The sequence below is a fragment of the Lontra canadensis genome, unplaced genomic scaffold (assembly GCF_010015895.1).
Source record: "Lontra canadensis isolate GAN:19392208 unplaced genomic scaffold, GSC_riverotter_1.0 scaffold46, whole genome shotgun sequence".
Lineage (NCBI taxonomy): Eukaryota > Metazoa > Chordata > Mammalia > Carnivora > Mustelidae > Lontra > Lontra canadensis.
The window spans coordinates 6,682,840-6,754,928 of NW_022631040.1; positions in this window are offsets into that span (position 1 = coordinate 6,682,840).

Sequence of the window (72,089 nt, forward strand, 5' to 3'; positions counted from 1 at the left end):
CTTTCCCTAGGCTCTTCTCTTGGCATATGGCACAAGTAGCCTTTGACAATCTTTCTGACTCATTGTTGGTATTCCCTATTCCTCAACCCAAACCAAAAACTGTTTCTATTTTAATTGTTAGTATCTATTACAAGTCATTATTATCCCACTTTTGAGTTACTGCATATATTTTATGACTATTCTCATACATAGCATTTTCCCTTTCTGAAATCATAACTTCTGAGCAACTTTTTCTTTTAACAGTGCATATACCGTAGCTTAGCACTTATGACAGAGTAATATAATTGTCAATTCACTTGACTTTTTTACAACCAGACAGCAAAATCATCAAAGGTGACATCTTATATGTCATTATTTTACTTGCTCCTTATAAAATGTGTGAAATATATTATAAGAAAAAAAGATGTTTTTCAATGAATGCCTTCCTTGATCTATTTAAGTTGCCATTTTGTATTCTTCAATGCTTTCATTATCATATTTCCTAAGATACCATAATTACCAATCGTTTCTACTTACCAGCCACATAGTTTTAACATCATGTGGCATGAATTGACATCTGTTATCATCTTACTTATTCTCCCAGAAACTGTTGGCACTGTAATGTTAACTAACAATTCTTTCTGTATATTTTATAGTTAATATGAACAAGGCAGAATAAATGGTCATATGCCTAAAACCAAATTCAACAAACACCAAGTTAGTGCACATATTAGGTTGTATTTCCTTCTAGGCTCTTAGGTATAAGGAGATTAACAACTATTAATTAATTTATTGCTCACTTCATTCAGTGTATACTTATTGAAATCCGGCTACAAATGAACAACTTAACATAAGAGCTGAGGCTAGAGAAGTGGATATAGTAGATCCTGAATCCCCAGTATAATTAAAGTCAGAATATATGGACATTGGTAACATAATTGAAGAAAAACACATCTTACAAAGAGGGAAGAACAGGATATCTTTTATAACATAAAGAGACAAACTAGTATAGAAGTTGGAAGAAAGTAATTTGTGAAACTGAGGGAATTAGTGAAGATTGAAGGCAATTATTTAAAGAATCAAATTGGGAGCTTAGATGCCTGAATGAAAGAACAAAAGAATGACTGGATAGGATACGTTTATTGACTGATGGAAAAAGAAAGGAATATAATTGAGAGGGGGAGCATTTTCTTCCTTTTTTTGTAATGTTCCTTAATGTTTTTGTATCCATGATGGCTGGCTTCATAAAATTAGTACAAAAGTGTTTCTTTTCCCTTTATTTTCTATAAAGGAATTTTCTATGAGACTACTTCTTCTTCTTCTTCCTCCTCTTCTTCTTCTTCTTGTTAATTATTATTATTATTATTATTATTTACCTTTCAGAGATACAGGACTAGTCAGCTTTAAATTATCCCTGAAGAATATTTGATCATTTTTATTTTTAAGGAAATTTAAGATTTATTGGCATATGTTTGTGGAAGATTCTGATAATTATCTTATCATGTAACAAATTTTCTAGTTATTTTTTAATAGCCAGGATTTTTCCTTATCTTGTTCTATTTATTATCTCAACTTTGGTTACATAGCTTTCATTAGTAAAGTAAGCCCCCACATTTATTGCTTTGAAGTTTGTTGTTGGAAAAAGTTACAAATGGGTATTGATTTCTCTTCATGCAAACTCTAATTGCTTATTTCCTGCATCAGTTGACTTAATTATTCATTAATGATTTCTTGTTTCTGCTTTGTATTACTGGTCTGTTATTTGTTTCTCAGATAAGTTCAAAATAACATGACTTGAAATAAAGACATGTAAGTCATTCTCCGTTTGTTATGTCTGTGGTTTTTGCAAAAAAAAAGATTTTGATATAAATAAAATGGAAAAAGTGGCAAATTATGATTATCTCTCTACACCTCTCTTCTCTCCTCTGCTCCCTTCTCCCCTCACTCCTTTATCCTACTTTGTGACTGACTACTATTACCATGTCCTCCATATGGTGCAAGCCTACTGTATGCATATAGTGAGATTATTCTTATAGCACATCCTTACTTATGACATGACCTTACTTCATTCCTCTGAGTCATAAAAATTCTATGATCTAAGTTTTCCAAATATGTAGAGAAAGTCTGGAATATGTAAAATTACCTACCTTCTGCATTCATTGCAAAACCTAACTTTCAAAATTGTTATACCATAAACAAATAATAATTTGACTTTCAAAGCACAACAATGGCTAGTAATTCCAGTCTCTAGTATTCCCTTCCTTGAAGTGAATTTATTTTTCTGAATGAAAACATTGCATATTGCATGATTCCATTTATATTAAATTCTCAAAATGACAAAACTATAGTGATGGAGATTAGATCAGTGGTTGTCAGTGGATAGCCCTGGAGAGAAAGTTTGACTCTAAAGGGACAGCACAAGGGAGAGATTTTTCTGTTGATGAAACTGTTCTGATGCTGATTACATTAGTTACACAAATCTGTACATCTGCTAAATTCTATGAAAGTGTACATCAAATATATAAATGTATAATGTATAATACTTTAAATAAATAGTATAGCATAATTTCTTTGTTATATTTACTTTTATTTAGGCCATTTGTTACAATAAAGAGAAACATGAAATGAATTTAAAGATCATGAAAAAATAAAAATTTAAAATAGGTGAAATAATAATAGAAAGATTATTGGCACAAGTAAAATTATTAAAAGCTTATGAAGTGTCAGAAAATTATTAGATATTCAATATTAAAATGCTTGTGTGTGTGTGTTGTTGTACAATGATAGACAACTAAACCTAATAAAAATGTGGCTTTGGCATTTTTCGATTTAAATATAACAAGAAAGAAATGAAATATAATTACAAATTTGACAAATTCTTATAGGCTTGAAAGATGCACTCAAGATCTAACTACTGGCAACACCATTATGTACAATCTGAGCTTGATTTTATTTCTAGACACTGCAACTATTCTCTTTGTATGTAACACCTCTCTAGCTCTGATAGCTTATATCAAAATCTCAAAAGAACAACCTCATTATACTAGCACCCTCAAAAATCATTATTACGTTTGATCATTTTTTCTCTCAAATTTTGTTCTTCATGTCTCAAACTAAATAAAGTGGACATCCCCTGGATGTTCAATCTAAAGTACAGTTCTTTTGTATATCCTTCATAATTTTTTTGGAATATGTACTTTGAAATTTTTTTACTTATTTTTTCTGGTTCACTGACATTTGTACTAGAATATAAGTTTATAGATTATAAAAACTACGCCTATTTTAATCAATATGTTGTATTAGCTGAAATCTGTGGACTGATTGCCCTAGTTCTGATTATGAGTACTATACCAGGATGAGGAAGCAGAGAATCTTTCAGTCTTCCTTATACTTTATTAACTCAAATATCTGGCCATATTTCCTGTGACTGAGGCTTAAGGATAGCTTAGAAATATGTCTCTCAACATGCAAACTATAGGTGAACAGTGTCAACATCATTAGGAAATTTGTTAGAAATTTAGAATCTGAGGCCTCACTTCAGACCTATTAAATCAGAATCTGTAGTTCAGTAAGATACCCAAATTGATTGTTTGAATAATAAAGTTAGAAAAGATGAATTTAAGTTACAGTTCTATAAATTCAACAACCTAATAATGACTAAAGTCCATGGTTCTACCCACAAAATGGATTTTATATTCACCTATTTCCCTCCATTACCAATCAAGCTTTTCTTTGAAAACCATCATCACGTCCTACTTGATTTAACTCAGTTAAATGTATTTGGTGATATCATTTTCACTTATCCTCTCTTGAACATTTTTCTGTAAAGCAGGCAGAACGATCTTTTCTAAAAAGAAAAGGTCATGTTATTCTCTGATTAAAAATACTTCAAAAAGGGGAGGAGCAAGATGGCAGAGGAGAAGAACTAAATTTAATTTGGTCCCAGGAACTCCACTAGATAGTTATCAAACCATTCTGAACATCTATAAACATAACAGGAGATTGAAGAAAAGAACAACAGCAATTCTAGGAACAGAAAAGCAACCACTTTCTGGAAGGTAGGACATGCAGAGAAGTAAATCCAAGGCAATATTTGTCAAGATAAACCGTGGGGAGAGGGAGCTTTTCTCAGCCGGCTACTGGCAAGTGATAGAGCAGTGGAGCACAAAATCAGAACTTTTTGAAATCTGCTCCATGGAGGGACTTCAGTCCAGTGGCTAAGCAGATGTGGGGGGTAGGTGGGTAGAGGGTGGAATCTTCACTAGGACAGTGTGATCTCAGGACCCTCATGGTCACAGAAAGATGGTGGGGAGGTTGAGTCTTAGTGTGGCAGAGTGCCCAAGTATTGGAGCAGGGAAGCTGGCTGCAAAGATGGAGCTGTGGAGTGGTCTCTCAGGTCAGGGTTGCCATAAACTACTCTTCGAGCAGGGACCCAACAAGTGACAAATCTGGGGAGACTCCCCTTCCTCCCCCAGGAGAATCAGCACAAAAATGCACCAGAAGAATCTGCTGGGTTTGGAAACTCCAAATAAGGTCATATGCCAGGGATAGAAATGCTCATTCACAGTCTAGGTGAGCACAGTGTGGCCAGAGACCAGGGAGATAGGAGTGACTGAATGCTTTTCTCTGAGGGATCCCTGAGGAGTGGGGCCCTGAGTTCTTGGCTCCTCTGGGGCCAGAGATTGGGAGGCCACCATTTTCATTCTCATCCTCCAAAGGTGTATGGAAAGCTTTCCAGGAACAATAGCTACTGAGAGTGAACCCAGAGCAGATTACTTAGCCTGGCCCTGGCAAGGGCGGTGCAATTCCACCTGGGACAAGGATATTTGAGAATCATTACAACAGACCCCTCTCCCAGAAAGTCAGTAAGAACATAAAGCCAAGACCAAATTTTCTGATCAATGAGAACTGCAAAACTCCAGTTTAATGTAATTCATGGCCTTTTTCCCATGATTATTTCAGTCTTTCAAAGTAATTTTTTTAAAATTTTCCTTACTTTTTCTTTTTCTATTTATTTTTGAAATTTTCTTCTTTCCTTTTTCAATGAACATCTTATCATATAAATTCCTTTTTTAGAAACTTTTTTTAAAATTTTCATTTTTATAATCATATTCTATCCTGTCATTGTATTTAACCTTTTTTTTTATGTATATGTAAGTTTTTCTTTCCTTAAAATTTTGGGATAGAGTTTCTTTTAACAGACAAAAATATATCCTAAATCTAGTGTATGGCTTTGTTCTAGGCTCCTGCCTGATCATATTCTCGCTTTTTTTTTCCCTTTTTTTTTTTTTCAATTAACTTCATATCTTATCAATTCCTTTTTTAATTTTTTAAAAAATTTTCATCATTACAGTCATATCCCATCCCTTCATGTTTATCCTTATTTATGTATTTATATATATATATATATATATATATGTGTGTGTGTGTGTGTGTGTGTTTCTTTCTTTAAAATTTTGGGAGGCAGTTTCTTCTAACAGACCAAAATGTACCAAAAATCTACTATGTGGCTCTGTTCTATTCACCAGCTTGGTCACATTCCTTCTTTCTTTCTTTTTTTTTTTTTTTTTTCTTTCCTTTCTTTTCCCCTGGTTTTGGGTCTCTTCTGATTTGTTTAATGTATATTTTTCTGGGGTCATTGTTACCCTTTTAGTATTTTGTTATCTCATTCACCTATTCTACTCTGGACAAAATGACAAGATGGAAAAACTCACCTCAAAAAAAAAAAAAAAAAAAGAAAAGAAAAACAAAACAAACAAACAAACAAAAACAAAAACAAAAACAAAAAAACAAGAAGTACCAACTGCCAGGGACCTAATCAGTATGGACATTAGTAAAATGTCAGAAAAAGAGTTCAGAATGATGATTATAAAGATACTACCTGGGATTGAAAAAAGCATAGAAGACACTAGAGAATCATTTTCTGGAAAAATAAAAGAACTAAAATCTAATCAAGCTGAAATTAAAAAAGTGCAATAAAAAATGGAGGCTCTAACTGCAGGATAAATGAGGCAGAAGAGAGAATTAGTGGTATAGAAGACCAAATGATACAGAATAAAGAAGCTGAGAAAAAGAGAGATAAACAAATACTGGATCACAAGAGGAGAATTCGAGAGATAAGTGATACCATAAGATGAAACAATAGTAGAATAATTGAGATCCCAGAAGAAAAAAGAGAGAGAGAGGGTCAGAAGGTATATTGGAGGAAATTATAGCAGAGAACTTCCCTAATTTGGGGAAAGAAACAGGCACCAAAATCCCTGAAGCACAGAGAACCCCCATCAAAATCAATAAAAATAGGTCAACACCCCTGTCATCTAATAGTAAAACTTAGTAGTCTCAGAGACAAAGAGACAATCCTGAAAGCAGCTCGTGACAAGAGGTCTATAACCTACAATAGTAGAAACATTATATTGACAGAAGACCTATCCACAGAGACCTGGCAGGCCAGAAAGGATGGGGATGATATATCCAGAGCACTAAAGAAGAAAAATACACAGCCAAGTATATTATATCCCACTAGACTGTCAGTAAAAATAGAAGGAGAGAAAAAAACCATGACAAAAACTAAAAGAATTTGTGAATACCAAACCAGCCCTACAGGAAATATTGAAAGGGGTCCTCTAGGCAAAAAGAGAGCCTAAAAGTAACAGACCAGAAGTGAACAGAGACAATATAAAGTAACAGTCACCTTACAGGCAATACAAGGGCAATAAATTCATATCTTTCAATAGTTACCCTGAATATACATGGGCAAAATGCCCCATTCAAAAGACACAGGGTGGGGTGCCTGGGTGGCTCAGTGGGTTGAGCCTCTGCCTTTGGCTTGGGTCATGATCCCAGGGTCCTGGGATAGAGCCCTGCATTGGGCTCTCTGCTCAGCAGGGAGCCTGCTTCCTCTTCTCTCTCTCTATGCCTACCTATATGCCTACTTGTGATCTCTGCCTGTCAAATAAATAAATAAATAAAATCTCAAAAAAAAAAAAGACACAGGGTATCAGATGGGATAAAAATAAATAAGATCCATCGATATGTTGTTTGCTAGATGCTCATTTTCAAACCAAAGACACCTCCAGATTTAAAGTGAGGGGGTGGAAAGCCATTTACCATGCTAATGGACATCAAAAGAAACCTGGAGTGGCAATCCTTTTATCAGACACATTAGATTTGAAACCAAAGACGGTAATAAGAGATGAAGGACACTATATCATACTTAAAGGGTCTATCCAACAAGAAGATCTAACAATTTTGAACATTTATGCCCCTAACATGGGAGCAGCCAATTATATAAGCCAATTAATAGCAAAATCAAAGAAACACATCAACAATGATACAATAATAGTAGGGGACTTTAACTCTCTTGTCACTGAAATGGACAGATCATCTAAGCAAAAGATCAACAAGGACATACATGACACGCTGGACCAGATGAACTTCATAGATATATTCAGAACAACAGAAATATTCAATATATTCAAATATATTAAAAGCAACAGAATACACATTCTTCTCTAGTGCACATGGAACATTCTCCAGAATAGATCACATCACAAATGGGTCACAAATCAGGTCTCATTTGGTACCAAAAGATTGGGATCATTCCTTGCATATTTTCAGACAACAATGCTTTGAAACTCAAACTCAATCACAAGAGGAAAGTTGGAAAGAACTCAAATACATGGAGGCTAAAGAGCATTCTATTAAAAATGGAATGAATGGGTCAACCAGAAAATTAAAGAATTAAAAAAATAATGGAAACAAATGGAAATGAAAACATAACTGTTCAAAATCTTTGGGATGCAGCAAAAATGGTCCTAAGAGGAAAGTGTATAGCAATACAGCCTCAAGAAACAAGGAAGGTCTCTAATACACAATCTAAACCTACACCTAAAGGAGCTGGAGAAAGAACAGCAAATAAGTCTAAACCCAAAAGAAGAAGATAAATAATAAAGATCAGAGCAGAAAGCAATGAAATAGAAACCAAAAGAACAATAGAACAGATTAATGAAACTAGGAGCTGGTACTTTGAAATAACTAATATGACTGATAAACCCCTGACCAGACTTACCAAAAAGAAAAGAGAAAGTACCCAAATTAATAAAACCATGAATGAAAGAGAGATCACAACCAACACCAAAGAAATACAAACAACTATAAAAACATATTATGAGCAACTATATACAATTAGAAAATTAGACAATCTGGAAGAAATGGATGCATTCTTAGAGACCTACAAACTACCAAAACTGAACCAGGAAGAAATAGAAAACCTGAACAGACCCATAACCAGTAAGGAAATTAAAGCAGTTATCAAAAATCTCCCAACAAAACAGAGCCCAGAGCCAGATGGCTTCCCAAGGGAATTCTACCAAATATTTGAAGAAGAATTAATACCTAGTCTCCTGAAACTGTTCCAAAAAATAGAAATGGAAGGAAAACTTATAAACTTACTTTATGAGGCCAGCATTACCTTGATCCCAAAACCAGACAAGGACCCCAACAAAAGGGAGAATTACAGACAAATATCCCTGATGAATATGGATGCAAAAATTCTCACCAAAACACTAGCCAATAGAATCCAACAGTACATTAAAAGGATTATTCGCCATGACCAAGTGGGATTATTAAACTTAATATATAATTGTATATATAATGATGATATATAATGACCTTAATTCCTGGACTGCAAGTTTGGCTCAATATCTACAAGTCAATCAATGTGATATAATGCATTAATAAAAGAAAGAACAAGATACCATATGATAGTCTCAACAGATGCAGAAAAAGCATTTGACAAAATACAGCATCCTTTCTTGATCAAATTCTTCACAGTGTAGGGATAGAGGGCACATACCTCAATATCATAAAAGCCATCTATGAAAAACCACAGCAAATATCATTCTCAGTAGGGAAAAACTCAGAACTATTCCCCTAAGGTAAGGAACACTGCAGGGATGTCCACTATCACCACTGCTATTCAACATAGTACTAGAAGTCCTAGCCTCGGTAATCAGACAACAACAACAACAATAAAAAGCACCCAAATTGGCAAATAAGTAGTCAAATTCTCACTCTTTGCAGATGATATGATACTTTATGAGGAAAACCCAAAAGACTCAACCCCAAAAGTGCCAGAATTCATTTAGCAATTCAGTAAAGTGGCAGGATATAAAATCAATGCACAGAAATCAGCTGAATTTGTATACATAAACAACAAGAGAGAAGAAAGACAAATTAAGAAGTTGATCCCATTTACAATTGCACTCCAAATTACAACTTACCTAGAAATAAATCTAACCAAAGAGGCAAAGAATCTATACTCAGAAAACTATAGAATAGTTATGAAAGAAATTGAGCAAGACACAAAAAAATGGAAAAACATTCCATCTCATGGATTGGAAGAACAAATATTATGAAAATGTCTATGCTACCTAGTGCAATATACACATTTAATGCAATCCCTATGAATATGCCATCAACTTTTTTTCAAAGACATGGAACAAATAATCCTGAAATTGTATGGAACCAGAGGAATGATGAAAAAGAAAAGCAAAGTTGGTGGCATCAAATTCTGGATTTCCAGCTCTATTACAAAGTTGTAATCATCAAGACAATATGGTACAGGAACAAAAACAGACACATAGATCAATGGAATAGAGTAGAGACCCCAGAAATCGACCCTCAACTCTATGATCAACTAATCTTCGACAAAGCAGGAAAGAGTGTCCGATGGAAAAAAAAGATATTCTCTTCAACAAATGATGTTAGGAAAATTGGATAGCTACATTCAGAGTAATGAAACTAGACCATTTCCTTACACCACATGCAAAAATAGACTCAAAATGAATGAAAGACCTAAATGTGAGGAGGAATCCATCAAAATCCTTGAGGAGAACACAGGCAGCAACCTCTTTGACCTAGGCAACTTCTTCCTAGGAACATCGCCAAAGGAAAGGGAAGCAAGGGCAAAAATGAGCTATTGTGACTTCATTAAGATAAAAAGATTTTGCATAGCAAAGGAAACAGTCAACAAAACCAAAAGACAAGGGACAGAATGGGACAAGATATTTGCAAATATTTGCAAATATCAGATAAAAGGAACATATGCAAAATCTATAAAGAACTTATCAAACTCAAGACCCAAAGAACAAATAATCCAATCAAGAAACGAGCAGAAGACTTGAACAGGTATTTCTGCAAAGAAGACATCTAAATGGCCAACAGACATATGAAAAAGTGATCATTATCACTCAGCCTCAGGGAAATACAAATCAAAAACACAATGAGATACCACCTCACACCAGTCAGAATGGCTAAAATTAATTAAGTCAGGAAACGACAAGATGTTGGTGAGGATGTGAAGAAAGTGGAAGCCTCCTACACTTTTGGTGGGAATGCAAGCTGGTATAGCCACTCTGGAAAACAGCATGGAGGTTCCTCAAAAAGTTGAAAATAGAGCTATGCAACCCAGCAATTGCACTACTGGGTATTTACCCCAAAGATACAAATGTAGTGATACAAAAGGACACTCGTACCCCAGTGTTTATAGCACCAATGTCCACAATAGCCAAACTGGAAAGAGTCTAGATGTCCATCAACAGATGAATGGATAAAGGAGATGTGTGTGTATATATATACAACACACACATAAAGAAGATGTGTGTATGTGTGTATTCCATTGTGTGTGTGTGTGTGTGTGTGTGTGTGTGTGTGTGTGCACAATGGAATATTATGCAACCATCAAAAATGAAATCTTGCCATTTGCAAGGACATGGATGGAACTAGAGAGTATTATGCCAAGTGAAATAAGTCAATCAGAGAAAGGCAATTATCATATGATCTCACTGACATAAGGAATTTGAGAAATAGGACAGGGGATCATGGGCAAAGGGAGGGAAAAATGAAACGCGACAAAACCAGAGAGAGAGAGAGAGAGAGAGAGAAACCATAAGAGACTCTTAATCTCAGGAACTAAACTGAGGGTTGCTGATATGGAGGGAGGTGGAAAGGATGGGGTGGCTAGGTGATGGACATTGGAGAGAATATGTGCTATGGTGAGTGCTGTGAATTGTGTAAGACTGATGAATCACAGACTGGAACTCTGAAATAATATATGTTAATTAAAAAAAATACTTCCAAAAGTTTCACACATGTCTGTTCTAGTATCTATGTCTGCAAACAAATCATCCAAGAACATAGTATAAAACAAATTTCATTATGGTCAGAGATACTTGGTTCAGGAGATCTAAAAACATAAATATTTCTTATCGACTCTGTGATATCTGGCACATAATTTGGGTTGGCTAAAATAGGTACAGGTATTCTCCATGCTTGGAGACAGGAACCATTGGGTCTGTAACCCCCATTTTTGCAATCATTTCTTCATACACACATCTAGTACCTGAGGTAGGATGGTGGAAGTACTAGCCAGTAGGATGGTGTCAACATAATCTGATTTCTGACATGGTAAGTCAAAACTCCAAGAACTCCAAGAACAAAACTTCCTATATTAACACTATGCCAAAATGTCGCTATTTACAGTTTCAGTAATTGACTGATTCTTTCAATTATTGACGACACAAATTAGGCCCAAACTTTGCATATTCTGGCTTCTCCATTTCAGTATTCTTAAATGAATGGACTTTATCTTTCTTGGCTTCTATCACCCAAATGAACCCCTCAAACCTCATCCTAATGTTACTGAAACAATCTGGCTCTGCATTCCCTTTATTTTAAGCCATATTATATGTAGAATTTTGATACAAAATTTGAAAATTATTTCTTTGCCATATTTTATGTGATATATTTCTATTTTTTTCTAAAGATTTTACTTGTCAGAAAGAGAGAATGCATACAAGCAGGAAGAGCAGCAGGCAAAGGAAGAAGCAGGCTCCTGCTGAGCAAGGATCCCAATGTGGGAATCAAACCCAAGACCCTGGGATCAAGAGGTGAAGGCAGAAACTTAACCTACTAAGCCACCCAGGCATCCCTATCTCTATGCTCATTATGACTTGGTATAATTATACAACATGAAAAGCAATAAGAAAAAGGACCATAATGATAAATATTTTAATGCTAATCTTGATATAGGGATCTGCAATGAATTTACATACATTTAATTTATCTCATTGTTTCAAGATTGAATAATAAATTAGCAAGCATGTAAGTAAATCTAATACAGCATTTGTAAACAAAACCAAACAAAACAATACTTAATACTGTGGCTATTGACAAAAATGGGACTTCTTTCTGGGTCTCATCATATTATAGACATTGAAAAACCTCCACTCAGTAGGGTAAGTATAGTACACATAGTGCTAATTTTACCAGCTTCGTATTGTTAGGATTCTTATCTCCACTCTGCAAAAAGTCTAGAGTCAGTTTTGTTACACTTATACTGGACACAGTAGAAGTTCACATTTTGAGAAAGCAAATAAATAATGAGAAACACTCTAGCTAAACCATATCAGGAGAGATCCCTTATAAGATGCACCATCTTCCTCCAGTAGGTTTCGTTTCCATCTTCTCTAACTATACCTAAATTTCTTTTTTTTTTTTAAGATTTTATTTATTTATTTGACAGACAGAGATCACAAATAGACAAGAGAGGCAGGCAGAGAGAGAGAGGGAAGCAGGCTCCCTGCTGAGCAGAGAGCCCAATTCAGGACTCGATCCCAGGAGCCTGAGATCATGACCTGAGCCAAAGGCAGAGGCTTAATCCACTGAGCCACGCAGGCAACCCCTATACCTAATTTTCTACCAGAATGGAAACCTATCCTTAAACCCTGAAATGTATGGGAATGCGTTTTCTTCTCCTAGACCTCTAATTTGGCTATTGAGGATGTTCCAACCTGGAAGTCTTATAAAATAATGTTATTATAAATTAATTCATGAGAACTAGTTTTGCAGGGGTGCCTGGGTGGCTCAGTGGGTTAAAGCCTCTGACTTTGGCTCAGGTCGTGATCTTAGGGTCTTGGGATCAAGCCCCACATCGGGCTCTCTGCTCAGGGGGGAGCCTGCTTCCTCCTCTTCTCTCTCTGCCTGTCTCTCTGCCAACTTGTGATCTCTGTCTGTCAAATAAATAAATAAAATCTTAAAAAAAAAAAAAGAACTAGTTTTGCAAAAGATCTCACTATGTCAATGTCCTAGAGGTGGATGCTAGAACAGATAGTCACAAGCTCACAGTATTTACTTGGCCCTTTTATTTAAAACTATCGTACATATTCTTCTTAGCTAGTTTATCTCCACCTTTCACAGCTTTGCCTTTCTATCATGTCTTCCAGACAACACTCTTATAGTATCTATGTCTGCAAACTATAAATTCAAGAATCATGATTAGGTTATTAGATAAACTGTTATTCAAACTAAGATGGTTTTGGAAGTTAGAGGAAGGCTTCTTAAGTATTGTGTCAGTACAACCAATTCAAACTTAGACTTAACCACACAAACAAGATTGTATAAATACTTAAAACATGTAACATTTTGTGTCTGTATCATTACAACTCACCTTACTATAAACTTCTCAGACATTCAGATCTACTTTGCCCAGAGGTTTCAAATCTCCTCAGAGAATAAAAATTTGCAAAATTTTGCATTTCTCTCTTTTCCCAACATATATACTTTGTTGAAGTCAGCTTCCTGTTTCCACTCAGTTATTGACATATTTGATACACAACTTATTAAGAAATACAATGGCAATGGGAGAAGTTGGGAATAGTTAATAACATGTTTGCTTAGTGCTTTCTTCCTTTACTGTCAAGCACATTGATTACAAAATTTAAAAAATGAACTGGATTTTACATTCTTTATTATATATAATAATAAAATATTAAAGTTTGTTTTTTAATGAACTACAAAGGATACATAACTAGCTTACTTAGAAAACAGGGGCTAGGAAAAAAATAATTTCTATGGACTACCACAGTTCTAATAATGCATCATTTTGCTTATGCTATGACTACTTGTAGATGCAAGACTTATGTATTTCATTATTTTGTTAGCAAAATTATCCTGTTCTGAAAATCTTGAGATTTTCAAATTAAGGATGATGAAATAAAAGAGATGACGATCAAACTATTAAATATCTTCACTGGATTTCATAAAAGGAATTAGTACGGTACTAAGATCTCAAGTATTGTGTTCAGAGACAATCAGTGTTATTTCCCTGAAATATTAACAAAGTAATGTCTTCATCTGATTTTTATTCCATAGTTTTGTTTTGTTTTGTTTTTTCCTTAGGTACTTTCAAAGACAAATGCATTTTTTAATGAAAAAAAGAAGTTAATTGAATTTAATTAAGATTAGATGGTTAAGTAAATGGAATGAAGATACAGGTGGAAGATAAGAAAAAAAGAGAATGGGAAAGGCCATTATGGTCTGTGTCTTATAAGTAAGCGTTTACAGCTCCCGAGGAAAAAGAAAAATGTAACTAACAATTGTGGGTCAACTTTGGCATTTGTATTTTCTCAAAAATGTATTTCTATTCAGAATAAAAAAAAAAGACACGAAATAATCTAAATATTGTCCAAGCTTTACTAAAATTAAGAAAGAAATGATCACATTATAATTTCAGTTAAAACTGAATAATAATCGGGGTGCCTGGGTGGCTCAGTGGGTTAAGCCTCTGCCTTCGGCTCAGGTCATGGTCCCAGGGTCTTGGGATCGATCTCTGCTTCGGACTCTCTGCTTGGCAGGGAGCCTGTTTCCTCCTCTCTCTTTCTCTCTCTCTCTGCCTGCCTCTCTGCCTACTTGTGGTCTCTGTCTGTGAGATAAATAAATAAAATCTTAAAGAAAACTGAATAATAATCAAACTTTTATTTACCTTCAAGCAAATACAACAATCAGAAATCCTCAGAATTGGTGAGTTTGTTGATTCTCAAGCAATGTGATTGATCCTAGTCAGGATATCATTCAAGAAATAAGACATTCTGTTTTTTTTTACATACCCATATGCTTTCCAAAATGTTTAATGTCATACAAATATAACTAAAACATGTTTGATATTATGCTTTTTAACACTTTCTTTTATATAACTATGCAATATTGAATTTACAATGATAGAAAATGCCAAATGAACATACTGAAAATTGCAAAACTCAGTCATTGCAATGAATAAATTTTAAAACTGAAATCAACAAAAGAGAGTATTGGCAAAGATAAACTAAATAAAGATATTGTATTTGTATATGCTGATATGAAATGCCAACTCTCTTTGTGTCTGAATTTCATTAGGTTTGTGAACATTAACATATTTGTTTAAAGACACTACTTACTTAAATATAGCTAGTCTGGTTGCTAATACAATTATTATTACTCTGTAAACTTATAATTGTGTGCTTATAAATTTTCATATTAAAATATAAATTTAAAAAAGGACATGAACATAAATATGTTGCTTTCAAAAAATAGAAAAAGAAACCACCAAAATTAACAGTCACCTATGAGGATGGAAGGAAACAGGATGAAAAAGACAAGAATAGAAACTAGAGTTCTCTTCACGTACCACATTTTGTAGATTTAATTTCACAAGCAGGAAAATGTTTTGCACAATAGTTATTCAAAGTAAATATTTAAAAAGTAATTCCTAAAAATCAAAAGTAAGTAAAAGGTATGAACTCAATGTTTCTGAGCTGTATTCTACAGCCTATTCTATGCAATGAAGAACTATAAAAATTGACTTTATTATTTTTTTTAGTAAGTTCAAGTTTTAATTGAAATTTTAGTTAGTTAAGATGTAGTGTAATATTAGTTTCAGGGGTAGAATTTAGTGATTCATCACTTACATATAACACCCAGTGTTCATCACAACAATTGCCCTCCTTAATACCCATCACCCATTTAACCATCCCCCTGCCCACCTCCCCTCCAGTAACCCTCAGTTTGTTCTCTATAGGTAAGGGTAAAAGATTATAGTTGTGTCCTCCCTCTCTTTTTCCCCCTTTCCAATATGTTCATCCACATTGTTTCTTAGATGCAACAATATGGATGGAGCTTGAATGTATCATGCTAAGTGAAAGAAGTCAGTCAGAGAAAGACAGATACCATATGATTTCACTCATATGTGAAACTTAAGAAATAAAATTTAACTTCATTTCTTTTTCTAAGATTCTATTTATTTGACACAGAGAGACACAGCAAAAGACGGAACACAAGCAGGGTATGTGGGGGAGGGAGAAACAGGCTTTCCACCGAGCAGAGAAGCCAATGCGGGGCTCGATCCCAAGACCCTAAGATCATAACCTGAGCTGAAGGCAGATGCCCAACCGACTGAGACACTCAGGTGCCCCTAAAATTTGACTTTAAATCCAATAACCTGATTGTACTTTTCTAGTCATGTATTTCTCAAAGGACCAAAATAAACTGAATAAAAACTTGAAACTATTATAAGTGATTAGTGTTATTAATAATCTTTTCTTCTGAAAATACTAAGATACAAAAATGTATATATCAACAGGATGAAACAAGTAATTCATCATGACAATACCATTAAGAACCAAGATTTTATCTTAAGATAAACTAGATGCAATTAGAAAGCAAATAATTAAAGTAGAAAACAAAAATCCTGAATTCTTATTTGAATTTCAAATGTTATTTCTGCTCACCGGAAAACATAGTAACACACACACACACACACACACACACTTTCTGGTTCTATCCATTAAAAATATGGAGAAACAACAGAACAGAATGAACAGCTTATATGTGGTCTCTAAATACAATTTACACTAAAAGCATTTTTTGATGTAACGACTAATTTCAGAACTGAGGCAGGAAAAAGTACAAAATGAGAGTAGGGCATATTGTTATACCAGAGTAAAAGAAAGCTATTAAAAAGAGTGTTATGATTATGGAGGAAAACAGGTTCAGAATTACAGATATTTATTAAAGTTAAGTAAGACCAATTTGAAGACATTTTCACAGGTCAAAACTGGACAATTTGAGCACCAATATGAAATATATCTGACATAGATTTTAAATATATAAAATATGTTCTTAAGAATATCAAACATAAAAACTAAAAATTAGAACTGAAAATTAAAACAAGCAAATTTTTATTGATTTCCATTGGAGAATGCTAAAAAATAAAGTTACTGTTTTATAAAATGTTCAGTATGCTAAAAAATAATCAAGTATTTAACATGCATTTCATGTGTAAACTAATAAGATACAAATTTGATGGCATGAAATTTCTCATTCTGGAAAATATTCCAGCTAATAAATGAGGAAGAAATCATGGGATAATAAAAGTACCATTTGCAACAACAAAAGAAATAATGGATCTAGGCACTGTTTATCACTAACTGCTAACATTAAAAAAAAAGAAAAGAAAAGAAAAAAAGAAAAAAGAAAAATGACTTCCACCAAAACAACAACAAGAAACATACATCATCATCACATAGGAAGTGGTCTTGCCGAAAAACTGAAACAGAACCTGGTTCATTTTCTAAATCTATTGACTTGTTTATAGGAAAAACAAAGAAGAGTGGAGCATCTGAAAACATCTTGGGGATGGATGCATTCAGTGAAATCAAGAATATGGATGAATCTACTTGGCATTAATTATGTTCCATCCACATTTCTTTGGAAAAAGAAAGTCACATGGCCAAATGAAATGACATCACACAGGCAACTATATTTGAACCATAGGAAGGACATTATGTTCTGGGAATAATAAATGATTATAAACAAATAATATTTTCTACCACAGGACTTTTTCATTTCTCATCATTATACCATCTTTACTAGAATTCATTTAGATTTATTTCAAAAGACAAATCAAATCTACACATCTATAAAAAGTCAAATTTCATGGTGGTTATGTAATTACTTATGAAACAGATAAAATTTATGTACCTAGATCAGATGAAGACAGAAAGTACTGAATAAATTTTTAAAAGAAAGGCTATACACAAGATCAAGTTCTTCAACATATTTGTTAAGATATTTTTTAGAAAAGGAAAATAATCTCTTAAAATTCCCTTAGGGAGAAAAAACATAATGAAGGAATATATTTGAACTCTATATCCTCTAACATGCTGTTTTGAAAGAAAGCCAAAAGCAATTATAGACTTTTCTACAATTTTGGTCCTTTATTTCCATAACATGAAAATGTTAACTTTAAATAACGATACAAAAATAAGCAGAGTTTGCTTGATATTATGCATTGTATTATATCTTTTATGTTTTCTTTTTCTCCAGTTTTGCACATAATAAATACTATTTAAGTTCAATATGAAGGATAAATAAGAGACATGAGACAAAAAAATCAGTGATTAAATCCAAATCCCAAAGATATTAATCTTAAATTATAAATTAAAATAAAATGTTTAAAATGGTATTGCCAATGTATTACAAAATGCAGAAACATATGATGAATACTTAACCATTCCTATCTTTGAAAACTTCCAGCAGATTTCTGTGAGGAATTACTATCCTACAGTGACGGGTGCAAAAGACCAAAGAGTGAAAGAAAGAGACTTCAAATCAGCAAAAATTAAACTTTGCAATGTACCATTGATTCAAGGAAGTCATTTTTTTTCTATTTATTTGTCCAAACCAACTCTCTCAATCAAACTCTTCCATTCTGCCACTCTGATAACCCCCATTTCTAAAATTTGCTTCTTTATGTATCTCAAGCTAAAATGACAAAAGTGTTCAGATTTTTCATAACACTACCACTAGAAAAGAGTATTAGATACTAATCTCAAATGTGTATATAAGTTCATGAAGATATGTAAAATTTTTATAAACATGTCTGTTTACTTTATAACATGAAAGACATGCTTTTCCCCCTAAAATGTGACATTACTGCTGATACTCTTTTATAATATACCTATAATGTAACATGAACATGAGTGCTAAGACACCAAAGGCAACAGTTCTCAGTAAACTTTTCCATACGCCTTAGAAGTTGTCATTTTGAAAATATTATGGAATAAAAGTATTTCTGTTGAAAAGAAAATGGTTGAAAAGAATATTTGCTGAGTAGTCTTAGAACTATATATATTTTAATTCATTCTGATTATTGATAATTTATTATATTTTATTTTTATACCTCCTGACTTAACTACATTTTTTTTTTAGATTTTATTTATGACAGAGAGAGAGAGAGAGAGAGAGAGAAGCAGGGGGAGCGGAAGGCAGAAAGAGAAGCAGGCTCCACGCTTAGAAAGGACTCCAAGATGGGATCGAGCCCAGGACTCTGGGATCATGAACTCAGTTGAAGGCAGAAGCTTAACTGACTGAGCCATCCAGGCACTCTGTGACCTAGCTACAATCTTAAATAGAGAAGTAGTCATAGAACCTAACTTGAATTCAATTAGGGTGAAGCATTTGAGAAATATAAAAGTATAAGACTTTATAAAACATATCTCATGTGTAATAGATATATATTTTTCAAAGAGACTTTAAATAAATTCTAATATGGAGGTTTATTTTTACTGCAACAATTTATTTTTAAAGACTTTTTTTTAAAAGTTCATTTTTTCATAGTAGTTTTAGGTTCACAGCAAAACTGAGAAGGTATAGAGATGACCCATAGATCCCCTACTCCCCACTCCTGCATAGCTTCTCCCATTAATAGCATTCACCCCCAGAGTGTTAAATTTGTTACAAATGATTAACCTATATTGACATCATAGTCACCCAAAATCCATAGTTTACTTTAGGGTACATTCTTGATATTATATATTCTATGGGTTTGGTCAAATGTATAATGATATTTATTTAAAATTTAGATTTTAGATAATTATCTAAAATTTAGATTTTATTTATCTCACACACACACACACACACACACACACACACACTCACACACACACAGAGAAGCAGGGGAAGCAGAAGGCAGAAGGAGAAGCAGGCTCCACGCTTAGAAAGGACTCCAAGACGGGATTGAGCCCAGGACTCTGGGATCATGAAATCAGTTGAAGGCAGAAGCTTATAGTTATAGTACCAAAACAGAGTATTTTCACTGCCTTAAAAATTCTCTGTGTTCTGTCTACTGATTGTCCACCCTGCTTCAACTCCTGACAATGAATTTTTTACTATCCATAGTTTTGTATTTTTCAGAATATCATATAGTTGGAATCATATGACATTTATGAAGGGTTTTCAAGTTGACTTCTTTCACTTGGCAATATGAGTTTAAGATTCATCCATGTCTTTTTGTGGCATGATCGTCTATTTCTCTTTAGTGCTGAATAATATTCCATTCTCTGGATAAATAAATAAACAACAGTTTATTTATTTAAACTGTTGTTTATTTATTTATCCATTTACCTCAGGAGGAGGTGTGAGGAGAACCATGCAGTACTTTGCCCAGCATGTTTCTGTCCCAGAAAAACAATCACAGGGCAAGTACTTGGTGGCTGGAATCCATTGAGGCACCCAGTGAAAAACTGTGACCAGGTTATCTGCCCTCTGCAGGTACCTCTGTCCCTTGCTGTTGAATGGATGTTCATTGGCACCTGGTTGGCTTTTTATCCTTGGAGAAGCAAAATACCCTCTTCCAAATGTACTCCAGGAAGGGGAGGGATTTCTCCCTGTGCAACCCAAGGGATCACCTTTGCTTGTTATGGGAACCCTACATGCTACTTTTTCTCACACTTTCTCCTTTTCTACTTGACTTGACTCCACAAAAAAGGGCTCTCTTCTTTTCGTGGACCTGGCTTTTCTCTCCCCCAATGGCTGTGAACCTTGCGTCTGCCACATTCTCTCCCTCTAGTTGTGCAAACTGTTTTCTTAATCCTTAAATCGATTTCCTAGTTGTTCAAAATGATCTGATGTTGATCTACCTATGCTCCAGGGAGAAAGCAAGCTCAGGGTCTCCCTACTAGTAACTCTCTCTTAACTCCTCCCTCTTGCCAGAAATCATTCTAAAAGTGTGTAGATTTAGTTTACTTAGTGAATTAGAAAAGGAAGGATTTACGAAACAAAAAGGAAAAAGGACACAATATCACTTTTATTATGAATATTAATACTTTACAGGAAATAATATATATTCATCAATGATACATGTCATGAGAGTTGTTTTTAACTGTACAATATTTTATCTTAAATATCTTACAATATTTTATCTGTTTTATATTTTACAATATTTTATCTTAAAGTATTTGTTAAAACCTTTAACTGTTCCTAACAATATTTCCATTAGTTTCACTCAGAGATATATCAAACATTTTCAGGAGCAAATTCTTGGCCAGCTAGCCTCTCAGAATATTAGAAGAATATTTCTTTTTTTTTTTTTTTAAGATTTTATGTATTTATTTGACAGACAGAGATCACAAGTAGGCAGAGGCAGGCAGAGAGAGGGGAGGAAGCAGGCTCCCTGCTGAGCAGAGAGCCCAATGCGTAGCTCCATTCCAGGACCCTGGGATGACCTGAGTGGAAGGAAGAGGCTTTAACCCACTGAACCACCCAGGTGCCCCGAAGATATTTCTTATTTTTAAAAAATGTCATGATAAGTTTGGAAAAAGTGAAGATGACTTCATTGAAATTATTACTGTAGTTTAATCAATAGTATTACTTTGCAGCTATAGAAATTTTATGGACTATCAGTAATCCTGTTGATTATTTCAAATCTTGTTATTAGTAATCCCTATTTTATTTAATCACTGTGATGTAGAAATTATCTTATTCCTTTTTTTTGGTTCAAAGAGATATGGTTCAGATTCTACTTTTTTAACAGCACATTAACTTAAATTTAAACTTCCTGTTTTTTTTGTTTTTTGGTTTTTTTTTGCCACTTATCTCTTATTCTTACATCCTCAATTCCCTAAAGAGGAAGTTTTGTGGTTTTTTTCTCAGTTGTAATTACAAAGAATATGGATTTTACCTCTTCACGGAGTTCATAATTTGTGACATTTATTATATTTTGTTTAGGTTTTCATGAGAAGCATATGACAATGTAACTATGAGTCACTGAAATCTACTATGGTTTAAATGGTTTGTGTGTGATAGAGTAAGCACAGATCATACATAATAGTTGAATTCTCTCAAATTTTATTAGCACATTAAACTGTTAATGAAACAGTTTACAAGGAAAAATTATTCTGAGTTTATTATTTCCACTTCAGGGGGTATTAATGATACAAACAAACAAACACAGTTTTAATGAAAGGTAAAATTGGAAACATAAACTAGTCATGTGATAAAGAACTGTTTTATTTCTTGACTCTCCAGATAAATCACAGGTCTATGGCAACAAACCCCGACAGCAAGATGAGGGCAATACAGTGCTATTTCTTTTGTTAAAGTAGTAGTCTTGGCTTGTTAATAATGGAGAGAATGGTATCTTGCAAGCTGACCAGTCAAGCATTGAAGAAAAATGACTCAATACATTTAAAAAATCTGTGCAGTTTCTCTCCAATTATTTTTTAATGTGTCCTTTGACAAATTGTCAGGAGAGAAAGTTAGCAGACTTTCTTTTTATGACCATTACATTTTGCATCCTGTCAAGTGATGAGTAGTATGGCTCTGAATAGGATGTGTGCAGTGAAGAAAAAGTTCTGCCAGAGAGAATTTATGATGACAGGGCATGTATTTTTCTGACAGAAAGCAAATGTGAAAGGGATGTGAATCAGAATTAAAATGTCTTCACAGTGCATATAAGCAATCTGAACTACTTTTGGAAATAGGATTTGAATAGAAAGAAAACACAATAATTATAATATTTAGAAGCATAAACGTCTAAAAGCCTGTTGATTTTCAGAACAATTCACCTTGTGTATAGAAATCTTTATACTTAGTAATAAAAGATTTTCATATAAACATATATATGCACACATATATTTAGATGCTGAAATTCAGAATAAAATTAACTATGATAGCAATTATGATATCTTGGCTGACAGGAGAAAGACATTACATTTCTAGAAAACATATTTACAAAACTTTACATGAGTTTTGCCTCTCTCTGTCAGATTGCACTGACTAACATTTGAAAATATAAATAAGATAGTCATTTAAAAGTGACAGGAATGAGATCATAAATACAAGAAATAGAGTGTGGCCACTTTTCATATCAAATCTCTTAGATACTGATGGTACGGTTTTTGTTTGCTTTTATGCAGCCAAACCTTTTAATTTGTTTCTTCATTTCTTATTTCTTATTTATCAAATACCCCAGGCCTAACTGCAGTGATAACTTCATATTCATTATTTAACACACCAACCTATATTATAAAAAATATTAAAGTACTCTCCCATGAAAATATATCTTTTCTGAAGATGTCATACTGATTTTTAATGCCTGTAATATTACCTAAATTCTTTCAGGACTTAGGAATTTCCACAAACTCTTTCAATTCTGACTATTCTTTATTCATCTCATTATTTTATGCCTTCATCCTAAATAACTATTACAATCATAATGATTTGATTATATTGCCATATAAAGTATAGCAATATGTAATATACTCTAGATTGTTTATGAACCATTAAAAAGGTAGGAAATTTTTTATACTTGGATGTTTTTATCATATTATTTATAAGAGAAAAATAAAGGGTTGGGGCACCTGGGTGGCTCAGTGGGTTAAGCCTCTGCCTTCAGCTCAGTTCATGATCTCAGGGTCCTGGGATCGAACCCCGCATCAGGCTTCCTGCTCAGCAGGGAGCCTGCTTTCCTTCCCTCTCTGCCTGCCTCTCTGCGTACTTGTGATCTCTGTCTGTCAAATAAATAAATAAATTTTTCTTTTAAATAAAGACAAAAATAAAGGGCATATATTAAATAAATATTGCATAGCTATGCATGTGATATGGGTAAAACAAACAAAAAAAACTCTGAAAAACGTACAAGCAAAAAACAAATTTATTTTAGAATATCGATTGTAGCATGGAATATGGAAACATCAAGAGCCAGTGAAAATAAGGTATCAAACTATCAATGACTAATGGTAGACTGCTCCTTAACTACCTTTGGGAAGAAAGCAGCCGACTCAATTCTAGGGATTTTTTTTTCTTTTTTACTTAAATGTGTTTCATATTCCAAAGAAAGAACATCTAAATGTCTCAGTTAATTCACATACCTGAGGACAGTGGGTGAGGAGGGAGTGGAATGTCATTTTGATGGACACTTCCATCCAGACTGTAACAAACAAGTTAAGGAACAAAAACAAATTTGGGATACTACTAAAGAAGAAAAGGTTTCTGGGTAGGCAAAAATAAAAATATAAAACACATATCAAGATATAACACAATAATAAATTATACAATGGTAATTTAAGATAGCCTGCTATGTGGAATGAGCTAAAGCCGCAAGCTAGTAACACTAGGATTTCTGGAAAACCACTGGAGCTACACAAATTTCCACATCAAATAACTATGTGCATAGTACATTATCATTTTTCACAATTTGGAGAATTCTCTTTAACTGGAAAAGTTCAAACTGGTGGATGGCAATGGGGAACCATTTATAATAGCTAATATTTTAGAAATTCTACATACATATTCAGCACAACACTAAATCTTTTTATAAGCATTTTCTCATGTAGTCTTCACAGAAATTCTAAGAGATAGGGTTATTACTCTGCCCATTTTGCAAATGATGATCTTAAATTCAAAGCAGTTAATTTTCTTTTGATTATGTGGCTAGGAATTAATGGGATTCATGTTGAATTCCTGTTCAATCTGAATCAAATGGCTTGACCTAATTCCTATTTTGCACAAATGAGAAAATGAAGTTCCTTTTTCAGAAAAGTTCAACATAAAGAACCAACTATCTGGCTCCCTTTCCAGGAATGCAATTTTACAATTTCACTAATCATTTTCTGTTATCATAACCCACAATGACCTCCAAGACCCCTAAGAAGAAAAATTCAAATATTTTAAAAGTACAAATATAGTTTCTAAAAATAAATATTACCCTTGAATTCAAATAACAAATATATGTAGCAGACACGTAGAAGAGGATCACATCTAAGCGACGTCTTTTGTTTTGCTTTTATGACTTTGAGCCCATAATCTTATGAACTAGTGTAGTTACAGACAGTATCAGTGACCCAAGATCATTAGTTTATTACACCCTCAGCATTCGAACTTTAGAGAACTAAAGCTGCTTGCCTATAAGACAGAACAAATATGGATTGAAAATAATGTTTTATAATAATGTCAGATAGTCTAACAAAATGTGAGGTCAACCCATTTTTCTAAGAAAGTAAAATTTCATCATATTTTACTACTATTATTTTCCATTTTGTTAATTTAATATATATTATAGAATAGTCATGCTCATTAACCTGAGATTATCTCAAAACTTTTATATTAAAATTACTTTTATTCCTTTTTATCCATCAGTTTTATTTTAAATAATGTTGAGAAAAAGAGCAAATTATAGATTTTAAAGTTTGAAGGTTTTCCTTGATTCCTTGGATATCACAAAGAAAATAAAAGAGAGACAACTTTGAAGATTTTTATGTTTTATATATATGTATAAAATCATGTGTACACAATGTGTGCTGTATTAGGCTTTGACGCTACATGTCTAAAATCCCAAAAGCTCAGAAAATATTTTTTCAGAATGTCTTAAAATGGTAAAAATATATATTTATTTATGTTTATATATGTAGTCAAAGACTCATGTAGGCTGAAAGTAAACATGGGGTTTATTCTTCATTTAAAAAAAATTAATTCAGTCATATTTAAATTAAAAGTGCATAGCTAGTTACAAAGAAAAAAACCCTAGAGATTTCTGAGAGTATATGTACATTAAATACATTAATTTATCACACAAATATATCAGTTAAGAATTAATACTTGTTTAGACACAAAAGAATATTGGATAAATTCATTTTCAAATAATCTAAATGTAACAAATGAGAGACATACATCTCAAACATATAAAGAAACATATTAATTCAGTTATTGAATTTACCAAAGACAATAAAACATACTATTCTCAGTATGATCTCTGGTTTTCTCAAGAAAACAAACTTTTTTTGGTCATGTCATCACAGTTGTATTGGTAAGAACCAGTCATCTGTGTAAAACATACAACCAATAGCAGATCACCTCAGAATAAAAACCCCTGACCTCGCCATCAAGAGAAAAAATTATTTTCCAAAGTTCATTATTACCTTAAAAACAGAACCAATTTCATGGCCATGTGACCTGAGCAGTTCCACAGAACCCTGGTGTCAGAGGGGTCCCATGCTTGGCCTAATGCTTAGTTGTTAAAGTCTTGAAATGATAAATGACATGTCTCATTTCAGTTTTGTGAAAAGCAGAACAAATCAATTTTAAAACAGAGCAAATTATTAAACACATCCTTTGGAAAAGAGCCATTGATAAAATTATACACATATACACACTGCCCAAAGCCATATGATTATGAAGTTTATAGAAAAGATTTTTATAGAAATCTAACATCAAAATATGTATCTGATTTTGCCTGCTTAGAAGGGAAAACAGAAGTGCTTTTATGACCTAAGGGAACAGAAGTGTAACAGGAAAAATTAGCTACTGATATTTCAGATTAAGAACTAAATTATTTATGATACAGTTCTACTCTCATAAGAATTAAGATACACAAATATCTATTTCTTTGTTGAAAAAATCATTTATTTATATATGCTTTGGAAAGAGTAATATTGATGATATTTTGTAGGTGTAAAGCCAAAGGCACAAAAGTTATAAGCCATCTGAGGGCAAGTCAAAAGGAAAAAGGATTAGAGCAAGCAGAACATATATCTATATTTGCATGTTTTTAAGCTATAGTGATTACTTTATTAAGATTTCTCATTTATCCCCTTTATAAAGACATAAACACAAGTAGTCCATTTCCTATATTCAGACAGACTTAAATCTTTTCAAAGTACTAGTTCTGCCAGAGGGACTTATTACCTGTTTTCATCCACTCTGAAAATGTTTGTCTTGATAGACTCAGCCATATATAAGTTAACCAATGTAGGTAAGTACATAAAAATAACTAGAATAGTTTGTAAACTCATGATGTTGCCATGAAAAAAAGGACTTATTGAAAACCACTGAATCCACATTTTAGTATAAAAAAACTGTATTTTACTATAAAACCCTCTGAACCATGCATACACTGATAATAAAAGTATTTTAAATATTTATTATGTACCAGATATTTTTGAATGATTTATAATAGTTAGTTCTTGTTTTCAAAGACTAAAAATTTTTTTAAGTAATCTCTACACCATATATGGGGCTCAAACTCATGTCACACATTCTACCAATTGAGCCAGCCAGGTACGCCCTGGTTAAATCATTTAATCATCTCATATATGCAATAAAATCTCAAGCAGTTATAACAATGCTCTACTTCTGTAACCAATTTTCAATATCTCTTATGTAAGAACTTACTGAGAAAATTTAACTAGTATATTAGAAGTAAGAAGAGAAAATTTAACTAGTATATTAAGAAAATACAGCTAGCTTTAAAAAAAAGATTTTATTTATTTATTGGAGAGAGAGAAAGAGAACATGTGCAGGGGGAGGGACTGAGGGAAAAGTAGACTCCCCACTGAGTGGGGAACCTGACATGGGGCTCAGTCCTAGAACCCTGAGATCATGACCTGAACTGAAATCACTTAACTGATTGAGCCCCATAGCATTTGGTGGGGAATAGTTTTAATTCCATTACTTAAGGATTTTTCATTATGTCACATGTATGTCTTCTGTTCCAAAATCATGGATTTTTTGTGACCATTTATTATATCAAATACTATATATATACATATATATATATATATATAGAGAGAGAGAGAGAGAGAGAGTGTTAGGCAACAATATCTAAATTTTATATGCAAGAAAACTGAGGCTCTGAGTGTTTCAGTGCTTAATGGACTTGGGGTTTACATGTGAGTTCTGTCTGTCTCAATGGCCTTTGATCTTAGGTTAACCACACACACATCATTACATATATTAAAAGATCTAATGTTGCGATGTTAACTCATTAACTCAGGCCAGAATGTATAATTGCTTTTTTCAAATACTAAGAACTAAGGATAACAGATCATAGCATTATGGCATGAAAGCCACTGTCACTTACATGTGCAAGAGAGAATAATCAGTACATTAGTTTAATAAATTACATAACTAAATCAGAGATTAGATCATTGAATTCTTTACAAGGCATCTACCATGTCCAATTTCACTAGTGGTGGATTTTTGAAAGATATACATTGCAGAATTCAAGAAACAAAGAAAAAAATATTTTATTCTGCTCAGGTATGCAAGGTAGACTTGGCATCTGGATGGTATCTTTGTATCCTTTAGAGATAGGTACAAGCAAAAGCCCGTAATATGTCTTCTTGGATTGTATTCTGGCCTTCCATTGGTTTTACTAGGGCAGAGATGCCACCTGACAGGGTTATGCCTACAGATTCAAGTTATTTCATTAAACTTATAAAAGAGAATAAAAGAAGCAAAAAAAAAAGATAGAAAGAAAAGAAAAGAAAGGAAGTACACTGTCATCCAGTTAACTGCTTTATTTATTATTCCTTTATGAGTATAGTGACACCATTTTCTCCTTAATGACACCTTTTTTTTTTTTTCCTTGACTCACATTCTATTTTCTTCTAAGTGAGGTAAGGGAGCCTTGGGGTTTCCAAAGAGGCCAAAGTTTGGATAGATGCTTCTATCTCTCAATTAGAGTGCAGACAGGTAACACCCACATGTGTACACATTTACTCACACAATCCATTTTTTCTTTAAGATAGCACAGACATCTTCATTTCAAAGGGAATTATATCTTGCATAACGTTTTCAAATTTCAAAACAAAAAAATCTACAATTTTCATTCCTAACTTGGATTGGCTAATATGAATAAATTAATAAGCCTATGTTTTATTTCAAATGAAATAAAAGTACCATGTTCTATTCAGTATATACAGTATTAATATAATGGGCATATGTGCACACACACACACATATATATATATATATATATTCATTGAAGCAAATTTGGTGAGAAAATAAATATGTCTACATAAATTGTACATCTGTAGTTCTTTAAGATATATGTATTAATATTGACTTCAATGTACTTATTTTATTATCATATTCTGTGTTTTTTTATGGTGAAATATTAACCATTGCCAGAGTCCACATATTTCTTTGATAATATTGCTTTTCTCTAAACCCACTGGAATTCCAGGTTTATTTATATGGTTGATACTGAGTAATAAACCTGAAAGTAATATATTTTTCCTTTTAGAATAGGATATAATCTATGGTCTACCTGTGTGAAAAGGAAAGGCCCAGCTTGTACTATTATACTCATTACCATGTACTCCATGTTACTTTAGACCTAGGCGGAGTGGGAACTGGAGAGTTTCTGTGTCCAGAAAGTGAGGGCAGAGAAGGGGCTGGGGCACATGGTCAACAACGTGACTGAAATACTTCCTCTTCAGAATGATCTGATGAAAATGAGCTGGTACCAGAACCACTGAAATTCATCTACAACAAATATGGTCATCTGACCTCAAATTGAACTATATGACCTGAGTTTGCATTCAGACACATACATTATTTACTAAGTACACATATAGGTTGAGTTTTCTACCTGCGACTTTAGTGGTGGACAGCTCAATCAGCAAAAGCAGGTTGCTATCTTAATTTAATGAATCAAGGTTTATTTTAATCAATAATAACTTTGTAAATTTTGCTTAAAATCTTTAAAAGTCCACTATATATTCTCTGTGCATATAAAAAAAATCTTCTAACTTTTGGTTAGATAAGTACATATTTTAATAGAAATTGAACAGGTACAGGTTTCTATGAAATTTATTTTCCTAGCAGAACAGAAACAAGGAAAATGATTCTATTTCACAAATTTACAGTGAAATGAAAAATGGAGCTGGAGACTGTTATGCTCTACTCCAACCACAGCAGAAGCGGGGTGAATAATTTCCTGTGCATTATGCCGCCTTGGTTCCACAGGGCACAGCAGTCATCAATTCAAAACAGGAAATAACAGAAGATTGCAAAAAGGGCTGAAAACCGTAAGAAGTCAGATATGCAGGTGGAATTTAATTAGCCAAATTAGAACTTAACCAGAACACCACAGTAAGGCTCTGCAGGTTGGAGAAGGTGCTGCTGTGGAAATGAGCCCTTGTGATGTTATCAAGAAATCTTTCAACCATTGCTCATTTTTATAAAGCATGGTTAAGACTGAAATCCACCAAGAGAAATCAAACTTTATACCATTCTCATGGAGGTCTCCTTCATTAAATTATGTCTGAATGCTAAGTATCTTTCTTCATGAATGAATGCTTTGGATTAGAAAAAAAAAAGTGTAGAAATTACATAAATGTATGCCTTAATAAACACAACTATGTTGTTTTAATGGTATTTTTTGTACTTTAATATATTTTGTTCTTTAATTCCTTCATAGATAAGGAAGGGGAAAATTGCATTGCCCTCCCTATCATGCAGTCTTCATGGCAATAATCCTCTAATACCATGCTATATTAGTGTTGGAGATGAGGCAAAATGCACATTAGTTTTTGTGCCCCTTAGCCTTAAGAATATAAAACTATGCTATTTTCAATAGGAACTGCACTGAATGCTAATCAATGTTGCTGAAACATAAAGAGAATAGTAATGTATACATGGATCACAGAACTTATAAGCTGAATTTCAATAAAGTTAGACTCGAAAGTTAAGTGAGTCTACAGAATAAGACACTGAAATAATAGCATAGTATCTAGTCAGCTGGAGCCTCCAGATGCCATTAGGCTATATGGAAGCACCACAAGATTAACTCTATTGGTCCAGCCTGTGCTAATAAACTGTTAATATAGGTCTACCCAATTGAATCACACATCAACCAGGTAATTCATACCTCTTTTTTGTAGCAGATGAAAATGAGAACAATTAGTAGAGATCCTTTAGTGGATATCCTTTCATATCAAAAATTAAAAGTGGGGATAACATTACTCCTTATGTTCTCTATTCTTTTCTTCTTTGCGGTTATTATAATTAACTGTTAAGTCAAATTGTGATCATAACTGTAGTTATCACTGCCTAATTTCTTAAATCCATAACCCTAACAACACCTACTTTTCCTTTATCTATTTTCTTACCACTGCTGTTGAGCAGAGTATTATTTGACACAAAAAGGCCCTTCAGGAAGGGTCAAATTCATATGCTAATAAAATAATTTCAAAGCTACACTATACTTATGACTAAAATTTTACCCAGTTTGCCCCATATAAATTACAACCAGTGATGATGTCCACTGTATCTCATATGTTTCTCAGTTTAAATTAAATGACAATGTTAAGGGGTGCCTGGGTGGCTCAGTCCATCAAGTGTCTGCCTTCAGCTCAGGTCATGATGCCAGTGTCCTGGGATTGAGTCCCCTGTTGAGCTCCCTGCTCAGTGGGGAGCCTGCTTCTCCCTCTCCCTTTGCCCCTCCCCACCACTTGTGCTGTCACTCTCTCTCAAATAAATAAATTAAATCTTTAAAAAAAATGACAATGTTAAGAGTCTCCAATGGTATAATACATGCAACACAGAAATGCTCTGTGAAATCTTACTCTAATACATGGGGTAAATTTAGAAACACATATTGTAAAAAAATAAGGTATGATTCCAAAAATTTAGAGAAAGTAAAATTCCCAAATATCTGGGAAATAAGAGATTTATACTCTTGAAGGTCATAAAGAGAAAATGAAGGTAATAGCCAGACACAGGAAGGAAAACTTGTTGAAACCAGTTTAGAAGTAAGGGAAACAGAAACCAATTAGGCATGGCTCAATGAGGTCAGATATGATTTTTATAAAATGAAAGGTCATACATTTTACCACAAAGCCAAGAATTTTGATTAAAAAATGACTTTTTCCCCCCAGCAGAATTAAATGCTATTAAAGTGAGTTACTCATCCTCAGGATAAAGCAGAGGTTATACAACTAGTTAAGAATACTATAATAGCAGACAAACTTGATTAGCTGGAGAAATCAAATGTCCTGATTTCTACTTCATGACTGAGCAGGGGAAGCAAAATTAGGGACATTCTCTTGGCCAATGCTAAGGAGAACCACTGTATAGTCCAAGGGCTGGCTGGCTATCAGAGTCTTTAGCATCCCATTATTAATACCAAACAATTAATTGACACGAATAAGTATATAGCAGATATGAATAAAAATATTGAGGTACCAAAAATTTAGTAGATCACAGCAAATAGACAAATATATCGGGTTTCAAGAGCCTGACTTTTATGTGAAATAGAGGAAGAAGACAACTGAATTTGTGGGATCCTTTGAACATAATAGCCAATGAAATTCTAACAGATATAAATGTGGAGCCAACTTAACCAGAAATTGTTAGAACTAAATACTCAAAACATGTATGGTAGTTTTATTAAATATTTGAGCATCTAAGAGAGTTTACTGATAAATACAAAAATATAGGTGTCTGAGCCCAAAAGATCTTGCACTGTAGGTTGGCTCCAATGTAGATGGAGCTGCGAGGAGGTCCTCTACCAAATTGTATACTATGGAGTATTCCCAATACAGCAGTGACAGAAGTAAACAATTTTTCCAGAAGAGAAATGTATATGCCTTATATATGAAACTCTAATATGGTTTGTCTGAAACATAAATGTGATTTAAGAGGCTTAAAATAATTTTTGAGAGTTAAATGTCTCCATGCCAGTTATCCCTGTGGTGACCCTGAGGTGTTATCAGCTGTAGGACCTTGGGCAAAATTCTTTATACTCTCAGATATTACTCATTCATGTGTCATCATTTCAGTGCAAAGAGATAAGTCATTACAGAACTGCTTTCAAGTAAGTAGGGAGCCATAAGGACGGTGCATAGAGAGAATACTTCATTTTTGTTAATGAGCTTCTGTTAATGTCCATATCAGAGAATGAAAATCAGAGATTAACAGAGACACATTTTCAAGATGTTAAACAAGAGGAAAAAAGAGCCCAATAGTATGATTATAACATCATGCTGAGAGTTTAACCCTCACATCTAGGCCAAATTAGTTTGGTCATGGTTTAGACCAGGAAACTTCAAGATTTTATCATTCTTGGAGTTTGAACTCATTAGGATTATCATTTTGGGTGTTTGAACCAACTCAGTACTTATCTTGTTCACAGCAATTACTGCAATTAGTTTGATAATAATTAGTTCATGAGGCAAATATTATATAATTCAAACAAAGCTTTGGTATTCCAGAAGGGAGAAACTTGTGCTCTCTAATGAAAACTCCTAATACCATAGCCCACAACCTGCTTGAGGCATATGCCTTGTAAGAATTAAAAAATGTAGACATGAGGAATAGGTGGCATGGGTAAAGTTGCTTATGACCATACGCACCTAGATTTCATAGAAAGAAGACAGAACATGTACAATCAGCTAAACATAAAATGCTGATTATTGTCAGACCAAAAAAATCTCATTAGCACAAGTCATTTTCAATGGTATTACATGGTAGCTTTTGTATCTGGCGCTCCAAAGATGTCTCTAAGACATTCTCCAAAACCTGAAAAGGAAGACTAATTATCTGAGACACATCACATGAATGCGTTCTTATCCCAACAAAAACATCTCATGCTCTAAATCAAGTGGGGTAGCCAAATTAGCTTTCAAAGTAGATATTATATGGTATATTGAGTGCACCTATTTAAAGAAGTATAGACTTTTCCAAAATCCAGTTGAAAATAAGAAATAAACCCAATTTGTGTCAATTCAGATTTATGAGGCTGCAGAGAACTGTAGGTTGATGCTCTCCTCTAGCAACCCAGAACCACTAATTCACTAATGCCTCAAAGAGGAGACTCCAACTGAGGAAGACTGATTCATGTCACCAGGTTCTCCTCCTTCCAGAATTTGTACCCTGGAGCCCATGTGCCTTGACTGCTCTTTCATACTTTTAAGTAGCTGGCTTCTGTTTCTTTTTCTTAATTTTGTCCAGACTTTAAGGTTTTTCTCTGTGACAGAGTTAATCTAACACAAGCTACTCCATTATAGATACGATACAAAATTAGGACTCTTAGCAAAATCTCATTTGAAATTCTCTTTCATAAGTGAAACTGAGCATCTTTTCAGATAGTTAAAAATATTTTTGTTTTTGTTGTTTTTTTTCTTTTTTTTAAGATTTATTTACTTATTTGAGAGAGAGAGAGAGAAAGAGAGATAGCACACACACAGGGCGGGAGGAGCAGAGGGAGAGAGAGAAAGACTCTTTAAGCAGACTCTGCAGTGAATGCAGAGCCCGACCAGGGGTTCGATCCCACAACCCTGAGATCACAAACTGAGCTGAAACCAAGAGTCAGGTGCTTAACTGACTGTACCACTCAGGTGCCCCGTTAAGTAGCTTTTAATTAACTGTCCTATCAACAATGTTTTCCTATAAATTAGCTTTTTCTACTAATTTTTCACTTTTTCTTGGGATGCCTGGGTGGCTCAGTTGGTTGGGCAACTGCCTTAGGCTCAGGTCATAATTCCAGGGTCCTGGGATTGAGTTCCGCATCAGGCTCCCTGCTTCTCCCTCTCCCTCTGCTGCTCCCCCTGCCTGTACTCTCTTGCTCTCTCTCTGTCAAATAAATACATAATCTTAAAACAATGTAAATTTTTTTCTTTATTAACTTTCAGAAACTTTACATACTGGGGGACTAAGGCCTTTTTCTGAAACATGAACTGTAATCTAATTTGCCCAATTTATCATTTCTTATTTTGTCTTTTGAATTGCATTTCTCCTTGATCCCTTATGAAACCCCTGTGCAAAAGTATTGGAAGTGCCGTTTTCTGTCCTGAACATTTTTGTTTTAATTTTTGATTTTTAATTTTAATGGCTCCTGGTTCTGAGGGACTGTTAGAAATATGTTTTCCACTCCAGATTTATAATAGAAAACATCACTTTTATATTTTATTTTTTGTTTTTTTTTTTAATTTTAATTTTTATTTATTTGACAGAGATCACAAGTAGGCAGAGAAGCAGGCAGAGAGAGAGAGAGAGGAGGAAGCAGGCTCTCCACTGAGCAGAGAGCCTGATGTGGGGCTTGATCCCAGGACCTTGGGATCATGACCTGAGCTGAAGGTAGAGGCTTTAAACCACTGAGCCACCCAGGCACCCCAGGTTTTTTTTTTTAAGTAATCTCTACATCCAACATGGGGTTCAACTCATGATCTGGAGATCAAGAGGGGCATGCTCTTCAAACTGAGTGACCCAGAAGCCCCTCACTCTTACATTCTAAAGTTTTTATGGTTTTTGTTTCATATTGCAATTTTGATTAATTGGAACTTTTCTTAATTACACTAAGAAGTATGGATCCAAATAAATGTTTTTTTCTTAATTTCTGTTTTCCCCTAGACCATGTTTAAATACTAAAATTTTCTGGTTTGCACTAATACATTTGTGTTATACTAATTCTTCTGATTATTTAAGTTTGCTTAGGGACTTTTCATTCTATACCGCCTTTTTTTTTTTTAAGATTTAATTACTTATTTGAGAGAGAGAACACATGAGCAGGAGGAGCCGACGGACAGGAAGAGAGAATCTCAAGCAGACTAAACCCTGAGTGCAGAGGTCAATGTGGGGTTCACTCTCACCATCCTGAGAACCTGACCTGAGCTGAAACCAAGAGTCAGATGCTCAGCCGATGGTGCCACCTAGGCAATCACTTTTTTTTTTCTTTACATATATATGGCAAAACAACTTTTAATAACTAAAGCTTATTTATTTATTTTTAAAAATCTGGTAGTGTTAGTCCCTCTCACTGCACTTATTTTATACATATTTAATACTATTTAAATTTTTACAAATGCAAAATCTAGAGTTTAGTAGTCTTGTTGAAAAGAGTCTGAAAAAAGGGAATTAGGATTGTATTAAATTTATACATCATAGACAGCCATGCTTACAATATTGAGTCTTCTTCCATAGATATTGATTTGTTTTGCATTTTTATTTTTGTGCAGTTTTTTTTTTAATCTTATAGAATAAAATCAATAGTCATTCTAAAGAAATGCATAGCTAAAAGCATCATAATTCTGGACTTCATGTTATATTACAAAGCTGTAGTGAGTAAAACAAGATGGTACTGGCAAAAAAAAATAGTCACAGATCAATAGAACAGAACAGAAAACTCAGAAATAAACTGGCAACTACACAGTCAATTCATCTTTGACAAAGTAGGAAAGAATATCCAATGAGAAAAAGACAGTCTCTTCAACAAATAGTGTTGGAAAAACTGGATAGCAACATATGAAAGAAAGAAACTAGACCACTTTCTTACACCATTCACAAAAATAAATTAAAAATGGATTAAAGACCTAATTGTGAGACCTGAAACCATAAAAGTCCTAGAAGTAATCTCTTTGACATACGCCATGGCAACTTTTATTCCAGATATGACTCCAGAGGTGAAAGAAACTAAAACAAAAATAAGCTGCTGGGACTATAACAGAATTAAAAGCTTCTGAACAGTGAAGGAAACAATCAATGAAACTAAAAGGCAACCTTACGAATGGGAGAGATATTTGCAAATTGCATATCTGATCTGATAAAGGGTTAGTATCTAAAAATCTATAAAAAACTTATAAAACTCAACACCCAAAACCCAAATAATCTAATTTAAAAATGGGCAGAAGACATGAACAAACATTTTTCCAAAGAAGACTTCAAAGACATCCAGATGGCCAACAGATAAATGAAAAAACGCTTGTCATCACTCATCAGGGAGATGCAAATCAAAACCACAACAAGGTATCACCTCACACCTATTAGATGCTTAACCAACTGAGCCACCCAGACACACCTAAATGAAAATTTTAAAAAGTGGTGCCGTTTATAGTATAATCATATACATGAAATGTTTAGAATGAAATAATTACTAATAGAATACATAAATATGTTAAGATGGTAAGAGTCAGGCTTCTCACAATTGAAGAAAAGAATTATAGATTTAGGTAGCTAAACTTACTAGAATGAACAATGTGGTATTAGATATTAGATATACTGATATGTTTATGTTTATATGTATATTTGTGAGTTATGTGTACACACACTTATCTATATACATAAAACATACAAATACACGTAGATATGTCCCCAAACTCTGCCCTCTGAAATGATCTGATACTCTTAATGAGCAAAGTAGGGAGAAGAGGTGCAGAGATGTGTATTAGTTACATAAAAGTATGTTAATAAAATAAGTTAATATGTCAATATAATGGAGGTCAAACTTAGAAAAGAGATTTTGTTTCTCTAATTTTAGTTTGTTCTCTCAGCAGTTTTGGAAGGAGCCTCTGCCACACCAGGGTTTGCTGTATTATCTTCCTATCACAGAGATTGCATGTGCCAATTCTCCTACACTTAGAATAGGTCAGAAAGAAATGTTGTTAGTAGCCAAAATTCACATAAATCATCACTTTTCTATTGATTATAAAGTCCTAATGCATAATTGTATTTGATCACTTTCTTCTTTTCTGCTATGGAGGTATATAATTGATAAAGAGTCTAAGGACTTTCACATCTTGAAAATTTGATCCTATACCAAAGATAGGTCCAATGATCAAGGCTCTGCTCTCTGTTGACAAAGTAAACATTCCTTTGTTTTGATCTCTTATTATTAGAGCCCTGTGTTTTCTTCCCTAGGAAAGGGTTCCTCCTTGAACCCTTTTCAAACTACTTCAATATTCCTCAATACAAGCAACCTATTGAAAGTATTGTAGCATTTCTAAGAAAAAAATGGGTTTAAATGTCAATTCTGGAGTTTATCCATTAAAGCAAGATGATAATAAAGGAGTGTTCAGTCTATTTAAGTCACTATTTTTTATCAGCTGCAAATGTACTTTATAAATTTATGTAAAAGTGCACTGAGATTAAAAACCTTAATATTATTTAGGACATTAAGACATTATAATTTGGAGACACTGTAATTCATAAATGTATGCACTAGTTGAATGCATCATAACATGCTTTGCTAAGTTTCAGAATCAATTTTTCCATCAGTTACGGTATCCAAGAATTTAAAGGTCAATCAGTCTTTTAATATGTAAAGTGTTTATTGTGTGACTCTAAGAAAATTCTGTGAATGATAATCCTTCTTATGTCAAGTTAGGAAAAGATTCATTATCTCCCTGATCTCTTTGTTCATTATTCTGGGGAAAAATGCATGGACATCTAATGAGCTGGGTTAATTTGTTCCTGAATACAGATTTAGATATTTTATGATAACTTTCTGGTTGAAATAATTTTTTAGAATGAGAAGCTATTGTAATGTTATCATCTTATATACACAGAATAAATATCATAGGCTAAAATATTGTAAGCATATAGACGTGCAAGGTTCTTGGCTATATCCTGCACAACATGGATGAGGTCCTTTATTTTCCCTGAGTTTTGTTTTATTATCTGTCTTCCTTAGAGGGAACTTATTAGATTCAAATGAAATTTTCAATTTTAAAATAGCTGTGCTGTGACTAGTTCAAGTTGTTATATAAACATGTAATAAAATACAAAATAAGGAAATGCTGGTAGAAGTTAGAGCAGCCATCTTAAAGCAATATATGAAGCATATGTTAACAATGGGAGAGAAAAAAGTAGAAGCTCTATTCTCAGGTGATAGAGAACTACCATATCTAACTTGATTTGTCCATGCAGATATTTCCATAATAGAAAAATAGTTTCTTATTGTAAAGTAATTGTCATTTGGTTGGACAAAGCATAAGAACAATTGCTTTCTAAATGACTCACTATTAAGAAATTTGGAAAAGCTGTTAGTCAGACACTTTTGACATAGACTCAAATATATATACATGTGCTTAAGGGAAATGCCCTAAATAAATGTGGGATATTAACAAAATTGTTTTGATATTATGTAAATAGAACTACGAGTTTGTAATTTATTATATATTATATTTTCACTTTGTGTCAGAGGCTATGTTAGAAGCTTAGAGGCTCTAATTTACTACTAGGAAACAAGTATCTTAAAAAGGAAAAATAACTGTAATGATTATTTATTCATGTGTTCACTTAATATACTTACTAGGTGTTTACTGTATGCTATGCTAGGCACTCTTCAAGATGTTGTGGATACATAGATAAGTTAGACAAATTCTGTATCCTTATGACAATTAAATGTTATTGGGGGAAAGAGTGAAATACGGACAAACATAATGATTTTAGACTATCAACTGCAGGAAGGTACTTTAGAATGGGTTGTTAGGTGAGAGTTTTCTATAGTGATGACAGCTTACTCAGGAACTTAAGGAGGAGGGGGGAATTTCAAATGAAAACTAGTCTAAGGGCAGCTAGGGGGAAGAAATTCCTTACATACCGAGGAAGGACCATCAGAATAATGTCAGATCTGTCCACAGAAACCTGGCAAGCCAGAAAGGGCTGGCAAGACATATTCAGGGCACTAAATGAGAAGAACATGCAGCCAAGAATACTTTATCTAACAAGGCTGACATTCAAAATGGATGGAGAGATAAAGAGCTTCCAAGACTGGCAAGGTTTAAAAGAATATGTGACCACCAAGCCGGCACTATAAGAAATATTAAGGGGGGGGGAGTCTGTAAAAGAAGAAAGAACCCAAGAGTGTCATAGAACAGAAATTTACAGAGATGATCTATAGAAACAGGGACTTCACAGGCAACATGATATCAATAAAAACGTACCTTTCAATAATCACTCTCAACGTGAACAGCCTAAATGCTCCCATTAAATAGCATAGGTTTGCAGATTGGATAAAGTGACAGGACTCATCCGTATGTTCTCTACAAGAGACCCATTTTGAACCTAAGGATACATCCAGACTGAAAGTGAAGGGATGGAGAAGAATGTTTCATGCCAATGGGCCTCAAAAGGAAGCTTGGGTAGCGATTCTCATATCAGATAAATTAGATTTTAAACAAAGACTATAGTCAGAGATAAAGAAGGACACTACATCATTCTTACAGGGTCTATCCACCAAGAAGATCTAACAATTATAAATATTTATGCTGCCAATACAGGAGCAGCCAACTACATAAGACAACTGTTAATCAAGATAAAGAGTCATACTGATATGAATACATTAATAGTAGGGGATCTTAACACACCACTCTCAGTAATAGTCAGATCATTCAAGCACAAAATCAATAAAGAAACAAAAGCATTGAATGACACATTGGACCAGATGGACCTCATAGATATATACAGAACATTCCACCTTAAAACAACAGAATACTCATTCTTCTCGAGTGCACATGGAACATTCTCCAGAATAGACCATATGCTGGGTCACAAATCAGGGCTCAACCGATACCAAAAGATTGAGATTATTCCCTGCATATTCTCAGACCACAATGCTTTGAAACTGGAACTCAACCACAAAAAAACATTTGGAAGGAAATCAGACATTTGGAAGCTAAAGACCACCTTGCTTAAGAATGTTTGGATCAACCACGAAATCAAAGAAGAACTTAATAAATTCATGGAAACCAATGAGAATGAAGACACTTCAGTCCAAAACTTATGGGATACAGCAAAGGCGGTCCTAAGGGGGAAATACATAGCCATCCAAGCCTCCCTCAAAAAAAAACTGAAAAATCCAGAATACACCAGCTCTCTTTACACCTTAAAGAACAGGAAAATCAACAACAAATTACGCCAACCCCACAAACCAGAAGTGAAATAATCGAGTGTAGAGCAGAGATCAATGAGATAGAAACTAGAGATACAGTAGAACACATCAATAAAACTAGAAGCTGGTTTTTGAAAGAATCAATAAGATTGATAAACCATTGGCCAAACTAAGCCAAAAGAAAAGAAAAAGGACCCAAATTAATAAAATTATGAATGAAAAGGGAGAGATCACACCACTAACTAACTAACACCAAGGAAATAGAAACAATCATCAGAAATTATTATCAAGTTATTTGGCAATAAGTTAAGCAACCTAGACAAAATAAATGCATTCCTGGAAATCTATAAACTTCCAAAACTGAATCAGGAAGATATTAAAAACCTGAATAGACCAATATCTAGTAATGAGATTGAAGCAGTGATCAAAACCTCCCAAAAAGCAAGAGCCCAGGACCTTACAGATTCCCTGGAGAAATCTACCAAGCATTCAAAAAAGAAATAATACCTATTCTCCTGAAGCTCTTTCAAAAAATAGAAACAGAAGGAAAACTTTTGGACTCTTTTTATGAAGCCAGCATTACCTTGATCCCCAAACCAGGCAAAGACCCTTCCAAAAAGGAGAATTACAGACCTATATCCCTGATGAATATGATTGCTAAGATTCTCAACAAGATCCTAGCTAATAGAATCCAACAGTACTTTAAAAAGACTATCCACCTGACCAGGTGGGATTTATCCATGGGATGCAAGGGTGGTTCAACATTCACAATTCAATTAATGTGATAGAACAAATCAATGAGAGAAGAGAGAAGAATCATACGGTCCTCTCAAATGGTGCAGATAAAGATTTGACAAGATACACCATCTGTTCCTCATTAAAACTCTTCAAAGTATAGGGATAGAGGGAACATTCCTCAACTTCATAAAACCTATCTACGAAAAACCCACAGCAAATATCACCGTTGATGGGGAAAAGCTGACAGCTTTCCCTTTGAGATCAGGAACATGACAAGTATGCCCACTCTCACCACTCTTGTTCAACATAGTACTAGAAGTCCTAGCAACAGCAATCAGGCAACAAAAAGAAATAAAAGGTATTCAAACTGGCAATGAAGAAATCAAATTCTCTGTCTTCACAGATGACATGATACTTTATATGGAAAAACCAAAAGACTCCACCCCCAAACTACTAGAACTCATACAGCAATTCAGTAATATGGCAGGATACAAAATCAATGTACAGAAATCAGTTGCTTTCTTATACACTAACAATGAAAATACAGAAATGGAAATTAGAGAATCATTTCCTTTTACTATAGCACCAAGAACCATAAGATACCTGGGAATAAACCTAACCAAAGTGGTAAAGGATCTGTACTCGAGGAACTACAGAACACTCATGAAAGAATTGAAGAAGATACAAAAAGATGGAAGACCATCCCATGCTCATGGATTGGAAGAATAAACATTGTTAAAATGTCTATAGTGCCTAGAGCAATTTATACTTTAAATGTAATCCCAATCAAAATTCCGCCAGCATTTTTCAAAGAGCTGGAACAAAAAAATCTTAAAATTTGTATGGAACCAGAAGAGACCCCAAATTGCTTAGAAAATATTGAAAAAGAAAAATAAAACTGGGGGCATCACGTTGCCTGATTTCAAGCTTTACTACAAAGCTGAGCTCACCAAGACAGCATGGCACTGACATAGAAATAGACACATAGACCAGTGGAACAGAGTAGAGAGCCCAGGTATGGACCCTCAACTCTGTGGTCAAATAATCTTTGACAAAGCAGGAAAAAATATACAGTGGGAAAAGACAGTATTTTCAATAAATGGTGCTGTGAAAATTGGACAGCTATGTGTAGAAGAATGAAACTCAACCATTCTCTTACACCACACACAAAGATAAACTCAAAATGGATAAAATACCTAATGTGAGGCAGGACTCTATCAAAATCCTAGAGGAGGATGTAGGTAGTAACCTCTTCAACATCGGCCACAGCAATTTCTTTCAAGATATGTCTCCAAAGGCAAAGGAAACAAAAGTTAAAATGAACTTTTGGGACTTCATCAAGATCAAAACTTCTGCACAGCAAAGGAAACAGTCAACAAAACAAAGAGGCAACCCACGGAATGGGAGAAGATACTCAGAAATGACACTACAGACAAAGGGCTGATATCCAAGATCTAGTAAGAACTCCTCAACTCAACACATGCCAAACAGATACTCATGTCAAAACATAGGCAGAAGACATGAACAGACACTTCTCCAAACAAGACATACAAATGGCTAACAGACACATGAAAAAAATGTTCATCATCATTAGCCACCAGGGAGATTCAAATCAAAAGCACATTGAGATACCACCTTACACCAGTTAGAATGGCCAAAATTAACAAGACAATAAACAACATGTGTTGGAGAGGATGTGGAGTAAAGGGAACCCTCTTACACTGTTGGTGGGAATGCAAGGTGGTGCAGTCACTTTGGAAAACAGTGGAGATTCTCTATGAAATTAAAAATAGAGCTTCCCTATGACCCTGCAATTGCACTACTGGGTATTTACCCCAAAGATACTGATTTAGTGGAAAGAAGGGCCATCTGTATGCCAATGTTCATAGAAGCAATGGTCACAGTCGCCAAACTGTGGAAAGGATGCCCTTCAATGGATGAATGGATAAAGAAGATATCATCCATGTATACTACAGGGTATTATGCCTCCATCAAAAAGGATGAATACCCAACTTTTGTATCAACATGAATGGGACTGGAAGAGATTATGCTGAGTGAAATAAGTCAAGCAGAAAGAGTCAATTATCATATGGTTTCACTTACTTGTGGAGCATAAGGAATAACATGGAGGACATTGGGAGATGCAGAGGAGAAGTGAGTTAGGGAAATTGAAGGGGGAGACAAACCACGAGAGACTGTGGACTCTGAGAAACAAACTGAAGGTTTTGGAGAAGTAGGGTGTAGGATGTTGGGTGAGCCTGGTGGTGGGTATTCTGGAGGGCATGTATTGCACCCAGTATGCACTGAGTGTGGTGCATAAACAAGGAATTCTGGAACATGAAAATAAAGAAAATAAAATGAAAAAAAAAAAAAAAACTTAAGAAAAAAGAAAACTAGTGCAGTCAGAAATAGAGTTATATAGGTGAAAGGAAGGACATATTCAAAGGTTGAAATCAGGGGTGCCTGGGTGGCTCAGCTGGTTAAGTGACTCCCTTTGGCTCAGGTCATGATCCCAGGGTCCTGGGATGGAGTCCTTCATCAGGCTTCCTGTTATTGGGAAGCCTGCTTCTCTCTCCCTCTGCCTCTCCCCCTGCTTATAGTCTCTTTCTCTCTCTCACACTATCTTAAATAAATAAATAGATAAGTCTTTAAAAAAAAAAAAAGGTTGAAATCAGAAAGTAATCAAGTTGAGATGACCCAAAAGAGTAAGCATAATTTGAACCAGTTATATAACCAAAGAGATAACCAGAAAACCTTTTTTTTTTCATTAAAACACTATTATCTACATCTATAACACGATAGACAAGAACAGTTGTGTTATCAACATTTTCAAACTATTGTAGAAACAAATGACATGTATAAGATCCATTCTTAATTCTTGTTATTGGTGAAATTAAGGAAATTAAGGAAAACCCACTTGTTTATGAAAAATTTATTGTGGAATGATATATGTATATTATAGACTTTAGAATTTAAATTACCACTTCTTTATTAAAATGACACATTTGTTATTCTAAGCAGTATCTTAATTATTAAGATTCCCTTAGTGTGTCAAGTGGAAAAAAATCTAATCTGAAAGTGATACTGATTTCAAAAATAAAATAAGGGTGCCTGGGTGGCTCAGTCGGTTAAGCAACCAACTCTGGATTTCAGCTCAGGTCATGATCTCAGGGTCCTGGGATCACTCCTTGCATGGGGTTCTTTACTCATCAGGGAGTTTGCTTGAGATTCTCTCTTTCCCTCTCCCTCTGCTCCTCCCTTCTTGCATATGTGCTCTTTCTCTCTCTAATAAATAAATACATACAAATATACAAATAAATAGATAAATAAAATATTTTTGGTCTTAACAAGATGTTGTAGAACTATTCCTTCCTGTTCACCAAAATTAAGTACAACTTAAACCCAAGAAATAATGCAAGACACAACCAAGGAAAACACTAAGAGATGGTAAGAAGAAGGTGAACTGATTTGGGATAATAAGACCAGAACAAAAACAAACAAAAAAACAACACCCAGACATCTGTGTTCTCCCACCAGAGAGAAGGTGACCTAGACCCATCATTTGGCAACCAATTCCCTAGCAGCAGATGCTTCAAGTAGGTACATTCTAACTCTGAATCCAACAAGACTCCTGCCAAAAGCCTCAGTTGAAGACTATACTACCAGAAAAGCAGATCCTTCTTGCTAACAATAAGCAGCTGGAAGAAGCTATCTCTTTTCCTACAAGGCTGTAGACACTTCTCCACCCAGAGACCCAGGTGAAGTAGGAGGACTATGAGCCACAACAAATGGCCATGCTCCGTATATTTGTCTGTCTCCCATAATCAGTAGTTAATCTCAAAAAACAAACAAACAAACAAATAAACAAACAAAAAACCCTCCTGAAAACAAATAAAACAAAACAAACAAAAAACCAATCACCAGATGGTATTTGTCTTTCTCTATCTGACTTATTTCAGTTAACATAATACTTTTTAGGGCTATCCATGTATAAAGCATAAGAACCATTGCTTTCTAAATGACTCACTATAATGAAATTTTTAAAAAGCTGTTGGCCAGACATTTTGATGTAGACCTAAACATATATACATATGCCTAAAGAAAATGCCAAGAAAAAGACCTATAGATAGATAGATAGATAGATAGATAGATAGAATATTACTCAGCCATTCAAACAAACAAACAAAATGTAATCTTGCCATTTGCAACAGATAAGTAGTTTGAGATAGAGTTGGGAGAGTCAGTTTTGAATTCTCAGAAAAGGGTGATGGGGAGAGATGATACAACCCAGGAGAAATTCAGCCCTGTTATTTTCTGCTGAATATTAATTCTTCCACCACTGGTCTTTCCAGGATCTCATGACATGGTTTTCTGAAGACAAGATCCCTTGTTGCAATTTTAACTTATTTCTTCCTGGTTATTTTTCAATAGTTTTTCTGGAGGTTGGGGCATGCTATGGAGGCCAGCAACAACAACTATGAAATGATGCGCACACGTGCACACACACACAACAAAGGAAAGGGTGAAAGAAAAGGAAAAAAGAAAGGAAAAGAAAAATCATCATGGGTGAAATTATGATATAAGAAGAAATATATATTTAGTCCTTTTTCCTTGGCTCTTGGGAAGAGCTCCAAATTCCCTAATTTTTGTAATTTCTCCAGGCTGCAAAGTTGGTAGGTACATCTTTTCCTCTAATAGTTTATTTCTGATCCCAGTTTCTGACACAGAGCTCCTAAATCCCTTGGAATTTTCTGGGTAATAGGAACATTTCCTGGGTAATAGAAACATATTTTTGTATAAAGAAACAACTCTTGGTGGGCTCCACATAACTTAAGGATGGGGGCTGGTCAACAGAAAAATCAAGTCATTATTAGAAGCTTAGAACTTTTAGTTCTAGCTCCCATTCTCCAATGAAGAGAGAGGGCTTAGAGATTGAGTTAATAATTGATACTGCCTGCATGATGAACCCTCCATTAAAATCCCTAATGTGCAGAGAGTTCAGAGAGCTCTTCATCAATGTAGAGCACCCAGAGGAGCATGGATGCTCCGGCCCCATTCTCAATACCTTGTCCTATGAACATTTTCCTTTTGGCTGTTCCTGACTTGTTTCTTTTTATAATAACTGACAATTTAGTAAGTAAACTCTGAGTTGTGTGAGTTTTCTAACAAATTACTAAGTCCAAGAAGAGGGTTGTGGGAACTTCTGATTTATATCCAGTCTGCCAGAAAATATAAGTAACCACCTGGGACTTGCAATTGTGTCTGAAATGGGAGGGGGAGGAGGCAGTCTTGAGGGACTGAACCCTTAACTTGTGGGATCTGATGTTAACTCCAGATAGATAATTTGAGAACTGACTTAAATTATAGGACGTCTAGTTGATATGCACAGAGAATTGGAGAACTGCTTGGTGTCAGAAAATCACTCTATAATCTATGGTCAGAATGGCCAGAAGTATGGAGAATAATGTAAAGGAAAGAGAAGTTTTTCTTTCACTAGACCATGAGAGTCTCTTTGTCTCCAGAAACATAAGCCCCTTCTTCCTCAGTGAGAAACTCTAGTAGTTGTAAGTAAAAATACTTTCTACTTTGTCAAGTGGCACAGAAGGAACCAAGTAAGGACCCACTGGCATCAGATAATCAAAGCAAATCAAAATAACACTTTGAAAGTTCTCAAAATTAAACCTGAAAACCAAAATCACAAAAAGCTAGGCCAGTACCTCTTGCTAACATAAACTGCGAGTTGCTGTTAAAATATTTAAATAGGACACGGAGTTGCCCAATATGTTAGATGAGTATCTAAAATAGAACTGAAGTCACCTGCCTCACAGAGAAACAAACACACAACTCCAATGAGAAAAAAACAATCAACAGATGCTTACTCTGAGATGAATCAGATATTGTAATAAACTGACAAGAATTTTGCAAAAGCCATCATAATTTTTTCTAAAATATGCTACAAATTCCATTGAGATGCAATGAAAGGAAAATAAAAGTGGCTATAAAAATTAACCAAATTCAAATTAAAGAACTCAAAAAATACATTAAATAATTTTTAATAGATAAACCAAATAGTAGAGTGGAGATGACAAGAGAATAGATTAAGTAAAAATTGAGCACAGATTATTAGAATTTATCCCATAGAAACAACAGAGACTGATAAAATATGAAAAGCCTTAGGGACCAGTGAATAAAAACAAAATTTACAAAAGTTGTATTATCTTACTTCCAGAAGGAAAAAAAGAGAATGGAATTGAAAGAGTATTCAAAGAGGTAATGGACAAAATCAATTTGGCAAAAGACCCAAATCTACAGATTTATATCACTGACCAAAACCAAAAGAAAAGATAAACGTCAGGATATCTCCACCGAGATACAGCAAAATTATACTTCTGGATTTTAGTAAACTGTGAAAATTCTGAAGTATTGGAGAGAAACAAAGCATTCTTTATAAAGAAGCACATTTGAATAGCAGCTGATTTCTCATTTTTGAAATCATGAAAGTCAGACAGAACCGGCATAATTTTCAAGTTCTGAAAGAAAAGAAGTGTCAGCTGTGAGATCTATAAATAGTGAAACAATCTTTCAGGAATAAAGGAGAAATAAAGACATTCTTGAACAAAAGAAAAGTAAAAGGACTTGTGACTAGGCTAAAGGAAGATATTGAAACAAAATGATAAAGGTAGTAAGTGTTGAAGTGTTAAGAAAGAAGAATGGACAACAAATAAAAGCCTATATACAGTGCATAAAATATAGTATCTTTCCCCTTACTATTTCTATAAATCATATTTATAAATAAATAATAGTCCTATAGCCATTTAAAAAAATTGAATATCAAATTAAGCTCCCAAAAAGGGCGCCTGGGTGGCTCAGTGGGTTAAGCCTCTGCCTTCAGCTCAGGTCATGATCCCAGGGTCCTGGGATTGAGCCCCGCATTGGGCTCTCTGCTCAGCGGGGAGCCTGCTTCCCCCTCTCTCTCTACCTGCCTCTCTGCCTACTTGTGATCTCTGTCTGTCAAATAAATAAATAAAATCTTAAAAAAAAAAAAAAAAAGAAGCTCCCAAAAAAAGATATCTCCAAGCATAGGTTATTTTGCTGGACAACTCTAATAAACTTTTAAGGAGATTTAACATTAGTTTTACATAACTCTTCCAGAAACCAAACAAAAGCAGTAAAATAAAAATCATGCAAGCAAGCAGACACATAACTAAAGAAGAAGGGAGACTACATACTAATATCTCTTTTAAACATACATGCAAAAATCCCCAACATAATATTAATAAACTGAATGTAACACTATTTCAGAAAGAACTATTTATCATTGATTTTATTTTCAGGATTAGCAAACCAATTAATGTAATCTGCCTTATTAACTGACCAAGGAAGAAGAAATATATAATTATATCAATTCACACAGAAAGTGTCTGGGTTAATAGGTCAAAGATTGAGGCATTCTCCTATTTACTGCCCACATCATTACTGAGTATTCACTGAAAATTTCTATCATCAAATTAGTATGTCTCAAAAATTAATTTATCAGTGATATCCTTTAAGAGGTACATAAAATTTTGTGAAGTACTAATTTTGACAAATTATTTTTATTGTTTATTATAAACAGAGGTATTCACTTTTTATGGTCATGTATAACTTTATGACCCCAAAACATTTCTAACTTTAAAAAGATAAATATTTACAACATGATTTACCATGACAGATTTCTTTTGCATACTGAATGGAATCAATGCTCATAATACAAATATAGATTGAGCAGCAGCATTTGTCTTTTGAGTTAATCATCATTACTACCCTGCATAATCTATGATAATTTCATACTTTCAATACGCTAAGTTTGAACTAATGTAGAATTTTTTATTATGGAAAAAAACAAGACCAAATTTTGCATTCACCACTTACAAATCTGAATTATCATTAGCTCAAGACAAAGTAGTGCATTATTATGCATATGATGTTATCTCTAGAAGCTAAAAAATCTTATTATCTGAAAATGAACTTTTTAAATTACAATTGAAATTGAAAAATATTTTCTTTATAAATGATTTAAAAACCAAAGGAAGCTTTTAGTAATTTATTAGTCACTGTAGTATCTGGCACATTAATGTTAGCCAAACACTGACAGATGGCTGATGACAGATGACAGGTAACTTCTGATTTCAATTCCAACATGTTAGAAGCTAGAAGTGATCACTCCCATCCTAACAATAAGTACAAGTCTGAACAAACTGAGAATCACATTATTTGGTTGGGACTTTCAAAGAACTAGGCAAGGATGGCAAGCAGTCACCCCAAAATCTAGAAGGACTGGTGAATCCAAAATCTGCATTCATGAAACAAGCTCCTGGAGTCATATACTGGCAAAAACATTTTAGTGGTCATTTTGTTGAGTATAGGAGCTAAGTGTAAACTGGAGAGCAAAGAAGAAACAATGGGGAGCTACAATTTAAAGTGGGTCTTCACACATTTATGAATTTTACCTTCAGGAATCCCACTGGGTTCCCACAGTGAAGAACCAGGAAAGATACCCTAGTACCTTTCTGGTGTACAGAAGGGAAAGTGATATTTTAGATGGTCTTCTATTTAAAAACAAAACCAGCAAAAAAAATATATTGTAAACTCTCTATTTAGATACAACTTGATATTTCTCTCTCCATGTATATACATATGTAATTGACAGGCTAAGAGAGGAAGAGAAAGTTGAGTGTCATTAAAAGCTCAGTTAAAACCAGATTAGAAAAATTTTAAAGAAGAGGAGTGAGGGAAGAAATAAAGAACAAGTGCAACACACAGAAAGCCATTGTAAACATGGCAGATAGTAATTCATGTATATAAAAAAATCACTGTAAATATGAATGCTTCAATACATAAAATAAGAGACTGAGATTGTTAGAGTCTATTTAAAAATATATATATATATGTTATATAAAAGAAATCCAGTTTAAATATGAAGACACAGATAAGGTAAAAGTAAAGGTATGGGGAAAGATACAATATGATGACATTAATTAAAGAAACCTAGAGTGACAAATTAATTTCAGACAAAGCAGACTTCAGAACAGGGAAAATTATTGGGAATAAAGAAAAGCAATACTTAAAGGGTTCTGTTCTCCAAGAAGACTTAATCTTTAGCAAATCAAATTAACTGATACTGAACTAAACTTGTATTCCTGAAATTAACACCATTTGGTGGTAATATATTACTCTTTTATATGTTGGTGGATTTGATTTGTTAATAGTTGCATCTTCTCATGATAAAAAATAATATTTCTTGTCATAAGCATTGTATTTGATATCCTTTAAAAATTTTGCTTAGGTATACAAAAAAGAAAAATAACAGGATTTCACTATGAAAAGAATATGTGGTGAAAAACACAGTTTACCAAAATTCTACATAAGGATTAAGATGTGGAATAGCATATTTACTTTTGTTTTTTTAAGAATTTTTATTTATACTTGTTTTATTTTTAATATCAACATTATCATCTCTGTTCTGGTAGGATAAGTCATAGAAGAAGTATCCTTAAATTCTGGATAGTAAGAAGGAATAATTGTAGCATAGCATAAGGTATAGAGATGTTGAATCACTATACTATACACCTAAAACTAATGCAACACTGTGTGTCACTTATAATCAAATTTTAGAAAATAAAAAGATACAGTACTAATTAAATTATCTTTTTCACTTGATGTGATATTAGTAAAAATGCAAAGCTTGTAAGACATTCCAATAAAAGCCTTAGTAGTAATATCATTATTTTCGATAAATACTTTCTTATTTTTTAAAGGTAAATTTTTTAAAGATTTTATTTATTTACTTGACAGACAGAGATCACAAGTAGGCAGAGAGGCAGGCAGAGAGAGAGGAAAGGAAGCAGGCTCCCCACTGAGCAGAGAGCCCCATGCAGGGGGCTCTATGTGGGGCTCGATCCCAGGACCCTGGGAACATGACCTGAGCTGAAGGCAGAGGCTTCAACCCATTGAGCCACCCAGGCGCCCCTTTAAAGGTAAATATTTTAAACAATATTAGTAGTGGTATGCCAGTAACATTTGGGGGGTAGTAATTGATGTAATTGTAAGGTAATTAGTTGTAATTGTAATTGTAACTGTAAGAAGCTGTCAACCAAAGAAGATCATGAAAAGTACTTGTGAAACTTTGAAACATATAATGAAAGTCCTTCTAAGGATACATTTTCCACACACTTTACCTGTTCTACTGACTTGTGCACATGCACATGCTCAAACAATATTTATTGAATTATTTTAAGAATGCAAGAAATAGAAGAATTCTTGGCTAGCTTAGATTGGAGTTCATATGATATCACAAACACAAAGTGTTTTGCAAATTTTCTGATATTTTAAGATCTCTTAATAACAGAGCCATTCTATTTGGCTTGAAACTTAAATTCTTCTAATAAGGAAAATTTTTTCTTCTCTTCTCTTCTCACTGCTGTGTTTTTCCTTTTATCTATTCTTACTCATTGTGACCAAAGATGTATTCAAAGCCAATGTTATTTTCTGTGAATTTATGATATCCATTTTTGATAGAGAAGAAACATGAGAACAAAAATGGAACTTCAGGCAGAAAAAAACAAGTGTCCATAGAAGGAGAGAAGGTCCTTAAAATGGTGATTGAATATGTTGAAATAAAACATAGACTGGTGTAGAGTTTTACTCAGAGCTGACTGTGCATATGAACTATCTACTTTAAAATACTTGCTACATCGCTTCTTTCTGGGTTTTAGAGAAAGCAGGGTATGTGTAGTTGCAAGATAAGATGATGATACAACCAAATACACTGTTTAGGTTAAAAATCTCAGTAAATTTACCAAGCATTACATACGCTTGGTCATAGAGATTCTGAACTGCTATTAAAAGATTCCTGTAAACCTAATTGGAAACTGCTAGTAAAATTAACGCTAATTTTTTGAGTTCGTTCGTTTTCTATTAAATCCTACAATATTTAAAGCCTTTCAAAATGGAAAGCATGGCAAATGATATTTAAATGATTATGCAGACTACAGAGAAAGAAAAATCTCCAATTATTTTTATTATTTTATTAAGAGGAACAGAAACATATCAACTGTTAAATAGCAGCGATATATATATATATTTCATTTCATTTCAAGTTTTAAAATTTAGCATTCCATACAGATTTTACTGAGAGACATAAATGTTAATAACACATTACTGACTAATTTTATAAATAATTAATATTATTGTGCAATTATTTTATTTTTTAAGAAAGATTATATTTATTTATTTGACAAACAGAAAGAGAGAGAGCACAGCAGGGGGAGTAGGAGAGGGAGAAACAGGGTCCCCACTGATCAGGGAGCCAGATGTGGGGCTAGATCCTAGGAACCGGGGATCATGACCTGAGCCAAAGGCAGACACTTAACTGACTGAGACACCCAGGCACCTTATCTATGCAATTATTTTAATCAACATATTGGTTCCTAGAGATATATATAATACCCACTTAAAGCATTATAAAATGCAATGGACATCTGAATTTCAATGTCTCTTTTGTAAAAATTAAGTAGTAAAATAATCTTGTAGTTGAACATTGTATTTAGTAATCTTTTAAACCATTTGCTTTCTTATGTTAAATTTTATTTTTATATTATTGTGATTTTATAATGGCTTTGAATTAAATCATATATAAAACAAAGCTGAGGGGTGCCTGGGAGGCTCAGTAGGTTATACATTTGCCTTCGGCTCAGGTCATGATCTCGGTGTCCTAGGATGGAGCCTCACATTGGGCTCCCTGCTCTCTCTCTCTCTCTCTGCTTCTCTCTCTGTTCTGCTTCTCTCTCTCTGTCTGCTTCTCTCTCTCTCTGTCCCTCCCACTGCTTGTCTCTCTTGCACTCTGTAAAATAAGTAAATAAAATATTAAAAAGATAAAAATACTTCTGTTGCATAGAAATATTAATTATACATAATTATATAAAAAAGAAAGAAAGAAACAAAGCTGATAAACTAAGAAGTGGTCTATACAATGAAGCGACACTGAATTATTCTATAAAGAAAAAGACGTAGTATCTTCACACTTTTTTTTTTTTTTTTAAGATTTTATTTATTTGTCAGAGAGAGAGAGAGAGCGAGCAAGCACAGGCAGACAGAATGGCAGGCAGAGGCAGAGGGAGAAGCAGGCTCCCCGCCGAGCAAGGAGCCCGATGCGGGACTCGATCCCAGGACACTGGGATCATGACCTGAGCCGAAGGCAGCTGCTTAACCAACTGAGCCACCCAGGCGTCCTCGCTTCACACTTATTTTCTTAGTACTCTGAATGTAGAGTGTCTGGATTTAAGTCTCTTGATGTTTGTGCATTCTGCAGGGAAAATGTAGAGCTCTACATGTTGTTCTGCTGGCTTACCATTGTGGTGTTGCTCCCTACAGTCTTATAGATTTTATTGCAACTTATAAAGCTAGAATATACACAAGAAAACCTCCTACAGTGTAGATTCAGTATTTTCAGTTTCATATGATATTGCTCTATAATACTACTTGGTTTCTAATATTACTTGCTTCCCATACTATTCTCTATGTAGGTTTTTTACTGTAAAAAGACATTATAAACATTAGACATTATAATATAATAAAGGGAGTTTGTAAGAAAACAACACTTTAGTAGTTTTTTGTTTTTTGTTTTTTTGCTCATTAATCTATTGTGGTATGAGAATCAAGTTTGATTGGTATGTCATATGAGAATCAAGGAAAGAAATGTAAAGAGAGTTGAGAGTTGACTTAATAGTTTTCATTCACTCTGTTTAAGAAACTCAAAATTAGACTCCTCCCCGAAACTAGAAAAGATTGTGCATTAGTTTTCTTTTTCAAAATGCAGCTTTATAATTTAAAAAGTTTTCCAAATTTTCTTCATAAATACACATGAATTCTCTCAGAAACATACTGATAACAGGAGATGTTTTTACAAATTAAGAGGATATTAAATAATATATGAAATACGAAACATGATAAATAACATCTTCTAAAAAATATAATTCTCATTGAATAAATACATAATATTAAAGTATAATTTAAGAATGAATCAGAGACATCTTGTAGTAAGTTGATCTGGGTTTAGTCCCACTTAAAACAACTTAAAAGCTCTAAATATATATAGATATATATATGAAAGAATAGTTTTCAGGCTTTTGACATCAGGAAGCACAAGACAGTGATATCTCCATGAGAGGCCACAAAATGTGAGCCCTAAAATTGCCGCATTCACTCACCTGAGTTTCCAGGGAAGGGAAACCCAGATGGAGCCCTGTGATCATCCTAAATTAAACATATGGAACTGGGAGTCTGAGAAAGTCAAGGAAGATGGAACTTGCAAAAGTGCCAGAGAAGAGAGAGATTTATAGGGAGAGGGTACTCTGCTTTGATGCTCTGCACAAGGTCCCCTTCAAATCTCCAGCTGAGTGATGACCACTGCAGTCAAGAGAGAACTACCCAAAGCTAGGAAAAGAACCACACACAAGAAAGGCAGAAAAGACAATCTCCAGAGCACACTTAGGGAAGGGTATAGATCATATTCCCAGGATCCAAAGTGGAAAACTTCATGATTTACTGGGCATCTAGTACAATAATCAAAAGGTTATTGGCTCAGAAGTGAAGTCAAATTAACTCTTAACTAAAAGATGCTACAGTGCCACACATGGAGTTTAAAGCAAGCTTTAAAAGGATCAATCTGTTTCTAATTAGCTGAACCGCTGCACAAAAAAGCTTTATAATATTTACAGGGTGGTAAGAATATCCAGCACTAAACACGGTAAACTTCACAATCTCTGCCATCTGATAAAATTACCAGACATGAAAAGAAGCAGCAAAACAATGAAGAGGAAAAATCAATCAATTGAAACTGATCCAAAATGGAAGAAATAATAGGATTAGTAGACAGGGGCTTAACCAAAGCTATTAAATCTGCATTCTGTATATTAAAGAAGATAGAGAAAATAACATGAAAAGTGGAGACATTGAAAATACAAATTTCTAGAGGTAACACTATATGAAATGAAAATTTACTGGATAGGAGTCATATTAACTTCGACACTTCAGAAAGTAATATCAGCAAGCTTGAAAATATATCTAAAAAAAGTATTTAAAATAACAAAGGGAGAAAAAAGAGTAGGCAAAAATAACAGAGAATCAACAATGCAAAAAATGTTAAAAAGATTCCTTCATTTAGAGGCACAATGATACCAAATGTAACCTAGAGCTAAGCAAAGAAATAAAGAGCACAGAAAATATAAATATGTGGGCAAACACAATATTGTTCTTACTTTAAAAATATAATTTAACTCTAAACGTTTATAGAAAAAAAAATCATTATCCCTTGTGGAGTATAACATATGTGAGAGTAAGATGAATGAGAGTAATTGCCTAAACACTCAGAAGGGGGAAACTGAAGTACATCATTGTAAATTTCTTATCTAAACATAAATGGTACAACAAGTGTGCCTGAGTGGCTCAGTCAGTTAAGCATCTGCCTTCTGCTCTGGTCATGATTCCAGGATCCCAGGATCAAGCCTCCCATTGGGCCCCTTGCTCAGTGAGGAGCCTGCTTCTCCCTCTCCCTCTGCTTGTGCTTTCTCTTGCTGTTTTTCCCATGCTCTGTCAAGTAAATAAATAAAATCTTTTTTTTTTAAAAAAGAAAGAAAAGGTACATTAATAAGTTAATAATTAATTACATAATTTGACATACAAAGTAACACCAAACCAAAATAGAGGGTAGTAGTATTTGATGAGCCAGTAAGAATATTAAGTGAAATCATAAAAGTTCTTGATTCCAAAGAAGGCCAAAAAAAAAAAAAAAAAGAAAAAGGAAAAGAAAAGGAAAATGACATGTAAACATTGTCAATTTGGATTTAAAAACAAGTAACTGATATTTTGCACAAAACAAAGCATTGTAAACTGTCTATATGTAACCACATTACATATAAGTACTTAAGTAGATTAAATGAAAACTGGTAGAAAAATGTATAATAAGAAGGAGCCTGGGTAGCTCAGTTGGTTAGGCATATGACTCTTAATTTCAGCTAAAGTCATCATCTCAGGGTCATGAGATTGAGGCCCACGTTGGGCTCCACACTGAATGGAGAGTCTGCTTGAGATTCTCTCCTTCTCCCTCTGTCGCTCCCTGTGCTCACTCTCTCTCTCCCTCTCTAAAATAAATAAATAAATCTAAAAGAAAAATAATATATATACACACATATATGTGTGTGTAAATATATACAACAACTAACAGCAATTAAAAGAATGTTGTAGTGACTAATATAACACAAAGTAGATATTGCAGAAAAGAAAATCACCCGAGATAATTAAGGTCATTTTGTTAATAAAGCTGTCATTTTAAGACAACATGACAACATGTATATGTTTATATATAATTTGAGAATTATATATAAATCTAATTTAAGGATTTACCTAATATACCTAACTTAAGGTTCAAAATAAGTGAAGCAGAAAAAAAAACTAATATAACTGTAAGGAGAAATAGTCAAATCCAAAATTAGAGTTGACAAATTGAATACTCTAAATAATTGATAGATCAAGTGGACAGAAATTCAATAAGCATATAAAAGACTGAACAATGTTATGAACCAATTTGGCCTAACTGACGTTGAGAGAACACTACATGCTATGATGGAAGATTTCACATTTTTTTCAATTAAATATGAGACACATATTAAGCTATGGCAAAAGATGAAGTCTTAAGCTATAGGCTTCGGTCTTCATAATAAGTGACTAGGAAAGAATAACATGTTAAAATGAAAGGAAGCAGAGGAAAGGATATAGTACTGATAAGAATAGAAATCTATTATAGAGAGATGTGACCAATAGAGGAAAATCAAAGTTCAATCCTTTGAGCAGATCAATAAAACTGTTAAACCTGTAGCTAGGTTGATCAGGACTGAAGAAAGTGCAACAATTATGAATACTAGCAATCAGAAAAGTGACATCATTGGCTTCCACAGATATGAAATAGACATTAAGGGATTATTATGAGAAACTTTATGTTAATATGTAACATCTTACGCGAAATGACCAAAATCCCTGAGAAACACAAGTGACCCAAAGTCATTCAAGAAAATATAGGTAATCTGAATAAACTTGTAACTATTAAATAAATTGAACACACAGTTTAATACCTTCTCACAATGAAAACTACAGACTCTAATGAATGCCTTCTCAGGTGAATTTTACCAATCACTTAAGAAAGCAGTAAGATACTTCCCAACTCATTAACTGCATCCATCATTACCTTTAAAACAAACCTATATAGTAGTATTAGAAAAAAAAATTCAGATCATATCCTTTACGAACATTATAATTCTTAAGATACAGCAGCAAGTTTAACTAAAAAAATAAAGAACTGCCACTATTTACAGTTGAAATGGTATTACCAAATCACTAAAGACTCCATCAAAAACTGTTAAAACTGAAGAAAGAAATATATTGTAACAGATACTATGTTGATAGAAAACTCATGTTGTTGATATATAAATTCTATGTAAATTATCTAGAGAATCAAATGAGTTTTAGTTAAATTCCAGCAAATTCCTTTGTGGAATATGACAAACTAATTCCATACTTTATATAAACATGTAAAGGACTTAGACTGCAAACAGAATGAATGGGAGAAAAAAAATTAGAATGTGTAAATACTCGACATCAAGAGTTTTTAGAGATCTGCAGCAATCAAAACAACACTGTATGGATCTAAGTTAAATTGACACATCAATGATATAGAATAAAAAGAGTGCAAATATAAAGCCATTTATTAATTTTCAACATTAGCACCAGGGCAATTCAATCAGCAATAAATAACATCTTTAAATAAGAGATAATAATATGCAAAAAACTGACCTCAACTCTTAACTCACATATTCATCATAAAATTAAAATAAGAGCTAAAAGATTTTAGGGGTGCCTGGTTTGCTCAGTTGGTTAAGAATCTAACTCTTCATTTTGGCTCAGGTTATGATCTCAGGGTCCCAGGACTAAGTTCTGTATCAGGTTCACGCTGGTTATAGAGGCTGCCTGCCTAACATGCTCTCTCTCCCTTTTACACTTCCCCTCTCCCACCTTCTCTTGGGGACATGCACTCTTTCTCTCTCTCTGTCTCAAAAAAAAAAAAAAAAAAACAAAACAAAACAAAAAAAACACCCAGCTAAATATGTTAAGAAAATATAAGATAATCACAGTGAACTGACCTTCAACAAATTTTCTGGAAATAAGACACAAAAATTCAAAAATAAAATAAAAATAAATTGGACTTCATAAATATTAAAAATGTTGCTCTTCAAAAAGTACTGGTAGGAAAATTAAGCACAAGTCACAGACTGGGACAGAATATACACACAATGCATAAATTATGTTGAAACAAAGGGCTTTTACCCAGATTACAGAATTCCCATGATTTAATGTAAGTTAGTAAGAAGGAAAACAACCACCCCCAGAAAAAAAGGAAAAAGATTTGAACATACACATCAGAAAAAGATATAAAGGTAACCAAAAAGCACAGAAAAGATGCTCAATATCATTTGTCATTAGTGAAATGCTCATTAAAACAACAATGAAGTACCGGAATACACTTAATAGAATGTCAAAAATTAAAATATGTAGACCACTTGAAGTGCCGTCAATGATGTGGATATATGGAATCTATACACACAGCTGTGGGATGGTATGATGGCATATAATTTTACAAAACAGCCTATTTATGCTAATATTTTAAACACATAACTACAAGTTGACCCAGCATTCTACTCCTGGTAGATAATACCAAAGAAAAATACAAGCATATTTCTGTTTAAAGATTTGCACATGAACAATCTTTTTTTTTTTTTTTAAGATTTTATTTATTTATTTGACAGAGAGAGAGAGATCACAAGTAGGCAGAGAGGCAGGCGGGGGGTTGGGGAGGAAGCAGAGATTCCCGATGCAGAGCTCTGTTCCAGGACCCTGAGATCATAACCTGAGCTGAAGGCAGGGGCTTAACCCACTGAACCACCCAGGCGCCCCATTACACATGAACACTCTTAATGAGTTTATTTGTAGAAGCCCCAAAATGAAAAAAAAAAAAAAATGATTGGGACATTAATGGATAATCAAATTGTGAATAAGTAGTATAGAGAAACTACTGATCAACACTATGTATGGATGAATATCACTTAGGCTAAGTGAAAGAAATCAAACAAAATGAATACATAGATTTGATTTCATTTATATATATTTCTTACAAATGCATAAGAATGTAAAATGATTTTACATAGACTGCTGCCTGGGCAGATGGATAACAAGCAGGATGAAAGAATGACAAAGGAATATGAAGGCCATGATGGATAGATAGGATCATTAACCTTGATTTTTGCAGTAGTTCCATATGTGTGTACATATACTAAGGTTTATCAATTTTTACATTTTAAATATGTGAAATATCTTCTTTTGACCACTATGCCCCCAGTTAAGCTGGAAACAAAAAGAATGAAAAAAATAGAAAATACAGCGCGCCTGGGTGGCTCAGTCAGTTAAGTGTCTGCCTTCGACTGAGGTCATGACCTCAGGGTTCTGGGATCGACCCCACAGCCAGATTCTTGCTCAGCAGGAAGTCTGCTGCTGCTTCTCCCTCTGTCCCTCCACCTCTTGCTTTTGTTCCCTCTCTCAAGTAAATTTAAAAAAAAAATTAAAAATAGAAAAAGTGGTTTTGAAGACAGTCTATATAGATATTTTGCTTTAAAATAACATATACTATTTTCTACAATTAGAATATCACTAGACAAATAAACATTTCATACAGAATAACTACCTTTAATTGGTTTGTGTAAGAGTGAATTTCTTATTTGCTTAGGTATAATAAAATAATAATTGCATTGAAAATAACAGTGGTGGGAAAACCTTAGTCAGTTCAGCATGTGACTCTTGATCTTGGGGTCCTGAGTTAAGGCCCATGTTGGGCATATACCTACCTTGATTAAAAAGAAAGAAAGAAAATCTATTTTATATAGATTTTATATAGATTCTTTATATTCTTTCTATATATATAATAGATTATATATAGATTAAGTATAGATTATATATATTATTATTATATTATATATATATTATAATATATATATATATATTCCTTGACTCTTACATTTCCTCAGTTATGGTACTATATATATGGTATATATATGGTATTATATATATATGGTATTATATACATATATATATATATATATATATAATATCTCCAAAGCTTTTCTATTAACACCTTAAAAAGAAAAACAACACCTTTTTGCAAGTGATTTAATTTTCTGAAAACAATTCTATGAAGTTTCAAGCCCCAAGTATAATCTAAGTGGTTAAAAGATGCCATTGTTAAATGTCTAATGTTTTGGAAAAAGTCAAATATATTTGGTCAAAAGTGAAATCCACATCTAATCTAGTTTAATTTAATTGCTAATATTTTTTTCAGCATCTAGAGTCAAAATGATGAACCAAGAGCCATTTCAGTCTCATAATCAGCTTATTGATGTATTGATAGAATGATTACCTTGTCCAAACAGTAGCTAATCTAAAGTGGCATTTTTCAAAATAATATAAAGTTTAATGAAATTAAATTGTGTTCTCAATGTTCTGATTACAAAATTCTGTTTTTCATTTTATGTCATGGATTATTATTTTTCATTGTTGGGTAATATATCACTGTGTTAGCCTACTGGCAAGTGCATTAAGAATCTTCAATTATATGGAAGGGTTAATTAGATTGCGTAAACTGATACACTTCCAGCAGTCATAAATGGGGATTAATTTAAGGTAACTTAAAAAGGCTAAAGCAGTAACTTCTGGGTTGTTTTCACATGCTCTGAAGACTTTACAGTAAGGATGCTTCAGAAATATGATTTATGACCTTATTATACCAAGATGGGTATAAGGCTCAAGATTTCCATATAGGAAATTAAATTCAAGGTTGAAATATATTTCCCCATATGTTTTATGTGAACAACTAGGTGTGCTATTTACCAGAAAACAGAAAGCAACAAAAATAAGTTTAACTTACACTATACTTAATGGCCCTCCCAGGATTGGAATGCTTAAGCAATAATATCCCGCCTTTGCCAAGGGACTCTTTTCTTTCCTCATGTGTGTCATAAAAAAATGGACTTTTTAACACATGTAATCCTTCTTAATATGTACAGTGAAAAAAAGCACCCTGGGGAAAATGTGTAAGACTGTAAGAACCACCTTTTTCTCTAATCAAGAAAATATTGCTTGATAGTGTATAAAGAACACAAAATATGAAAAGAAATGAAATCTTAGCATAGTAATTATTAGATGAGTGAAATGTTTAATCATGTTTTTAATAATCTTTACAGAGTATTTTATTTGTCCTATAATAATTTTAATTCTTAAATAAAATTTTAAAATAAATAAATCTTAGATACAGTAGCTATTTGAAATATCTTTAAGTTGTATGGCTCATGAGAATATTTAATAGAGGAATCTTTAATAAATTTTAAGTGTGTACAACATTTACAGGTACTAGATTTAGAAGACAAAGAGAGTAGAAAGGAAAGCAACAACAGAGAGATGATATTTGCAAAACATAAATTTCACAAAGATATTTGTAAAACATAAATTTCACAAAGACTCATATATAGTATTGACATAAATAGTGCTTTCAACTCTGTAAGAAAAAGACAAGCAATTCAATAGAACAATGAGTAAAAGACTTGAAAAGTCACTAAACAAAAGAATATATCCAATTGGCCATCAATACAGGAAAAGTGTTCAAACTCATTAGTCATCAGGAAAATGCAAAATAAAACCATAATTAAATCATTCAACACACCCTCCAGAACATGGGAAGAAAAAAGCTGAACAAACCCAAATTTTGGTGATGATGTGGAACACACATTCATATATTTCTGGTGGGAACTGAAATTAGCACAAGCACATTAGGCAACTTTTGGCAATATCTATTGACCCTTTTCAAATATGCTGCATATGCCATGGTTCAGCAACTTCTCTCCTTGAAATGTACCTGAACGTGATGCACATATCCTTTTACCAAAAAGTTTGCATAAGAATGTTTGTGGCAATAGTACTCATAAGAACTATACCTGATAACAGCCCAAATACTAGCAACCATCAAATGAATAAATAAATTAGAAGATAAGGAATGAAATTCTACAACAAACAAGCATAAACTAGTAATAACATGAATGGAGGGAGGGGGATGAGGGGTTGGATGAGCCTGGTGGTGGGTATTAAGGAAGGCACATATTGCATGGAGCACTGGCTGTGATGCATAAACAATGAATCTTGGAACAATGAAAAGAATAAAATAAAGTTAAAAAAAAAGAAAAAAATAACATGAATGGATCTCACAAACATAATACTAAGTGCAAGAAAGAAGATGGTAAAAGTGCCTGCTGTCTAATTCTGTTTATATAAAATGGATAAGTTCCTTCATGGTGGTAATAGATATCATGGTGGTTACAAGCACAGAACAGTAACTGTGGGGGGGTATGAAAGGGACTTCCAAAATGCTGTTAACAGTTTTTCTTGATCTGAGGGGTGGTGTCATGAGTGTGTTCACTGTACAAAGATTTGTTGAGCAATATACATTTGGATATTTTATTTTGTTAAGTCCCTGTCCAAACCCTTTGTATACTTTTCTGCTGAAATGTCTTTTTCTTACAGATCTGAGTCAATTATAAGAATATTATATGAGTCCTTGGTCAAATACATATCTTGGAAATAAAATATATAGGTGTTATTTGCAAAATATATTTATAATTGATATTTTCTCAATTTGTTGCTCTTCTTTCCATGTTATTAATAGTGCTTTAAATCTAACACTTGTAATTATGCACATATTTTCATAAGTGTTTACATAAGCCAAAAACCTAGAAACACTTCCAAATAGCCTAAAATTTCTAAACTGTTGTGCACATGTGTTATATTAAAATTAAACATTTATTTATTTAAAAAAATTCTACAAAAATGTACACTACTGCTAAATGCAAGTAACTTTCAAAATAAGTGGTAAGTGCCTAGTATACTGGTGAGAAAGCTTTAAATTGTATCAACATAATCCATACTCTGGTTTTAGGGCAACTTATTGTTTGAGGTTAATTAGCAAAGTACATATAACTTACATGTCACTCATAACTATTGCTTGCAGTTGATAGTATATAATTTGAATTGATTTAGACAAATATTGTTTATTTAATGGATAAGGGTAAGAATTACTTAATTTAGAAGGAGTTGACCAGCCTAACTAAGGAAATGACGGGTTTATAAGTGCCTTTTAGGGATTATTTAAATCTGATGTTGCCTCTCTTCATTTCTCTTTTCTGCACCTTTGTGATTGTTACTGTACAGTTTTGCATCATTGAAGATGAGGATAAGGGAGGCAGCTGCCAACACATGTCTAGCGTTTTCTCTACTCAGTAAAAATATCTTTTTTTCCAGTTCCTTTGGAATAAAAAATAGTAAGAATTCATTTGTCTTTGATTAGGTAGTTATTGCTGGACAAAACAACTAAGGCTACAAAGTTAGTATTGGGTTAATAATAACTTCCACTAAAAGGAGAGTTTTGAATAGAGGAAGAAAGGGTCTTAGTATAGTGTGTATTATACTGTTTTGAGAATAAAGAAGACATTGTGAGAAATAGCAGATGCTCACTAGAGATGCCAAATAAAATGTGTGCATACACATATTTAAACCACATATGTAAATTATATATATATATATATAATATTTTAATATGGAAATTCTGCATGTTGCCCTCCTATACAATATCTTTTGTGTCATTTAATATAACTTCTTTTTTAGAATCTATACTTAATTAAAATATAAAAATATGCAATGAAATGCATAGTTATACATTAAACTTGCATCAAATTCACATCATACAAAATTATTTTCCTCATAATTATTAGACACACAAAAATGAGCCACTAACTGCTTCTTGTCACTAATTACTGTTAAAAGATGTGAGTGATATCAATATATTGAACTCAAATGAGACAATGTATTAGAGACCATTTTTGGGGAGATGATGATATAACTAAAATATGCTGTAACAGGAATTGAGTTCTTATGATTAACATATTGGCACTAAGTTAAAACTTAAGGCAAGATAATCTTTATTATCTACATCTATATCTATCTATATCCTAAATGCAAATTGAAAATCTCCTTCCTCAGGAGGAAATTATATACTATTTTTCTCAACTCCAGCCCACTAAAATATGTAACCCTGATTTGTTGAGGTATAATTTATTTTACATTAAACATTACCCCATTTAGTGTAAAACTCCTGACTTTTGATTAACTCTATACTGTAATGTGACTACCACCAAAATCATGATATTGATCAGCTCCATTGCCCCAGAAAATTTAATTAGTTCTTTGATCATGTTTCCATAAAAGAGAAACATAATGAAGGCAGAAACGACCCAGGAACTGAAATAAAAATATACTGAGTCAAGGGGTGCCTGGGTGGTATAGTCAGTTAAGCATCTGACTCTTGGTTTCAGCTCAGGTCACGATCTCAGGGTAGTGAGATCAAGCCCAATGTCAGGCTCCATGCTCAGTGGTATCTGCTTGAGATTCTCTCTCCCTCAGCCCCTCCTGCTCGTGCTCTCTCTCTCTCAAATAAATAAATCTCTAAATAAATATATACTGAGTCAGATCTTACATACAGAACCATGCATACCCACTGTTTAATTTTATTGAAGTAAAAAACAGGAAAAGACACCCTTTTCGTTTTCAGTTCTAGGAGTTTTGACAAACACAGAGTCATGTAATCACCACTATCAAATTCCATCACCTCGCCAAAATCTGATTTCCCTTCATCTGTGGCCAGCCCAATCCTTGGTGATCACTGATATCTTTTCTGTCTTTGTCAGAAAGTCATATAGAGTCATAGAGGTATATAAGATTTTGTTCATGTTGTTTCATATATAAGCAATTTCTTTCTTTTTATATGACAATATTTTATTGTAAAACATATAATGGCATGTGTCTACTATGATAATATCATACATTTGATATTGTAAGTTTCTGGGTTTTATTTTTTCTAAGAAATAGATGTGTGGTGATATCTTTTTTTAATTTATATTTTTCTGATGTTATATGATGTGGAACATCATATCTTTTCCTACACAATTTGTCATCTGTATATGTTTTTTAGTGAGGTATCTGTTAAAGTTTAGTTTTATTTTTTAATCAGGTTGTTTTCTTATAATTGAGTTTTAAGAGTTCCTTGTAAATTTTACATAATAATTCTTTATCAGATATATCTTTTATAAATATATTCTCCCAATCTGTAGTTTATCTTTCATTCTCTTGATAATGACTTTTGCAGAGAAAAAGTTTTTAATTTTAATGAAGTCTAGCTTATTAATTCTTTCTTTCATGGATTGGTGTTTTGCTGTTGTATCTAAATGATCACCAAACTCAAGGTCATCTATATTGTCTATGTTATTTTCAAGGAACTTTAGATTACATTTACATTACATTTGCATTTTTAATTTATATTTTCATTTACATAGGTCTGCATTATTAAAAAAAATGTTCTCTACCTTTGTGTGTAAGTCTAATTTTTCTAGTATTAATATAGTTCATCCTGCTTTCTTATTCTTCCATTTTGGCATAGTATATTTTTTCTGTCAATTACATTAAAACAAATTCATATTTAAGGTGTATCTATTTCAGATCTCTCCAAATAGTTGTGCTGCTCTTCTGTACCTACTCTGACAATCTTTGCTCTTTAATTAAAGTTTGAGCCCATTAATATTAATGTAATTTTGTCCATTTGTATTTATCTACAGCATTACCTTTGTTTTTTTGTTTTTTCTGTCTTCGGGTTTTTTTCTCTTTTGTTCTTCTCTCACTATCTTTTTGAAGGAATACACACCATACACATACATACACATGCAAACACACACATACCATATATCCATATATAATATATAGGATGCCATTTTAATCTATTGATCTTTTACATTTTTCTATTTACTGTATGAATTATAATAAAATCTTATAACTTAACATTTTTATTTTGCATAAGTAAAATAAAAATAAGTGAAAGTGCTTTCAGCTATATTCTATTAATATCCTCCTCAATTCCTTTGGTAGTTGCTGTACACAAAGCATATACATCTGCTATAAATATCACCATATAATGTAAGAGACTTGCTTTTAAATGGTCATATGCATTTTAAGGAAGTTAAAATGAAATGTAATTCTATAATTAATCATGTATTTACCATATTTATTCCTCTTCATTCATTCCTAAATCCTTGAATTTCCATCTAGAATCATGCATGTGCTTACATTCTGAAGAACTCATTTTAACAATGCTGGAAAAGACACTAGATTATCACTTATACAAGTTCTCAGAGTTTGGTAAAGATTGCAGCTGTGTCTAACTGCTTCAATCACAAGTTCCTGAATTTTAAACTGTACTTAATTTATAAATTTAGATCAGCGGGGTTAATATACTTTAAATACAGTGTTTAAATCTCTTAAGAACTAACGTGCGTGAGGAGAACAGACACAAAATTAGGTCTGCATGCTCAAGGATGGACATTTTAGGGTATTTCATTAAGGATTTATGACTACTAAATATGTTAATCGATTTTTTCAGAACTTATGTCCTTCCCAATAAAGGTTATAAGGTAGCACAATATCTATTGTTTTTATCTCCTTCTTCATAACTTAGACATCATTCAATTCCTTGCCAGCTGTATGAACTGGCAGGTAAAGATGATGACTTCCTTTTTGTCCCTCCAGTCTTTTTTTTTTTTAACTTTTGCTTCTACTTACGACATTACACTTTAAGTCAAATGTGTTAAGGGGAAGTTAGATCTGGAAATCAGACACAAAATGCCTCTTCCTTAACATTTCAAAAACACGACAATAAATTATCATATCTGAGAACTATAACAAAGGACTTCAACTCAAGAAAGATAATGAGAAGTTTATTCAAAGTAGTCACACAAAGAGACATTTTACAAATATATTAGAGCAAAACCAACCTCAAAATTGGTGAAATGCAATTCAAAGGCTAAAATCCCCTATCACTAGATTTGCCTTAGAGGAAAAAAAAAAAAAAAATTACAAACATGCATTATCTAAATGCAGAGATAGTTATTTAAACAATTTTGTGTATCTTTTAAGCTTCTGAATATTAATGATGTTTATAGTCTCAAAATAGCCTATCACTGTAAGTAATACAATACTGTGTCTTTAACTTACTTAGAAAAAATAATCTGTAAGATGAATTCTTTGAGTCCCAGGGCTGATTTACTAACCAAATGTTTTAAATATCATGCATGACCAAACAGATTTAACACACATAATTCATAAAGAGAGAGAGAGAGAGATTTATGACATGTATGTATACAAAGATAGATTTTTTTTCTTTTAAGCAAATATGAAATTCACTTACTAAAACCTGCTACTATTATAATAAGTAAGTGAAATTCACTTTGGTAAAGGAGGAGAGGAAAAAGAACTGTAAATGATGCCTATGCTACTAAATTAAAATTTCTTTAGAAAGAACTCAAGCAAAGGGTGCCTGGGTGGCTCAGTTGTTAAGTGTCTGTCTTTGGCTCAGGTCATGGTCCCAGGTTCCTGGGATCAAGCCCTGCATTGGGCTCCCTGCTTGGCAGGAAGCCTGCTTCTCCCTCTCCCACTCTTCCTGCTTGTGTTCCTTCTCTCACTCTGTTAAATAAATGAAATCTTTTTCTTTTTTTAAAAAAAGATCCCAAATAATACTCCATGTTGTCCTGTTCAATCTTGCAAAGTGTTCTGAAACTTAAGCAATCCTTATGACACATACTTTTATTTTGTGAATGTGTGCATTTTTTGCGTTTTATTGCGTTGTCAAATTATATGTAATGCAAGAAGAAAAATTTTTAAATCTTCTTTATATTGGTGTTGAAAATGTTAATTTGCCATTGCATAAGGCCAGAGAGGTTGGGAGTTGGAATAGGCTAAATGGGTGAAGGGGAGTGGGAGATTCAGGCTTCCAGTTATGGAATGCATACGTCACAGAGGTAAAAGGTACAGCATAGAGAATGCAGTCAATGGTATAGTGACAGATGGTAGCTGTTAGGTCCGTGATCAAAGGAGTGAGACTGATAAAAAGCGAAGGTCAAGCAAAGCTTTATTTCGCGCCACGCACAGAGAATCAAACCTACGGTTCAGGGCTGTCTCTTACATAGAGAGCGAGAGACTCCCAGCCTCACAGACTAACTTTTATAGAGCAAAGGCCATGTGGTTGATCCTGGCCACACACAGGTGGCCAATGAGATTGCAAAACACAGAGAAAGCTGCACAGTCATGCTAGGTCACACACAGGTGGCCAGTTGAATTACAATTCACCCCATAGTAGCTATTTGAACTAGCCTATCACCTTGGTCAGAATTGGCGCCCAAAAGGCGGGGCCCACACTCCTTGGTAGCTAGGGAGACAGTATGCACGCCCCACTGATTGGATGTCTCCACCTGACCCGACTCATCCCTGCATTCAGGCTCTGTTATCTCCACCTGACCTGACCCACCCTTGTATTTGAGCTCTGTTATCAGGGACTGGTCGACCACATTTTACTGGTTTCCGGGACTTGCTTTTAAGTTAGTTTCCCTGGGGGTTGGGGGGAGGAGCAGTTTAAGTTTTACTGCATAAACAACAAAATCACTGTTTAACCAAGATGAAATCGCTCTGACTAAATAGCTCCTTACAGTAGCCACACTTGCGAGCTCGGGAATGTACAGAGTTGTCAAATCCCTGAACACCTGAAACTAATGTAACATTGTGTGTCAACTATACTTCAATGAAAAAAAAAGTACAATTCAAGTTCTAACACTTTTAGCTTAAAACTCTCCCATGATTTCCCATTGTCTTTAATCAACATTTCAAAAATTCTTAGTAGACTTTACAAAGTCCTGTATTATCTGAGCTCTGCCTTTTCCATTCCATTTCTACTCTCCTTCCCTGGACCCTAGCTGTAACAGCATCTTTTCCTTCTTTCTATCTCAGCACACTTGGATCCGCTTCCTGTTCCAGTTCTCTCTGCATGCTTTCTCTACGTATCCGTTTAACATCCTAGGTATCTGCTTAAATATCACTTCTTAGGCAAAGGCTATCCCAAGATTCCTAAAGCCCAACTTCTGCACACCCTTACTTGTCCTGATTGTATCCTGTGTGCCAGGAGCAGAGTGAAGAACCTTGACAATCTTCGTGCTTTCAGATACTCATACCAGATTGTTTTTCAGGAGAAAATTAAAAACTCCCATGGAAAGATTTTTCCTAGTGAATATTATTTATGTTTTAGTATATGTACTAAAACACACACATACACATACATATAAATAAATACTTTTTTTTTAAAGAGGTATTTTAGGGGAGTTGAAAGGGAGGTAATGTAATGTTTTCTGAGATTAGAATAATATTTTTCTTATGCAATAGAGGCAAAAGTCCTCAGAATACCTCAGAATAAATGTTATTACTATCAGACTATAGGAGCCAATTCCCCTAGAGTGGAGAAAGTCATAGCTAGAGCAAGCTTCTTTGAAAAGTGGGACTTTTGTTGATTATTTTTTGGAAGTTAGATTAATTGAGAACAGGACAGACTTTGCTAATAAGTCTTGTGTTTTGCAATAAGCAAAAACACAGAGTAAGGCATGAGAAAGAATTCTAGGGACTTTGAGAAAAACCCTGACTAGATCTAAGTTTATTGTTTAATATGAAATTTAGATTGAGAGTTGGATAAGCGGTATAGGATCCTATTGATTGTTGAAGCAACAAAAAACATTTATAGGGTTCTAGTCATTATAGTGACAGAATGACAGTGGTCTTCCAGCAATAATTATCCACTAATTTTGTAAGCAGAAAAAGTTAGGGGGTCCCAGAAAGAAGCCATGATAGGCTCCAGCTATTTCCCTTGATCTATTCCTTACTGGCTCTACTTTCCCTAGCACATTTCTTTCAGAACTTCCTATAAGCTGTCAGCATTGCAAAGAAATGTAAAAATCCCCAGTAGTTAATAATTTTAAGGAAACAAAGGGAATGCAAACACTAACAGTCTCCACCAGACCAGGATATAGTCTAACCATATCAGAGATAATAAATCTGTGGTAAAACTGGTGCTGTTTCAAAAGTAAGACCCTACACCTAACCTGAAATAAGGAGCCCAAGACCTCATACAGTTTTTACTGATGAGGGAAAAGAAGGCAAGCTGAAGACAAAGCAGAAGCAGACAGCCCACAACCGCCCCTCACCCCCCAACATGGGATATAAGTGACATTCCTCACATAATCCTGGCTGCCCTAAAGGAAAAACAAATAGTTAATTTATAGAGATTACAATCCAGCAAGATGTGAGTCTCCCTCAATTTACAAAAGCCTTAGCAATTTACAAGAAGGAAGCATTTCTATCAAGGGCCTAGCTTCTGGGATGGGAATGTAAACACAATTAAATGTCCTTATAATCTGTAGCCCTTTGACAAATACTTAAAGCAGGCAAAGTGTAAGGTTCTCCAGGAAGCTCTCAACTGTTTTACTGTTAATGCCTTACTAGAAGGAAAACAACCTTAACTAGACAATGGCAAGTCCTCTGGTATCTTATAAATCGTCTTTAGCATATGAAAGTTCTATTGAACCCTCCCTTTTTCCTTACCTTCCCCAACCCCATCATATATAATCGAACGCCCCTCACAGCTGCAGGGCAGCAGGTGTTTCTGCCCACGGGTCCTGTTCTGGTGCATTAATAAACCATCATTTTGCACTGAAGACAAGAATTCTTTCTTGGTCCTCAGATCAGTACTCCACCCCTCTGAACCTTACCTATATTTCAAAACTACAACAATACCAGTTCTTGGACTATGCCTATAGCCCTTTCTCCTAGCCTGACAGTCATCTCTGCTTTATTTTAATGTTAAAGTCTCCACCCTGGGAGAAGCACAAGCTTCATTACTATAATACAGGATGCACATATGAGCATGTTTCCTAACTATTCCTGCAAAGCCTTATGCCCACCTTTACAAGCAATGACAAAGCTCCCCTTTCTGAATATTCATCCTAATCCCAAATAGAAGAAACCAGGGCACCTGGGTAGCTCAGTTAGTTAAACATCTGACTCAGTTTCAGCTCAGGTCATGATCTCTGGGTCCTGGGATGAGTCCTGTGTTGGGCTCCAATCTCAGCAGGGAGTCCGCTTGGGGTTCTTTCTCTCTCTTCCCCTCCTCCTGCTCATGCTCTCTCTCTTCCCTCAAAGAAATAAATAAATCTGAAAGAAAGAAGGAAAGGAAGGAAGAAAGAAAGGAAGGAAGGAAGGAAGAAAGAGAGAGAGAAAGAAAGAAAAGGAAAGGAAAGGATGGGAGCAAGGAAGGAAGGAAGAAAGACACACAAACCCACTCACTCCCACTTAGGGAGTCACAGCTTTGGAAGTTATTCCCCATGATGTCCCTATCTGCTGCAAATAGTTTCCTTTGTGTGAAAACTCCAAATGGTATCGTCTCTATCTGTCACTCACCAAGGAGTAACTCACATTAGTTCAGTTACAACACCACTAGAGTTGAAAGGAGACCAAAAAAAAAAAAAAAAAAAAAAAAAATGGGAGCAGAAATTAAACAACTTGAATAACTGAGCAATTAGCTGATGGACTGCCTCGACCAGGATAGTGACACTAACAGTAAAAAGGAATATATAATCCATGAGGCAATTTAAAATAAAATTTGATATAATTTAGATGTAGAAAGTAGGAATGTGCATGAAGACAATGATTGTTGTATTTCTATATAAGGGTC